Genomic DNA, 72,089 nt, shown 5'->3' with positions numbered 1-72,089 from the left:
GGTCAGGCCAGAAAGGTAAGAATAGCTCTTCTCTGGATGATCTGGTACCTGCATTTCTTTTCCAATCCAAAGCTGGGGACAAGAGAGGTGGACACATGAGTGCGAATTTAACAATTCTTTATTAAATTGTTTCAGTAGTTCAGTTTTAGGGAGGCAGAACACGCAGCTGAGGTTTTATAATCTGGACTAGCTCACTCATCGCTTATGCCATGTGTAGAGTGTATATAAGTTCAAAGCAACAAATCATGGTTGCAGAAACAATGACTTGTGGTGACAGCCACCGTTAATGAGATCTCAGGCATGCTTGGATATTACCTCACTGTGGGCGCACAATTCATATGTGTTGCTAATGTACTTATAATTATGTATTGTTCATGAAAGAAATTGTGCCATAATGCGTATAAAAGCTGTGCCTCAATCCACAAATTGAACTCACATTAGCATCAATGAGAAATCCATGTCTACCTAGAAAGCAGCATATGACAAGGAATTCAGTCAGGGTGAAATTCACCGCAAGCTCTATGCATCGCTTAAACCCTAATGTGTTGCATGGGCACTGGCCTGGCCTTCTGTGTGGATCTGAATTTCACTCCCTGTAAGAAACATCACCAGGCATTTGCATCTCAATATGTTACATGCAATTGTGGAGCATAACATTTAATTTTCAAAGACACTGAGCTGAAATAAAGCCAGAACGAAGAGCCACACACTAAAAATAATTTGTGTGAATGAAAATACGAAGGTCTGTTTGTGGAGTGCTGTGACCAGGGATTCAAGTAAGTATCCTTCAGGTCAGCAGAGCTATGTCATACTCCCAGCTGTACAGCACGGATCCTTGCACATAAAGATTACATCTTGAAATGATTTTTTTTTCAGAGTGGTTCAGTTTTTCTAGTCCTTTCATTGCTCTCAAAGCTCCCATTTTCTTTTGCACGGTTAAGTAGTTTGAGCAGTCCCCTGAATCCAGGCTTAAAGTACACCAATTTAACAAGGGAAATGCCCCCTTCCTTTCTGTGCTTTCTTTGTATCTTCTCTTTCTCCTTTCTACAACCCCCCCAGTTCTCATGAAAACTTGTTTTGAATATTACTGAGATTAGGAACATAAAATGCAGGTGCCAGTGTGAGATTGGTGTGCACCCCCAAGAAATAGTATTGAAATATTTGCAAGCAGATGGATTTTGAGATACATGGAAGGAACATTTTCAGCAACTGCATTTATAGAGCCAAATTCATAGGTATGTGTAAGGAGATATATTTCCCCTTCCCACTGAGCCTTAGATTAAGACACCTTATACCTAGATAGAGTCCCTTTCACTTCCTTATACCTATTCTAATGATGTGTGAGTACAAAGGAAACTGAATTCATGTAGCTTATGTGCCAAGGAGCCAAAGAAACGTGAAACAGAGACTAGGGTTGGGGCTACTGTAAGTTACATTTTGCACTCTCCTGTTAGTTGCTTTACTTACTATGCTCCTCTCTTCTGCCCTCTTACTTTGAAAGATGCACCAAACTAGATTCCCACTAGACTTTTAGACATGCCTCTCAATTTGTCCCATAAAGTTTATACAATGGATACAGTTTTCCCTCCTAACTGGTATCTAGTACTGCTGTTTGGTAACTCACCACAAATATAAAACTGTTTGGACCCTGAGATTTCAAAACGAAAGTATTAGGAGAGAATTCCAAGTCCATGATGTGAATAATAGAAGCCACAAAGCACGACCTATACAGAGGATGAATGAAGAGGACCTGGTGAAGATAGCATGGCAGAAGAAAAGAGACCTTGAGGAAAGCCAAGGAAGTGGTTGATGGATTGCATCAAAGAAGATGGCAAGTAGGTGGTCCTTAGTGATGCTTTGGCCAGACGAAGATGTCGGATGATTGCACAGGGACGTGACCCCAGATGATAGGATAAGGTGAAGAAGATATAGTTTTCGCCAGTCCGGACTTAGTTGTGTATTGCCTTAGAGGAAAGTTTAGGGTACAAAGAGGCTTCTAAATGAATTGTTAAACCAAGATACTCCCTTTTAACATCTGAAATGTATGTCAGGCAACCTGGAAAAGAATAGATGCACATTTAAAAAAAGTATCCAAATGCAGCTGCATATGCTTAAAACAGTAACTTAGGCAGTGAGCAGTTAACATCCATAGAGATTAATATCAGCTAATATCCCTTACATCTTCTTGTCTGGCATGTGGGTGGCTTGCCGAGTGATTAGCTGTCTGCTTGCTCGAATTCTTGGTTACTAGTGGAACATGCAGTTTCCCTTCAGGCTGGCTGTTGGTGAATCAGCATTAATCATTCCCTGCTTTTTGTTTTCACCATTAAAGCTGAGACATTTATTTTTTTTATCCAGAACCATTCCCTCTCTCCTAAAGTATTTGTTTGGAGGGTTTAGTGGAGGAATACTACCAATGTTGTTGTATATAATTTTAGACATCTATGCCTCATTAAAAGAGTTAATATATGCCTAGCTGTAATAGCAAAGCAATAAAACTCAATCCCTATATTGATATGATTTTGCAACTCCCCTTCCTCTAACTTATGGAGCTGTGGGACGCCTGCCAGGGAAATACAGTGAAACATAGGAAATAACATGAACAAATAAAATCTCTGGTTTAATAGGGCTATCTTTTTCTTGCCTTCTCTCTCCCTATGTCATTACTTTATTCCTCTTTCTTTCTCTCTGTTGCCAACTTTCATTCTCTCTGTAGTTCTTCTTTTCCCCCTTTCTTTTTTGCTTTCCTTTTCTCACCTCTTCCTCAGTCTATATCCTTTTCCTTCTCTCTCTGGGTTGCATAAGATATAAACTGTGAAAAGCATCCACAATGCATGCACCAGAAATATATTTAAAATAAATAGACTTTAGTTCTTTGTATAAACTCATTTGATTGATTTTTTTTTTAAGTTTGTGTCTGCAAAATATGAGAGGCCAAACTCAATTACATTTCTCTCTACCATTAAGTCAGCCACTGACACCTTGTAACACTACATGAAAACCTTGTCTCATTAGAAATTGCTAACACAAGCCAAAGTCTCCTTCTCTAATACAGTGGCCACACTTAAAAAGGTTATTTCAGACCTATCCCTAAAATGAGAGATTCCCTATCCTTAAAAGACTGAACTAGAATGAACTCTTTAAGTATAACGACATTTCCTAAAGAATTCTCCCACATGGCAGAACAGAGAAATGGATCGGCACATGTATGGGTATAAAAATATTTAATTGTTGTCCTGGGTACCAAGATAGTACTATGCTCTTGCATGTTACATTTGCCTAAGATAGAAAAGACAGATAACAACATGGCAAGTTGGCTGAAAGCTTATGAACACTTTAAATGTCAATCAGCTGGGTGAGGTTCTGTGGCCAGTGTTATGCAAAAGGTCAGACTAGTTGATCAAATTGTTCCCTTCAGGCTAAAAATCTATGAATGATCATAGACACAAACAGTCCTTTAACTATGGTCACTTTAATTGGTGCCACAGCCACAACTGTGCTGGATTTTTTTTTCCATAGGACACCTGGTTAAAGTGGATTTTAGGCCCAACCTTAAAAAATAGGTTTAGGTTTTAGTCCCAAAGGCAATAAGCACACACCAAAACAACCTCTTCCCACAACAACACCTTTTTCAATGCCTTGCTGATCTTTGTTAACACTTCTTGAATGCATAGGAACTTTTCTGCTAGCATGTATTGCTGGGACTTGCCCTTAAAATTTAGCTTACCAAGCAGCATCAACTCTAATGTGGCCATTTTAGTTGTTGGCTTTCTTTTCCTCTAGTGGGTAAGTACCCGTTATGGAGGTTTTTGTATTGTTATTATTGTAGAGGTAGTCTATTTTTACCCCAGCATAAGAAGTATATTTGAGGGTCATTTGGGTGTCACAAATAATGTGTGTCCTATGGTGAAGGAAGATACTGCTTTAAAAAAAACAAACCCCAAAACCAAAAACAACTTTGGTTTCTTTGCAGGAATATTTATTGAGATACTAGCGAACCAACTAACTTTAAAATCAAATGACTTTTCCCCTAACAGCCTGCACATGTCCAAATTCAGTGAGGAGGGAGGAGTGTGAAATGGGAATAAAAATGCTTTTTTTAAGTTTGTGCTCTCGCCTTTGAAGCAATGCCTTGGCTGAATGGATGGGGGTGGGATCAAAAGTAATGAATGATCACAAATGGTACCCTGCAACTTACCTAAAAGGAGAGAGTCAAAACAGGTTGTTAGAATTGTTAGTATTTTATCTACTCACTGTTATCGATAAATCTTGGTCTGTCCTAATGGTTCATCCCATAATGTAAAACATACTAAGGTTTGTTTGCTCTTGCTTGCCATGAACTAATGGCCTATGTTTGCATTTTAGAAATAAAACAGCACTGAAGCCATATATATTTTATACACCCCATAAAAAGGTTTGGAAACATACATGAGAACTATAGCTAGCTCTTACATTTAGCTAAAACACTCTTTTGATAGTTCCCCTTTAAGGCTTTGGGGAGAAATTGCCACTAGTATGCACAGAACATTTATGTCTGCTAGTGTAAAAAATTCTAGAAGGCTCAGGAGAGTGATCAGAAACTTTACCTACAGTTTGTGAAGAACTGATTAAGTTTCCAGTGGCAGGGAACAAACAGGAGGGGGTTCGCTGAGTACCTGAAATACCAAGTGGAAGATGCCGGGGCAGAGATCTCTGGGGGAGCATTCTGTTTCCTTCACTTTGCCTTAGCAGAGCATGGCCGTAGAGCTAAAATTACCTCTTTCTCCAGTGGTGTCATGTAAGGTATTGCATACAGCATGAAAGAGATGTACCATAAATCTCTGTGTAGCACATAAAATAAAAATGTAGGGTTTTTGAAACAAGAGTATCTTGACTCTTGCAGCATTTACAGATATTGCATTCAAAACACCTCAATAAGCATCTAAAACTTTGTATTCCCAGGAACGAACAGTGAAACTTTTTAAACTGGGTTCTTAAAAGTGCCTGGAGAAAAACGCAGGAGACATACTTCCACTACAATAAACATGTTCCCAATCAGTTTTCATATAAAGTCAGATTAATGTGTATATATCTTTCTCCTTCGAGTGTGCACACCTTATCCCAGGTATCACGGGAAAGAAGGCTTTTAATCTTTGTTTTTAATCTGTAAAGTTCTGGGGCCAGTCAATGGGAGGTTGGCATAACAACTGAGCCAGTGGCAAAGTAATGTTATGGGACTGTAGGTTATTGGTGAAAGAGTTCCAGCTCATTGTGATGTTCAGTGTCTTGTGCTTTTCGAGTAGAGCTCCTGTTTGTCTGAAGTCAAAGCTTTCACCGTTGGGTTGGAATCTTCCAGGGCTAGGTCCCTGCTTGACTGTAATTGTGGTTTGTTTTTGTTGTGTGTGGTTTGTTTTTAAATTAGTATTATTTCATTAAGGTATAAGCAAAAACAACTGAGATTTTTAATCCAAGAAAAGTGTGCACATGGGTGGAGAGAGGAAATACTTTCCCCATTAAAACCTGGCAGCTTTCTGGAACTAAAATTGGTGGGGTGTGAAAGCTGACATTTGTCAGGAAAATAGGCCCCTTGAGTGCTGGTTTTGATTTTACTGACTTAGGATCTACTGGAAAGGTGTGTGTTGCACCCGGGCATTTTGTATGGGGTTTTATATTAAGTTCAGTAAGGTGCTTAGCTAAAGAAGGGCATGCTACACACATGTACATGTCTACCTCAGCTGGGAACTGGATATTATAGTGTGGCTAAACAAATGCTCTGTCACTGCACATCTTTGTGTTCTTGAAGAATGTTTTATTAAACTAAACCTTTGTTCCAGCTTATAGAGACTTTTTTGGAATTGCAAACTGATCTCTCATCCTGCTAGGAGACTCTTGCAAGTGCCCCATCCTGTTCTTAAAGGATTGACACCCTGTTTTAGGCTGATATAATGGAAACATAAAATACAGACAATACAAATACAGTCAAACAAAAATTAAATTCATTACCAAATAAAATGCCTTACGTGAAAAGACCATTTCAGCTACTCCTTTAATTCCAGAGTCCTCACATAAGCTTCTGCTAAAGAACACAGCTGCAGAGTTCCTCTCTTATTGACCTCCTAACATCCACAGGGGAGACAGCAGGGGAGCTCATCTCATGTAGACCTTTGTAAGGGGTTAGTAGGGAAGCTGCTCTACAATGCCCCGCCTGAGAGGCAGAACAGAGGAGTTCCTCTCCTGTGAAGCTCAGGAGATCTACAAGCAGCAAGGAGTCGGTCTGTCTAGTTACTTACATGTTAGTAATATGTGAGTACACAGCAGCCAGCTGGAACCTGGGGGTGGACCAGAGATGTATGGAGGCATCAGGGGTCCAATGAGACAGCTGCAAGGAGATGAAGGATTTAAAAGGATTTCAGTTAGATCGTGAGCTCAGAAGAGCAGGGACAGTGTTTCCTGTGTGTACACAACAACTGGCTCACCAAGTCTCCAGTCCTGATTGGCACATCTGGGAGCTCCTGTAATGTAAATGGTAAATAATAATATAATACTGTACTGATAGGGCTGAAAAGTCTCACCAGCTGAGACTAAATTATTTTCAATATTGTTTTGGGGTCTATCAATAGAGGACCATATGTGCTATCATACCTAAATTAGGGATTCCATATTATCTTTAAAGGTGTGCAATGTCATCATATGCACCAGACTCATGTTATCTTCAATATCCATTATCATCATCATTTTTATTGTTGCACATCTCAACCGTATTGTTCCTTTTCAATTTTAATTACTCTCTTGATTGAGAGTTAGCCCCTCTTAACCTCTCTCATTCCATACAGACATCATGCCAAAATTTGCAATGGTGCTATTGTGTCATGGGAATGGATATTATGAGAATAGTCCCTGGGCATGCTGAACAATTTTTTTTTCACTTGGATGTTAAATATTTTTTCAAAATCAATCATAATTATTAGCTTTTACAGTGCACTTTCCAGACATCGATCTCAATGTACTGTACAAAGGATGGTAAATATAATTATCCCCATTTTTCAGGGAAACTGAGGCACAGAAAGGTGAAATGACTTGCCCAAAGACACACAGCAGGTCAACGATACAGCCAATAATAGAACCGAGGTATTTTGATTCACAGTCGGGTGTCTCAGTCACTAGACTAAGCTGCTTTTCTATTATTTTAATTGGTACAGAAAATAATACAAAATAACAATGTACTGTTTCAGGAACAAAACAAGGAGAAAAAACCCACACACATTCCTCTCCTGGTCCCCCGTCCATCTGCATAATTTTTCTCTCACACTCTCATTCCTTCACTACCACTAGCAATTTAGTATCAAGAGAACAACCTATTTAATCTGTTTAGTAAGGGAACAACTCATTTGAACACAACTTTTTCCTCTCTGTTGTTGAATATAACTTCCCTTGGGTAAGTGCGGATTTTGGCAGTGCATAGAAAAGCTAGCAGAGACTGAAGCAGAAGCCGTAATAAAGCTATTATGACTTGACAGCCCTATTTTGCAATGCACAGGGGAATTTTATTACACGTCCGTTGGAGCTTCAGGAAATGTTGAGTGCATGACATCTACTTGTATGATTTTTTTTAAAGTTTAATAAATTAAATTACAATGCATTTAAATGTAGAAACTAAAACTGGAGTTGGAGTAGATGACTTAATAAAAAACAATCACACAAGTTTATTTGACTGACAACTTTTAGAGCTAGAAGTAGAAGTGACTGTGTTTGCAGCTGTAATAATTTCACACACGTTTCATCAGGTACTGGAGAAACACTGCATTTTAATGGTGCATCGGTTCTTACTGAATTAGCGTGTAATGAAATTTCTGTCAAACTAAAGATTACTTTAATGTAACTTCACTAGGAATTGTGTCATTACAATGCATACTAATAATGACTGGAAACCTAAAAATGTATTGTCAATTCTGGAGCTCAGCAAAAGATATTTTCCTGATTACGGTTTTTAGTTTTTGCATAGGCAATGGAGGATAATTGTTAAAGATTTTTGTGATCACTACTATGCTAATTTCCTGCACTCCTAATTTTTCCTTCTTTTTATTATTATATGAGTAATGAAAACAACAGGAAAAGGAACAATTTAAAAAGGGAAGTGATGGATTTTCCATCACTTGATGTCTTTAAATTGAATCTGGATAGTGTTCTAAGAGAGATGCTCCAACTCAAACACAAGTTATGGTCTTGGTGCAGGAATTTCTGGTTGAGGTTCTATGATCCATGTTATGCAGGAGATCAGACTAGATGATCATAATGGTGCCTTTTGGCCTCAAAATCTATGAACAACTGTATTGGAAACTTCCATTAGAAAAAATGAACTAGGCGCTTGTACAATTAGAGTTTGCTTTTCTAGATACTGCCACATTTTTAATTTTGTTTGTTTTCTTTAGGCTGCAATCCAGTGGGAACAGTCCCATTGAAGTTACTGAGTGTACTGACATGAGTGAAGTTATACATCGGCTTAAGCATTTGGAAAATCAGGGCTTTAGTTATCCTTGGACTGGTCACTGGTATGGCATCTGCGCTCAGACCTTCATTAGCATTTGTTTCATCTTTCAAGATATAGTTGTTACATTAGCTCAGCTTCACTGTTAAGCTAGAATCCAAGAGGGAATATAACTTTCAGTGTTTCCCTAGTGCCCGATTCTGCACTGGATGGATAAATTTGTGTTCAAATAAGACTGATTCCTCTAGCCTTCACGAGAAGCCTGATACATATGGTTGTCAAATGTTTTTGTAATTTTTTTATATTTACATAAAACCCCCAATTTTCTCAATAAATAAAAGCCTCTCAGTAAGTGTTAGAGCCAGTTGAGTTGCTTTGTTTTAAAAGAAATTCCTCTGCTCACCCCTAAGAAGTCTAAGTAGATTTATAGGCTGATCTAGATGTTTAAATGACAATGCAATGAGTTTGAAATGAAGGATTCTGTTCTGTGTTTCATAGCAGGAAGTAGGCCATCAATCTAGAATCAAAATCCCTAGAAATTGTGTGGGTATCTCAGCTTCTTTGACACTTTTCATTGGTGAAGATTAGTTGCATTTAATGGCATCCTTTCTGTGGAATACAGTCTTCGGAAATATGTTCCAATTCTTAATATATGATTATTTAATGTAGTTCAGGGTAGTGTGTGTTAAAACTGAATATTTCAACAGGAGTTAATTGTATTCTCATTTACCAAAGTTATCCATTTACCAGAGTTATCCATCTGTGTAATACTGTCCATGTATTTTCTTTTGATTTAGGGCCAGATTTTTTCACTTACATCAGTGTAAATCTGGAACAGCCCTATTGAAGTCAATGGAGTTATAGTGGTTTAAAAACAGTGGAAGTCAGAAAAGATTGATGGTCCAAATTGTGAATGTTTTCATCTAGATTATTAACGAGTGATTTCCTGATACTGTAGAATGCCTGGCATATACTGCAGCCGCAAGGCAGGAGACTAGAACAGGAAACTTTGATTGCAATAGGTGTAAGTGACTTCCAACAGCAGCAGCATTGGGACAGGTTCTGACCAAGCCTGATCAGTAGAAAAGCCTATATAGGGCACCATTTGGCATGTAGACTGGAGTGGGAGAGGGGAACATCAAGAGTAGTGTCTATGGCAAAACAGAAGGGCCAGGTAGGAACCTGGAAAGAAGCAAGCTGAAGATACAGTTTGGGTAGAGCTTCTTATAATCCCTTTGGGGCACCAAATTCCCATATAAGTCTTGGCCTGCCTAGTAGCATATGTACACTGATAGTATAGTCATGATACAGTGATTGTGCTGACTAACTAGTATTTTCAGTGTACAGCCATTTGTTCGATACAAGCAACTGAGTTGCTTATGGGGTACAATTAGGAAGGCTAATGTGTACATTAATGATTAACAAGAGATAAATTTATATAAATCCCTCCTTCTGCCTACAATTATCATTTCCTTTCCTATGCATGATGTCCTCCCTTCCCACCACTATTCTCAACTCTTCTTGATGACTGTGACCACTTACTGAAAATTATGCTGGTTTGGATAGAAGAAATCAGCCTGATTTGCATTGTTTCCAGAGGATCCTTGCTTCTAGCTCAAAGACCAGGATTCTCCTATGTCAGGTGGGAAATTCAGTCACACTGCTAAGGTTCATTGTTGTAGGGCAAAACTAGAAACAAGCACGTGGGCAACATCTCTTCTGGCCTCTCTAAGGTCCTAGGACCAGAAACTACATTTCTGTAACCTAAGAGGACTATACAGTATAGGGTGCAAGAAGTAACATGTCAAGATATTTTCATCTACTGACCACTTGTCAACACCATGTGCCACGTTCTACCCTCAATTAAATCCCAGCAAACCTACTGATTTCAATGGAGTGGACTGACCGTTATGTAAATTTGGGCCTGAGATCTTCTGCTAAAGCTACACTCCGTAGGGCAACCAGTGCAGAGTAAATGGTCTGTGTTTAGCTATAAGCTTGTCCAGATAAATTGTGTGGTAATGAAACCATTACCTTTGTTACTCTCTATCCATAGTGTACACAAGCTGGAGAACAATGTTCTTGTTCAGTGTTGTAAAATGCATTGGGTCTTGCCTGACAGGGGCACGCCAAACAGACTATATTAAAACTTGAAACATTGATTAGAGTTTACACTCATTCTCTACAAGCAACTCTGTGAACTACAGGCAGCAGCAGACCTATCTAGAAGCAAAATATTTAATATTTATTCTTGAAACCCTTTGAATCCAGTTTCACGAAGACCTTCTTTGTACAAAGAGTGTATGACTGTTCCTTCTTTTACTGTGCAGCTGTTTGGAATGGGAAGCAACCTTTGAAATGGAAATATGGAAGCCCACCAAAAATACTGCTACATCTTGTCAGCGAGCAGATGCATCCCAGAGGATGTTGTTAAAAACAATCCTCAGGCCACCTTGTACTCAAATCATAAATTAGTTTGTTTCAGAGCTAAAATCAGCAGTGTGTGTGTTACTTGTCCGTCACAAGATGGTGCATTACACTGGGCTGCAGAAAACTACACAATGACTGGAATAGTGAAAGCACAAGTTTCTATTTAATAACTGAGTGATTCCACATGTAGAATCTCTGAATGTTTACAGAACTGTGTGGGTGGGTTCATCAAATGCATTGGGCCTTCTCTTCAGTTTAATTCCTGTTTACAGTTAAGGGTGGAGAGAAACCTCATTGGACTAGAGCCAAACAATCACAAAAATAAAAAATGATCAAGTTGGATTGGATTTGTATCTTGTTTTTCAAGGATTATCCACTTCCAAGATTGTCTGTCTTTTTTCTTGATTATCAAAGCTTTGAGCGATCATTGCCTTCCAGTCTGGCACAGCGTGAGTTCCATGTCCTTTCAAGATGCTTAATATGTTGCAGATTTATTCCAAGGTGGGTAAGGGATTCATTATCTCCTTTTAGAAAATGTTTGGGAAAGGATGAGCCAATGTACATGTGTGTGTGTGTATATATATATATAAAACCTGCTGCATGCACTGACATATTTCACTCCCACTTCACATGGTAAGAACCTTGAACATATCACCTGGACATCTAGATGGATATATATTTGGTGTGTGAAGACATTAGGAATGCATTGGCATGGACTGTGTGGTCATAAGGGAACAATTCTGGAGAGTGAAGTAACCAGAAAGATGCATATTGTCATGTGATTGTCTTTTGAGACATGAGCTTTATGTTTAACATGTGCAATTTCACCTACAAAGTTCTTTCCATTTCAATATTCACTATCTTTGCACTAGGATAAACTGCACAGGCTGGCATTTTAACTGTAGCAGTGACCACTACATGTCTATGTCCACTTACCTTGTATAATGAAGAGCGCAATCGCTGAGATATCAAGGGATAAATTCACCAGTGCTGTAGTCCATTAACATGAGCAGGATTTGGCCCAAAGTGTTTCCAGTCCAGACCTTCATTCAGGGAAAGGCTTTGCATCTGGATGTCTGGGTTAGCCTTGTCTTCTGTGCTGCAGGTCAGAACACGGGGCATGTCATATGCAGAGCTAACGCAATGCAAGCTGGTGTATAACTCGACTACACTCTCGCCTGCTGTGTACTAACTAGCCATGTGGACTCTGCGACCACACACTAAAAGACCTGTGGTGCTCTCAGTAGTAGGTGAAAGCACGCTGCTGAACTTTTAGTGCCTGCTAGGGGTGTCCACACAGCCAGTCAATGCACGGCAGGCTTAAGGTTTACACCACAGTGTGCTGTGCCCTCACTCTCCTTACACCTCCTGCCACTCTAGCAAACCAAATAGGGGGAGAGTTTGCGTAGTTACTTACACCTGTGCAAAGTAGGCGTCAATCACTACCAGATCAGACAGGCAGCTCCTTTGCACAAGTGTTAATGACTACTATGCAAGGCAGCACCATGTTCTGATGGCATTGGAGTTATGCTAGTGTCAGGAGCAGGTGGGAGTATGGTGCACTTGGGTGATCCCTGGCTGCATAAGGGCTCCTTGGGGCTATTAAAAGTACCGTAAGGTAAAGCAGTCTGGAGGCTGCTCTAATTTGTGCCATCAGGACAAAGGAACGTCAAGTTTAAGGTTTTGTTTGCTGATCCTCATAAATGCCCAGTAAATCACTGGTGCATGTGAGAATCAGGACCTTAATGTGAGACAACGAATAAAAACTCAAAATAATAAGGGAAAGTGGGGAGGAGGCAGCATGTTTCTTTTAGCATGTAACCAATTCACTGCTGCAGCCTCAGTATATAAATATATGTTCCACAGTAAGCCCCCTGCCTCACCTGCCCTTTCTCTTAGCACTGCCAAAGTGTGATTACTGTGTGCGTCAGCTTTCCCAAGAAGTACCACACGTTCCTAAAATGAAGCAACTCAGCTTCTTTATTTCAATAAAGCAAAAATCAAGCAATCCACATCATAGACTTATATTACATCTACATCTGCAATAGTCTATATTAGAAATATCCAGTACACTTGATATTTTACCATGGAGTAGAGCTGACACACAAGCTTACACTTTCTCATGCTGAGAAAGTGATTTTGGACTTCCCAGCTCTGCATTGTCCAGGCCCCAGTTTTGGCAGACACAACCCCTCAAATGTCTAAGTTAAGATTTCTGCCACATTTACAGGGCTGCTGATAAAATCATGGTCTGGTATTTCTACTAACACAGCTTAAATTCCCTGGAATTTCTTAACGCTGCTTGTGATTTCCTGTTGGATAGGACTTGGATTTTTGGCGGTAACAGTGTTTGATTTAAAATGTGAGGCCATTTCAGACAAAAGTGTTTTTGTCATTTTCTTTCTCTCATTTTCGGTGCATCCAACTCCTTCCCTTCCTGTGGCCTTTTTGCATCCAGTTACATTAGCATCTTCTCTGTTTTTTTCTTGCATTCTTCACCTGCAGACCCAGGCCCACATGCTACCAGCTGCTATGTGAACCAAAGGACAGCAAAATATGGTTGAAAAGCTCCCAATCATGCAATGAAGGAGAACAGTTGCTTTATTATATTTTCTGCCTTGTTGTCCGCATCCCACAGATGTCTGGGCTACATAGCTCTGGAAGAACTAGAAAGCGAGGAACATGAGCACACTGTAGAATATTCCTCCCCACCCTGGAAGATTTCCAAGTATTACTTTTCTCTTTTGGTCTCTTTCTCCATTCTCTCTCTCTCTCTTTAAGGTTTGTGTTTCGTGTTTTAATTTTTTCATTATTTCTTTTCTTAAATCATAAGAAAACGTTTGATTTTATTTCGTCAGAAGTAGATCCCAGAACTAGCTTAGCCTTGGGTTGAAGAGTTTTCATTTCCTCGTGCTACCTAGCCCTGATGATTTCTGCTCATATAAAATACACTGCATCCCTTCGAATTCCATTCCTGCTATATGCCTGTGGGCTGTGATATCGTATAATACGACTGTATATGTGACTCACTACTACACAACAGGCCAAATCCTGCTCCTGTTTTGAGGTCAGTGGTAAAATTCCCATTGATTTATTAATATTATTTATTTGTATTACAGTATCGCCTGCCAGACCCTATTGTGCCGGATGCTGTACAAACACAGGACAAACAGTCCAGGCCTCAAAGAGTGTACAAGCTACATGTAAGACAACACCTGGATACTAGACCGACAGACAAGAGAACACAGTGAAACAATATTGGACATCCTGGTGGGCTGTGGTCACAGCTCACCAGTTTACCTAATCCTTGTCAATGTTCAGTGGGATTAGGATTTGGCTGCTGGTGAATTTGTACCATTTGATTACTTTACTCTCTAAAAGAAAAGGGCCTGTAATGGGAAAGCAGGAAGACTCTCAATTGCAGTGACTTATATGTGATTCCTTTATTGGACTGCTTAACCCCAAACGCTAGCATACAGCATGAAACGGTTTACACTGAATGCTGTGTAGGAGAAAGGATTATGGATGGTGGATGTGGCAAACAGACAAAGGGAAAAGATTACAGTGCAGGTTATGTCAGAGAGAGGGCTCACTATACTAGAAAATAAAATGCATTATTTTTTGAGGCTCTCGGGAATGATCATTTCACTTACCCCATTGCATACTTTTGTAGTGTCAGTTTTCTGATCCACAGAAAGCACTAATGCAGACTGTCGCAAGAACACTAAATTGAATTAAACTCCAGGCTTGAAACTCAACCTCCCACCTTGACAAATTGTCTGTGAGCTAAACATGATTTGAACCACTTTAGTGTAGTTTCATTAGTGTCACTCCTTGGTAGTCTATTAATAGAATGTGTTAATGTCAAACAGCTTGGTGAAATGGTAAATACTACACAGCACATGACCACATTGTTCCTTTGACTGCAAACAGATTCTGAATAATTGAATAATGGTATAATAGTGAGGAGAATATGCCTATCATTAGACAAAAACAGTCTCTCTCTCTCTCTGCCCACCACCTCTCAAATGTTTCATATTTATTTTCTTAGCCCTAATTAGAAATAATCAGTAATTCAGTCGGTGATTAAACTAATATCTGGTTTCAATTCTCAAACCTAGGAACCTAAGTATCTAGGTTTTTAAAGAGTAATCCTATTTATTAGCTGATTTGTTCTGTTCATTTTGAGTGCCCCATGGTAATTATAAACTAAATAAGAGGGTATTTTATATGCATCTCTATGTATCTACACACACACACACACACACACACGATTTTTAAAGGTGCTGAGAAACTGCAATTTCCATTGACTTCACTATCTCATTGGTAGTTGCTGGTTCTCAGGACCTCTGCAAATTAGACCATGAGTCTTCACTTTCTTCAGTCTTTCAGTCTGAAGACTCGCTTTTTTTCAGGGTGCCTACAAAAAGTAAATAAACATATTTTTTTAAAATCCCTGCCATTAACTTTTCTGGGCTTTCAAATGCATCCTGACTACTGGGTCTGTCTTTTTTAAAATTTAAATGCTTTGGGGAAGAAATTCTCTTTATTCTGTGTCCTTTACCGCACTGAGTGTGTTGTCTGCAGCTACATAATGAAACAATATATAACAACATGAATCCTAAAAGGGCATGAAAGCGAATTTCTTACTTGAATATTTTCCAGCATGTTATGAGTGTGACTGTTATGGAGGAGGAAGAAGCACTTTCCTTTTCTGATGTTAAGATCGCTTATAAAGGTTTCTGTGTTGGTTATATAGATTATAGGTTCATATAATTTTATATGGACCCCCTCAGGTAGCATTATTAGGTGGCTATACATGTTGCTGGAGGTTTACATCATGAGAGCGTGCTCAGCCACTGTATACAGGTAAAAAGAACAAGGAGCACTTGTGGCACCTTAGAGACTAACAAATTTATTTGGGCATAAGGATCCATGCAGTGGAAAATACAGTGGAAGATATATATACACAAAGAACATGAAAAAATGAGTGTTGCCATACCAACTCTAATGAGACTAATCAATTAAGGTGGGCTATTATCAGCAGGAGAAAAAAAACATTTGCAGTGCTAATCAGGATTGTCCATTTCAAACAGTTGACAAGAAGGCGTGAGTAACAGTAGGGGGAAAATTAGCATGGGGAAATAGTTTTTAATTTGGGTAATGACCCATCCACTCCCAGTCTTTATTCAAGCCTAATTTAATGGTGTCCATTTTGCAAATTAATTCCAGTTCTGCAGTTTCTCACTGGAGTCTGTTTTTGAAGTTTTGTTGTTGAAGACTTGCAACTTTTAGGTCTGTAATTGAGTGACCCGGGAGGTTGAAGTGTTCTCCAACTGGTTTTTTAATGTTATAATTCTTGAATTTTGCTGATACGGACTAACACAGCTACCACTCTGAAACCTGTAGATAGGTAAATAGTTAACAGATCATGTGCCAGTAGATGGTGCTCAAGAGTAGGTAGCATAGTTTCCTGGATTTTATACACCCAATAAAACTTGTGCAGTGCAAGTGACATTCTCTGAGCCACCTTTAACCATTTATATCTGACTACTGCACATAACGTGTCAACAGTTGATTTGATTTCAATGTCCTATCAGTCACCACTCAGAATTAGAAATATACAATTTGCAATGAATTCCCCCCAACCCCCCAAAATATCCAAGCTTGGGGGATTTCATTTCTTACTAAGGCCTTGAAAACACAATCAACCTGTTCCTCCTAGGTTGAAGGCAAAACTTTCAGACGTGGCCACTGATACTATATGCCTCATATTTCAGGTGCCCAAACTGCTACACCTGAAGCCTCATTTCAGAGCTGCTGGGTATCCATCACTTCCACTGATTTCTCTATTAATCCTAATGCTATCAGACAGACTGAGTTAGCACTTCCTGAGACAGCATTTTTTACTCTGACAGGTGTGGCTGGCTCACAGTGATCAGATCTGGGACAGTAAGTATAGTTGGAAAGAGAGGCTTGTAAGAGTAAAATTATTAAAGTGTCAAGTTACTCTTCCTTTGTATTTTTTGTAGACTGTAAAAGATTAACTCAGGATGATTTATCTTTTAGTGAATTCACTTGACAGTGAAGGAGACTGTAACCAATTTACCTCCAGCAGAGGAACTAAGGATAAACCCTTAAGGATTGGAAGCAAAGGAAAGACGTACACTGTGTTCTTTCTAAGACACTGGCCAACCATATTAATCTTAGCCTATCAGTCATTTGTTTTCAAATCCCTAGAATTGACGTTCTGAAGTGCCTTCTGTTAATAATAACAGCGATTTGTGGTCACTTTTAACTCTTGGACTTCATTGCTTTGAAGCTTCAAATGGTGTATCACTACTTGCTCTGAAGGCATATCCAATTATCTGCACAGCTTGAACAAAAAGCCCATTTGCCAAACCAAGCTAACTGTCTGTAGGGGTTGTGGTATCGATTAAATTCCTTCCCCATTTTCTGGAACTAGTTGTGCTTCCTGCTCCATCACTTCTCCTTTTCCTTCTGAAATAGTTCCCCAGCAGTTCACTGTCCTTTCCTGCACTCCTTTCTGGCATTCCTTCACTCATGCTGCAACATCTACATTTTTACTGAGTTAGTGCAGATCTGTCTACTGGGCTGGGAGGGAAGGCTGCAGTATAGACATACCCTTAGTCCCTTCAAGCAGGCAAGCAAGTTAATGAAGCAGAACTTTAAACTGACACACCTGAAGATGATATCAGGTGGCAGGACAAGCCAAGAGCTGTAACAAATCATAGCATTTATTACTGTGCTTTTTCTCTGAAAAGAACTTCAAATATTTGTAAAACCTCTTATGTCTTCTAAATGGAAAAATAATGGCTGAGGCTAAGGACTGAACAGCTGTTCATAGCTGCTAGATTTAATCAGCAGGGAAGACAACTGTATATACCATCTATGCTTTTGTACCAAATGCTCATAGAAACTGCAGATAATTCCCCTTTAGCCCATAATAAAAAAAGGAAAATGAAGTTGTTTACAGAGGAGCAGAAGCTGCACTACAACATTAAGTAATTTACCATGTTTTTCATGTGTGTTTGTGTGTGAACTTGAGAGCTCCTGAAAGGCACTAGATTGGCAATCGCGAATATAAATTCTCTGCTTTACCCACTGAACAGATACAGAGTAACCAATATACATCACCCGTGATCTGGAAGGCTATTTTCTGAGAAGGTAATTCATATCCTGGCTACATTTAACCCTTCATCTCTCTGCTGAGTGGTGAGTCCACAGCCTGCCACAGAGGAGGCCCCGGTTAGTAGTGATTGGCATTCTGGGTATTATTTCCCAGCCAGTGTTCAGGGGTGGCTTAAAGAGGTACTCCCATTTGGGAGCTAATTAGCTGCAGTAACTTAGAGAGGAGTTGTGCTCATCAGCTGGCAATACCAGGAGCTCTGGGGCAGCATAAGAGCTCCCCTGTTCGGTTGGTACTTTGAATTGCTGAGTTTACTGTTTGTAAAGCTGCACTGCATGAATGACTTTCACTATGTGGGTTAAACCAGACCCCCTGCAATAAAACCCAAGTTCCCCAGTGATCTGTGTTTAAACCTGAGTTTTCCAGTGAAACTCTGTCATCTGTTGTTCTGACCTGTTGTATTAATGTAGATGGAAGAAAGGGGCTAACGAGTCAAAGCTGCTAAGATAGCCCAGTCACTATCCAACACTGAACATTTTAAAACAAGATTTGGGGTTTGGTATACAAAGACTTCAGCTTGCTTATTATCATGGTAAACACATCATTAAAATCCTTTTAACATTTTATTAATGATACAGAAAGAAAGAAAACCAGTTAAAGCATTTGAAAAGTAAAGTATTAAACAAAGCTTTTATAAAGAGTTTTTAGAGGAAACCCCCCTTGTTTGACAGTCTTTTAGAAGGCATTAAAATGGTAATAACAGTCCTTTTGGTGAGGTAGGGGAGAAAATAGGTGAGGTGGTCTGGAGTCGTTGTTGTTGAAGACCAGTCTTGTTTCCTAGAAAGAAAAACAAGACAAACACTCACAAAAAGAGTGTGAAAAGAATAGCAAAGATAGAAGATGCAACCTTCTCTCTCACTTGTAACCTTATTGCTGGAAAAACACAGGCACAGCACACAGTTTTATCAGGCACTCCAAGGCCTGGCAAACTTTTACCAGCATTGGGTTGTTTAAAGCATTGCTTTAAGCTGCCTTTGTGGTCACAGGCTTACAGCAGTATTGCAAAATATAGGCTTGGCCAGCTCAGCCAGACTCTTATTAGGCAGAAGGGAAAAGGAGAGGGATAGGAAAGAGAAAGTAGTAAGGCGGGGAAGATAAAGAATACATAGGAGGGATAAGACAAAGTCTCACATGTCAAGTGGAGTTTGGCATTCAGCTGGAGATGGTGGAGTTGACAGTGTCCCTCTCCCTGGCCTGGTCTGGTCAGGACTTTTCTCAGGATCAGGATAACAAAGGTCCAGGCTTTCAGAAGATGGTGATGTAGCAGCAATGATGGTGAAGCTCACTCCAGTAGCCAATTTTTCCCTCCAAGTTTCTTTAAGGACACCAAAAAGGAGTGATGAGTGGGATAGCCCATGCCCTCATTATTTTGTCCGCCAATTAGGCCTAATGATCTCACATACTGTGATGGAGTATATTAGACCCAGAGGCCCCCTGCTGGAGGCCTTGTGGTCCTACCACATGGCATCCCAAAAAGGAGCTGAATCCACCAAGCAGTCTAAAGATGCTGCATGGGACACAGGCAGTCAGGAACAGGCTACAGGGAAACAGCCAATCCAGGCCTAGCAGGGCCTTATAAAAGGAGCTGGAGTGGAGAGCAGAGAGCAGTTGCTGCTTGGACTGAGAGACGTGAGGATGGTGTTCCTGGTGGGCTGAAGGGACTGTAGTACCTTGGACCGAGCGGTTGCTGGCAGGGACCAGGAAGGCAAGAGGGAGCTCCTGGCTGGCTGTTGCGACTTGGTAGCTCTAAGCCCCAAGACAAGGTGAATAAGGTGAAGGGCTGTGGAGAAGTGGCCCAAGGAATCATAGCAGCATAGTGTGGACAGTTCAAAGGGATACAGCAGGCTAGTGCTATTCAGAAGATTCTTGGGCTGGAAGCCAGAATAGTGGGTGGGCCTGGTTCTTCCTCCCCGCACCTGCCACAGGTGGAGTGGCCTTAATCCCAGAGAGGTGAATTGAACCAAGCCCTGGGGAGGGGAGAGACACACCCCAAAGAAGGTCAATGATATTGAACTGTCTGGATTTTGATACACTCCCGGAAGGAGACCTGAACTGTTTAGTGGCTCAGCTGGAGAGCTCAGCCCAGAAAGGGTGAAGACATCGTCTCCAAGGAGGGAAGCCTGGAGGTCTGGCTCAATACTGGGGCCGGGACTGTTTAAAGACCTGAGCCCAGGGACAGGGTTACAGTTAAAGATGGTGTTGAGGGCACCAGAAGGACCCTGTTGGGCTGATACTGCAGAATGGGTCTGCTTTGTATATTTTTCACACAGACTGTATGTTACTTGGCTGGAGGACTGCATCACTGAAACCGCCTGAAAAAACACCGACTGGGGTCACCACAGGCTGAGAGAGGAACAGACGTGCACCCGGCCAGGGGGTGCTCTCAAGAGGTGAGTGCCACTCTGTTACATATACCAATTCTGGTTTATTAATTTTTGGTCCTCATTTCATCTTCTTTACCAGGCATGATCTTAACAGAATCCTTGAGTTATATCAGTAAGCAATTTTGTTTGGACTAATTCAATCTGCCTTCCGTACCTTTTCTCATCCACATTCCTTATCGTAGGCTATTGCTTACTGTGGCATTCCATGAAATTTCACTAACTTCTTACAGATGAGCTCACAATTGCATAAATTTGTAGGCCCAGCTGTCACAAGAGACCCTAACCCTGAATCTGGCCCTGCTTGAGGTAGCTTTTGGAAAGATGGCATAAGAGATTTTCACAAGCTCAGAACATTCATCAGTTGGTGAAAGAGGTATGGCTTTAATCAAAACACACAGGAGTTTGTGTGTGTGCCTGTTACGTTTCTAGTTTTGAGGCCTAAGCTTGCTCTCTAAGAGTATGTCTGCACTGCAGCTGGCAGTGTGCTTCCGAGCACAGGTAGACTGACTCATGCTAGCTGTGTAGCCACGCACCTTGGGCTAACTAACTGTTTATGTACCCACCTGGACCAGTTGAGTACGTACACAGGTGGCTAGCCCAAGCTGTTGCACATGCTACTCCAGCTACACAGCTATTTGTAGCATGTCAGCTCCAGCAGAGAGAGTGTGTGTGTGTACGTCTACACTCTGGGAAGCATATTCCCAGCTGCAGTGTAGACATCCCCTCTAAGAGGCTAGTCCTGCAAGGCGCTGAGTGTCTTCAGCTCCCATTGCCTCAAGACAGAAATACACCTTTCCACATGTTTGTTACTAGGGCCATGAAGTACTAAAAGCATGTAAAGTGCCCTGTAGATAACATGAATGAATGCTGTACATAACACTGGTGTTTCTCCATTGCTCCTGCTTACCCATTTGTATGCCCGGTTGTTAAATGGAATATATAAGGCAGCAGCTGAGTAGGGCACACCATTGATTGGTAACCAACATTAGCCGAAGGTCAGTGCTAATTACTGTGCCTCATTTGCATGAGGAGTTTTGAAAGATGGAACCTAAAGTGTCTGTGGCATTTTCTGCCAACAAATTACTTGGCTGACAGGAGGATGTCACTGCTCATCAATGCTGATAGAGTGTTAGTTGGTACTTGTGCAATTAAGGAGGATGAAAATATTGCCTCAGAGAGTTACCTTTCTGGGAGTAATTACTGTAGGTGTCAACAAGCACAGAAAAAAGAGGCTATATTTACTATACACATGAGTCAAGGTTATGAATGATGAGACATTTGCTTAAGATAATCACCTCTGCCTCTAGCCCACCAATCAAGTCTTTTTCACCACTTGTTTGCAAAAATCTTACTGCTGCTGATTATTCTAACACAGGGAGAGCTAGAGAACAACATCTATGGTAATTAGGCTTTGCTGAGGAGCTGCACCATGAATATTTTCTTTGTTAATTGAAACATAGGAGTCAATGAAAGATTCATACTTTTTTATTACCTTATCGTACTATCTTCCATATAAACACATCACAGAGCTGAGGTTTAAGATCACTGACTACACGGGATTGGGGGTGGGGGGGTTAAGAAGATTTAAAAAAGAAAAATGAGAGGCATTTTTCAGTTTGGGTCTGTAGTCAGCTAGCCTTCACCCTGGGCAAGGCCAAAGTCTGAGTCTCTTGCCCCTCAGTTCCCTACAGGATCCCACACTCCTGGGCAATCCCACTGCTCCTGGCAGGAGTTCAGCTCACTCCTGGGGTTCTTTCTCCGTCCAATTACAATCCAACTGCCTCTATTCCCTGGTGGTGCTCCCCAGGTCCTCTCAGAGGTCATTGGCTGGGAGCAGCCTTCCAGGGCCCGGGCTTGCAGTGTCAGTTTGCCCCACATAGGTTTGGCAGGAGGGGAGGAAAGGTTAGCAGCTGCCTCAGACTGAGCTCCCCTTGCTACATCAACATTGGGAGATGGGGGAACCAGATGTACTTTCCCAAGCTTTACTGAGAAGCGAAGTTCAGTGACATTTAAATGATCTTTGGGCATCTGAGTTAACATTGCACCGAGATTAATGGGACAGCTCACACTTCTCAGAGCTATTAATTCAGGCTCTCTGCCGACTCGGGGTTGATGTCCTTGCATTGGTTACACTTGGTTCATGGTTTAAAAGTTTGCTTTGCCACCATAGCTGCTAAAGACAGTTTGTTAAAAAAAATTAAGCTATAGGTTTAAGTGAGAGGGAGAATGGTGGCTTTGTTAACAGTGACAGAGATTGTGGGTAGTGGAGAGGGATTTGAGGGAAAGATAAGGAGTTTAGTTTTAGCTATATTAAGTTTGACTTAGATGGCAAGACACACAGGCGGAGATGTGTGAGAGAGGTTCACATGTAAATTTGGAGCCAGATCAGGAATGGAGTGACAGATTTGTGAGTCATCACCATAGAGTTGGTAGTTGCAATCGTGTGAGTGGAACAAGATCTCTTAGAAAAAGTGTGTAAGGAGAAAGGGGTAGAGATCCTGCTGGAGCCCACTGACGTCCTCAGCCTTGCTGTCATGGACTTACCTGAGGAGGCACTGAAGGAACAGTGAGAAGGGAAATGGGGCCATAGTGGAGAGACGTCAGCTTTCTGACACTCTGCAGAATGTTTTACAGAGCAGCATAGAGGTACGTGGTGTTTAGAAAAAGCTAAAAGATAAGGACCCTCACATGGAATTTACAATCTAATTCTGGCAAATATGACGATCTAAATTGCTAATCTAAACATGAAAGGGTGAAGATGTGATCAAAGAGGAGATTCACTGGAGCTAGCTCCTCTGCTAATCCCCATCCACAGGAAAGAGGGTGTCTAATGAACTCATTCCTTGTAGTGACCATCTGGATGCACTTGCTGTAATCAGTCTTCATAGGTCCTTGGACCAAGCCCTGTAGGTTTACCCTTAATTTGGAGAGTTAAATGTTGAGTAGTTATAAGTCATCCCATGCATTTTATCACCAGCTTTTCCATAACAATACATAACAGTGGCTTTAACCTTAGCACCAACAAGAGAATTAACAAGCATCAGCATGGAAGAAGTAGGGATACGTTATTGAATTACAAAGTATTTGTATGGGCTATCAAGGAAAATGGCTTTTATAGAGATAAATCCATGTCCGTTGCTTTTGGTAGGTGCATTATTTATTTTCCTTCTAAGAAAGATGGAAATATTTTCAAAACTTTTAAGCCAAGGTTGCAGGGTAGCATTGATTAGTCCTACAAGGGGAGAGTTCATTCAACAGATCGGAAGCTAAAAAGAGGTGAGGACACCCTAGTCTAGTCCTGGGTTCATTTCCCTCCCTCACCACATACTGAATGACTGGGCAAGTTGTTGACCCAGATTGGAAGTTTGGAGCCTAAGTACCTTTCAGGGTCTGGGCCTCAGTGCCTTAGTTCCCCATCTGCAAAATGGGGATGATACTTCCATGCCTTTTGGGGTGTCATGAGGATAAATATATTAAAGACTGTGAAACACTCAGATACTACAGTGATAGATCATTGGAAGTGCTCAGATACTACTTATAGATAGATTGCCTGCCACTCAGGTAAACTTTTTCCCCCCCAAGCTACTATAAACAAATTAGGTTCATCAGTAAATAGCCTACATATGTTACAGATTGATAAACACCGGACCCTGCTGAAGTCCTTAAGTGCCTGTCTCCATTTCCAGTTTTGTGTTTGCTGATCTGATATAGTGAAATATGCAATCAAATTACAGCAAATGACACATTTCAAATGAAAAGACCCTATGGCAGTTTGCAACTCTAATGCATAAAAAAGTATACTTGATTTTTTTTTAAGTCTCTTCATAAAATAAAAGGTGCTCTCGATACACTGTTTATTTTATATTTGATTAGGAAGAACATTAAAGATCTATACTAAGGAGCAAATATCTGCCGGGGACATTACTCTTAGAGTGAAGCTATAATTTGTCACTTCGTTCTGTTAGATTAAAAGCAGCATGGCTGCTGTTGAACTATTATCCAGAACCACTCAAATGCCAATGGTTTCATTTTTAAAACCTTTTGCATTTCTTTGGGTTTCAGTAATCCTTCTTCACCCATGGCTGCTCTTTTTTCTTTCATTCTATATGTAGAGGAAATTAAAAAAGCACTTATGCCACGTGCCTTGAGCAGCTCCTGGATGAAGAGGCAGTATTCTTTTTCTCAACATGCAGGGAATGGTGTGTGTAAGTCAGGGGCGGGCAAACTTTTTGGCCCGTGGGCCACATCAGGTTTCCAAAATTGTATGGAGGGCCACTTAGGGGAGGCTGTGTCCCAAACAGCCAAGCATGGCCCAGCCAATGCCCCCATCCGACCCTCTCCCCCCGCTTCTCGCCCCCTGATGGCCCCCCTGGGACTCCTTTCCCATCCAACCCTCCTTGTCCCTTGATGGTTCCCCCAGGACTCCTACCCCATCCATCCCCCTTGCTCCCTGTCCCCTGACTGCCCCCGGACCTCCCGCCCCTGACTGTCACCCGCCGCCCCATCCAACCTCTCCTCTCATTCCTGACTGCCCCCTGGGACCTCTGCCCCATCCAACCACCCCTTCTCCCTGACCGCCCCCGAAAACCCCTGCCCCTGACTGCCCCCTGCCACCCCATCCAACCCCCTCCTTCCTGACTGCCCCCAGAACCCCTGCCCCCATGTTCCCCACCCTCTGACTGCCCTGACCCCTATCCACACCCCCGCCCCCGACCACTGTATTGGGAGATTTTGGCAAACCAGTAAATTGCCTGAAACCACTATGGCTTATTGCTAAAAGTGGCCTAGTCAGCAGGCTTAGCTTAACCAAGGCAGGAAGGGAGAGGGTTTTGGGTGCCACAAAAGGGCAGCTTGACTCCACGTCCTTCCTGATAAGAATTGTGTTGAAGTTGCTGATATATGCATTTTAGAAGAGCAGGATGTGCCCCAGGAATGCCTACTGGGGCCTCAAGGCTGCAAACTCTGGAAAAACCCACACCTGGTTAATCAATAATCAGAAGGAACCTCTTGCTTGACCAATGAAACTACTAGCTTAAGAAGTTTTCTTTAAGGGACCTGTCATTGTGTTACTAATGTATAAAATAAGGGGGAAGAGTTGGGGGATGGGACTCTCTTCAGGACTGGACTCTCCCTCTGGATGCATCTTGTGTTCCCCACCCGCAGAGGGACTGCCGCTGTGCCACTCGAGAGCAACACTCAGCTTCGGTAATTATCGAGGGCTGGGGATGTTTTACTAACCTGTTGTGGACGTGTGTAAGTGCTTGAGACTAAGTAAAGTTTAGCTTGAAGTGAAAGCACTCTTGTGTTGTCCTGTTTGTGCCAGCCATCTATCGGTCGGACGGCCGTGTCTCCCCAGATTTATTTCCTGACACCATCTTGCATAGAGTAAAAGTTACCAAGAGTTTTGGCTTGAAAGAACCCCGGGTAACTACCACCACCCTGAGCTCTCCTGCCCTTATTCCAACCCTCCTTGCTCCCTGCCCCCTTACTGCACTGCCTGGAGCACCGGTGTCTGGCAGTGCTACAGCCGCACCGCCCAGAGCACCGGAACAGGCAGCCACGCCACCTGGCTGGAGCCAGCCACACCACTGTGCAGCACAGAGCACGGGGTCAGGCCGCAAGAGTTTGCAGCCCTGTCACCTGGAGCATTGCGCCAGTGGCACAGTGAGCTGAGGCTGCGGAAGCAGGGGGAACAGCAGGGGAGGGGCTGGGGGCTAGCCTCCCAGGCCAGGAGCTCAGGGGCCGGGCAGGAGCATCCCGCGGGCCACATCCGTAGTTTGCCCACCTCTGGTGTAAGTCCTTAATGGTGTGTCCTTTTGTTCTGATTTAAAACCTGGTGGCATGGCGGTTGGTAGCACACCACTGGAACCCAAGGTCGCTGATGAGGGGAGACTGATGATGGAAACAGTTGTAAGCGTGTATGGTAAACACAGTAATTCTTGAATACGACATCAGACCTGTCTTTTACTGATGCCTCAAAAGTGAATTATAACTTTTATTACAGTGCCCACCCGCCACCACCACCACTTTAAATGATGGCACTGTTCTGATTTCTCAGCCTTTCCTCTGTGACAATGTAAGGCTGTGCCCCTGGGTTTGTTGTCAGCACTGGGACCTCTAGTTCTAAAAGCATGAACCTGAGCCACCAGAACTAAAGGACCCACCTGTATTAGCCAGAGCTATAGCAGCTCCATCAGCTTCTGCATATGGTCTTAACCACCACTTGGGTGGGGTGGAGAGCAAGGAAGAGTGCTTTGCTGAGCAGGTCTGTGATACACAGAGAGAATTATCCATCCCACCCACCTTCCTTTTCTCTTTTCTCTGGCTGAAAGGGCTAAATGGGCAACAAAATGATGCAGTGCAGACTGTAGAGCAGGTAAAGTTGGATGGGGAGACCAGTTCCTCCTCCTGAAGGGGAAAATCTTTGGTTCAGTTAGTCTATTTTCCCTATTATCAATCAATGCAGATAAGGAATACAACCCTAATGAGAAAACAGCAGTGAATTCCACTCCCCAGCTGGATGTGTTAAGCAAGCCGGGACAGCATAAGCAGCGTAGCCCAGCACAGGCTAACTAAGGGTACGTCTACACTACGGGATTATTCCGAATTTACATAAACCGGTTTAACAAAACAGATTGTATAAAATCGAGTGTGCGTGGCCACACACTAAACGTTTATCGGTGGTGGTGCGCCACGGTCCCGAGGCTAGTTGATTTTTTTCTGAGACTGTGGTGGCTAGCTGTAGCTATCCATCCTATCCCATAGCCTCCCCCGCCTTTGAATTTCCTTGTTGAGATCCCAGTGCCTGATGCAAAAAAATCAAAAAAATGGTTCTGGGTAATGTGTAAAATGTCAATCCTCACAAAGAAAGCAAGCAAAGCAGCAGCGGCATTTTTTTTTTCTTTTTTCCTTCTGGCAGATGCCATGATGCCAATGGCAATCAATCATGGAGCCCGTTTTTTTCCTTGTGTCACCATATGTGTACTAGATGCCGCCACAGCAGCAGCAGCGCAGCAGCACAGCAGCAGCATTTTGCTTTTTTTTGATAGCAGAGATGAGATGGTTATCAGCCATACATAACCATCCATCATACCATAATAAGATGATTAATATGATGATTGTATAAAGTCCTTTGTTTGTTCCATTTGCTGCTGTGGTGCTCCTGCCTGCCCTGGCGCTAAAGCAAAAAAAATAAAATAGGAATTGGGATCTCTCCCAAACTGTAAAAAAGGTATCTAAAATAGAATCTAAATATGAATATGTGTACTAGAGAACCACTGTAGAAGAGAACCAGAGCAGAACCAGAGTGTCAGACTGTGCTCTGTGTCATGAGCTGTGCTGATTTGTGATTCTGTTCTGTTCTGTTCCCTGTGTCTTCCTGGGCCCTCAGCTTCCTGTCCCCCCCATGTGTGATGTCCCAATAAGAAAAGTGATGCAATAATAGAATAAGGAACAGTGACAGTGAGATATGAGTGGAGGGAAGTGAGCATCCAGCTGTCCAGCTACAGTAGACAGTAAGAGGAGAGGAGTAAGAGTGGAGGAGAGGGAGAGGACAGCCTAGCTAGTTCAGAATCTTTCTTCTTTTTTTTCTGGTGGGGGGCTGGGGGGGCTATGCCCCTCAGCCCTTGTACAACGATGGTTACTGGCCATACTGTACCATCTACCAGGAAAAATTAGGACCAGGCAGCGAAAGGCCCCCCGCACGCCTTAGCTAGAGCCCATGCAGCAGTCTCTTTTGCTGCCCCCTGCCCCATGTGCCTGGCTGATGGGACGGATACCAGACCAATAGATACCACCAGCCAGCCAGCCATAGGCCAGGGGCAGCGTGATGTTGGTGTTAGGCTGCACCATCGCTGCACAGTTCAGTAAAGAGTAAAGATATAAAAGATTCAAGAAAGAGTCAAGAGAGTGTTTTTTTTCTGGGGGGGGGTGGGGTGGGTGGGGTGCGCATGGGCCCCTGACCTACCTGACCACTGTTTTGACTTTTTTTTTTGACCGCAGAAAGATTGAAGCTCAGCCATGCTTGCTATGAGCAGCAGATGCTGAACTGTGGAGTCCATTCAGTCCCCCAGTCCATGAGCTCCCATTTGCCATCTTTTCCACGCCATTTGTGTCACGCAGCAGTGTGTGTGTGCTGATGCATTTTGTGCATCTTTTAAAAAATATTTTTTTATTTTTTTTTTATTTGCGAAATTATTAGCGCTGATAGAACTGATTTGCCTGCGATACGTCTCCTTCGCATTGTTTGCGGGAACTCTTTCTTTTTTTTTTTTTTTTTGCTTTTTACCACATTTCCACGATCACACGCTGGGCAAACCACGCTGGGCAAAAAGGAAATCCAGGCTGGGCAAACAGGCTCTGCTGTGTCTTTCGGGTCAGGGGTCAGTGGTGCTGCTGGTGCACCAGCCATACCGTGCACTGTGGCCTACCGCCGTCTGCACCGACGATGTATCCTCCCTGGGAGCACTGCCCCTTATTAGGTAGGAGTATACTAGACTAAAAGAGCCTAAAGTTTTTATATATATAGCAATTAAAGGTGGGTTAAAGGTGAGTTTAAATTTTTTATAAAAATTTTTTTTCGCGTAGAATCACACTGGCAGCAGTAAGTAATCAAGTGGAAAGGGGGACAGTATGCCGCATAAAAGATCTGAGTGAAGTAAACTGCTTTTGTTAGGAGGGCCAGGGAGACAAACTGGTTTTATGCAGATGTTCTAAAATCTATATGCTCTTTCTAACCCCGCTTTTCCCCTCACCAAACACCCACAGTGCTTCCTATTCTTTTCTCCTCTCACCTTAATTCTGACATAAGATTTCTTTAGATAGTAAGTAATGGAAAAACTATAGTCTGGCAGTCAGGAGTTAGTTTTTTTGCTTTTGAATGTGATGTAGAGCAGTGGGTCTCAAAGTTTGTCGTACCACGTTCCTGTTTTACAGGTTTCAGGATCACCCTCCCATGTGGCCAGTAAGACAGAAAAAGGCAGTCATGATCCTCTACTGGCTTGTCTGAAATTCCTAGGTTGAGAACCTAGGCCTAGGATGTGTGAACAGAGTGTGGTTGTTACCTGCGAGAAGTCTACTCATTCCAGTATGAGAATCAGAGAGAGGTGAGGCATTTAAATTAAGTTGGATTCATGTTAATATTGCCTTAATGGGTGATTTCCTCACTGTTAAGTGATTTTTGTTGACAAGAAATGTGTTTTGAGTAACCTTGGCTCTAAGAATGTGTCTACATTAGGGATTTTTTTCACCAGTCTAGTTACTGATGTATTTACAATAGTACAGGCGCAGTTTACTAATGTAAAGTGAGGCTTCCATTATGTTCCTTACCCAAGCTAATTACATTTTTGTGTGTGTGGATTGAGAAGAGCTTCCGCTATAACTTCAGAAGCTGAAGCCATAGGTCTCAGTAGCGTCAATAGTCCATGAAGTTGTACTATCTTTATTTAATTTTCCACTTGTTGAGCTGTTTCGCTTTATGCACCTTAAATCCATTTGCTATGAGTCATCTATTCACAAACCTCAGCTACTGAGAACGACCTTATTTTTGTGACTCAGATAACAAGAATGAAAATTATTCTTCCTGGTTCTGTGCCTGCAGTACTGTAAGTGAACAAATGGTATGAAGTGTCCCATAATAATCTTCCATCGTAGTCCTGTGTGGTCCTTCCTTGAAGTCACGTACTGAGACAATTACAGTAGTACTGTACCTAGATTGTAAAGCCACTTTTTATCTGCTATAGATAAGACTTCCCAATTTTGGTGTAATTTGATTTTTATTGGTGAAAGCTGCCTGACATAAAGTTTCAGAGCCAGGTAAACTTCCTTCCCTTACCTACCTAGAGTGTCATACAGGCTTAAGTTGCCACCCACAGCTGTCAACTTTACTCTGCTCCTTGTCAGTTCACATTGCAGGTGGAGGGAAGCCTGTTAGTAGTGTTACAAAGTGCTGAAATGTATTCCATAAAGAAATGCCTCTGTTTAAATGGAATTACGGTTATTTAAATGAGACATCCTCCCACGTAAACTCTTAAAAGGAAGGAAATGCCAAATGGTGAGAAATCTCTTAACCACATCCTAACAGCTATGGAGCACACTTCCAATGACAGTGACAGATGCCACATCTTCACAAGGAACTTTCTTTTGCCTCCAAAAGACCGGACAGAACACCCTAATCTCCTTTGCAGTACTCTCAACCTTAACGATTTAAGTAAATATTCCATATACACAGCATACCATGCAGTGTGTTATATGTTTGGGAGCGGGGGAATCAAAAACTAAGCTTGTATAGCAGAGTCTGTATGGCAAAACTATGCTGATGGGTCAGTACAAGGACAGGTGATATGTTGTGGACATTGAAATCTTGGAACAACAACGTCCCTGCACACTTGAGTTTCAGAATAGTTCATAGGTGCTGGAACTAGGAATGTCGGGTTGCTCCCGCACACCCTGGCTTGAAGTGGTTTCCATTATATACAGGGTTTTCAGTTTGGTTCAACGGCTCTCAGCACCTCAACTATAAAAATTGTTCCAGCACTCCTGGAATAGTTTGCAAATGCAGAGGAATCAAGAAGCACATAATAAGTTTACTGAATAAGATGCATTCCAGGCAGGGCTGGATTTAGGGGAAGGTGACCCAGTCAACTGCCTGGGGATGCTGGGATTGGAAGGCTCCAGGGTTGTGGAGCTGTTTTTGTTATTAGTGACGAAAAGGAAAATAGAATGTTTGAAGTAACATGTTTCAGGTCTTCCCTATGTGGATTCATTTTTCACTAATCTCCTAGAATGTTCTGGATCTTTGGAGAATCTCATAAGCTATTCAAATGTTTAACAAATGGAGGCGGGGCACTGAAGATGCTCCTCGCCTGGAGTGCCATTTGGTCTAGGGCTGACCCTGATTGCAGCCTGTTGAGCACCTCACATTCTTCAAGGGTATAACATATCACACATATATAGATCCTAGTTAGCTGCCAAAAATATACAAACTTTGTAAAGTCCCCTTAGCATTAAGAAATATAGTAAAAACTAACCCCGAGGGTAAAATTATACGATGTTGAGTACAAACAGGCATTAGTTGTTTGTGGTAACTGTGTCCACCCACTATGGTCTATGATCTCTTATCTTAAAAGGGTCAATTCTTCCTTTGTGAGGCAAAACCTGCTATTCACTTTAATGTGAATTAAATATCTCTTTGAATGAGAGACCTAGCCTTTCAATAATTGAACAGTGGTGATGCAGATTTATGGATTTTATATTTTATGGCAGTCTGAAATTTTATTGAATCTACAACATTAAGACAAAAGAACAGATTTTTCCAAAAGGAAATTGATATGTTACCAGTGCTATGACAAAAGAAAAAAGTCCCCCCTCAATCATCTTCCATCTGGGACCCAAAACCCTACCAAATTCCAGAATCCTGTGTAGCTTAAAAAGATTTTGGAACTGGAGGTCAAAACAGGAATCAATGAGTCATTTCTGTTGGTTCTTTAGTGGAGGATGCTGTGGACTGGAAACTGCACTTTATTCACCCACAAAAGGATATACTGGCCAAGATTTCCCTGGATTTATTTCTTTAAAATCCACCTCACTTTAACTTGTGCACACACAATATTTTAATTAATTATTTGTATTACTTTAATTCCTAGAGGCCACAGCCAAGATCAGGGCTAAGCACTGTATAGACACATCACGAGAGACAATGCCTCCCTGAAGAGCTTACAATCCAAATAGCCACAAAGGTGGGGAGGGAAAGAGGAAGTATTACGATCTGCGTTTCACAGGTTAGAAGCCTAAGTGCCTAAGAAGACTTAGGCGCCTACATTCCTAAGTCACTTTTTTTGAAAATGGGTCTTTAGATGTCCAAATTACTTATGCCTTGCAATGCTGAATGGAGCAATGTCTAAATATCCGTAAAAATCTGGGTCTAAGTGATTTGCCTAAGCCCACACTGGCAATCTCAGGCTGAACTAGGAATTCAGTTCAGGTGTCCTGTGTTCCAGTCTTGTGACTTGTCCACAAGATCATCCTTTCTTCCTCTCTAATAAACAGGGGCATCTTAGAAGGTCTAGGAATACAGAATAGCCACTTGTGTGCTAAACCTATGAAAGGCAGTCTGACAAGCTTTAATATAGCCAATAACTTTGGTAATTAAACTCTTGGAATTTGTTACTAAAAACTCTGCTTCTGAGGAGCAAAATCACTTGAGTTGTCTGACGAGAATGTTAAACTCAGATTAAGAATTGAGAATTTTAAATAAAAATCACAGCGAAGATATTCATGAATTTGCAAAAGTAGAGTGACTACTCTGAGTGTCATGTATTCACATTATATTGGCACATTAGCTAGATGGTTATTGAATAAGCAAAGGAAAATGAATATTTCTATGACTGATTTGCTCTGCATAATTATAGAATCATGGGATTGGAAGGGACCTTGAGAGGTCATCTAGTCCAGTCCTCTGCACTAAGGCAGGACTAAGTATTATCTAGACCATCCCTGCCAGGTGTTTGTCTAACCTGCTTTTAAAAATCTCCAATGATGGAGATTCCACAACCTCCCTAGGCAATTTATTCCAGTGCATAACCACCCTGAAAGTTAGGTAGTTTTTCCTAATGTCCAGCCTAAACCTCCCTCAGTGGTATCAGACAAATATCAGCCCTAATTTCTGAATAACATAGGACCTTGCCTGTATGATACTACAATATGATACTGGATTTTATTTCTGTATGAATGTTAATATTAATCTTAATGACAATTTCACTAGAGTATTTAATAATCATGTTTTATTCATGAGCTATATGCTTGCCAACTTCTCATAGAGTATGGTGGTATGAAACAAAATAATTGCAATGGTATAGTAGACTCTTAGTAATGGTACTCAACTTGTTAAGTGTATAGTGTGGTTCACCCTGAAGGATCTCAAAGCACTCTGCACATTGTTGAAATGAAGCCAAGCTTGAACTGCTTGGATATAGATTAAGAAGTGCTTTTTCCGTCATTCTGGGTGAAAGGCAATAAATACATTACTACTGCCTTCTCCCGTGCATCATTCTGTATTATTGCTATTCATTTGTAGAGACACTTTTCAGATATTACGCAAGTGTGTTTGCAGAAAACCCAGGCCCTCATCCAAAGCCCACTGAAGTTAAAGGGAGTCTTTCCATTGACTCCAGTAGGCGTTTGGATCAGACACTATGTGAGAAATTTTCTCACTGATCTTTTTTTATTTATTTATTTATTTATTTTCAGTCATTGTGATGGTGCTTCTTGGGGGCAGCATGCTCAGTAATTACAGAACATACTAAAGTAGTTCAGCTTTGATATCAGACTTGCAGAGCTGAATAATTAGAATATAAGCACTGAAATGGTTATTTTTAAACATTTCATTTTTGAAGGATGCCAGAGGTACTTATGTAAGTGCTCTCCCTGAAAACTATTTTCCATGATTAATGCTCTCACGTTGGCTTTAATCTGTTGCCATGTACAGCAAAAAGACAAATAATGTTTATGTTAGCCTGGCTCCTCCCACCATTTCCTAAACAACTGCTTTTATGCACTACAGGCAGCTTGAATCGTGCCTAATTACAAAGTTCTACATCTGCTTTCAATCTCTGAGCTAGCACACAAGGTTGCTCTTGTGCTGGTGGGCACACAGTGGTCCCATTAGTTTGTTTGTTTTTTGGATTTTAAATGATATATAAACATGCACAAGGACAACATTATAACATCTGACATCTGTCATACTGTACTTAGCAGATAGGAAGAGATTCCAGTTTCCACTATTAGCTATGGACATTTGAACTTTACCAATACAACCATGAAGTTGTATCCTAATCAAAGAAATTGAACAGTGTTGGTGCTAATTAATGTAATTTTATTATATTTGTAATGTCTCCCCTTTTCCTCGGGGATTGGTCTGCTATTTGTTTCCATCTGTACTAATCATGCCTGGCTAACGAGCTGAACCCCCAACTGCCCGTCAGGTGGGTTGAATGAATGATTGTTGTTAAATTAAATTTTGATATTTATTGGTCTTGCTCAATTTTTGTTTCCGTTGGAATCCTTACTACTAATAGGAATGCATAGAATGTAGCCATCACTCTTCATTTCAAAATATTTTATGTTGTTAGTACTTCTGAGTCTTCTCCCAAGTCTCACAAATACTTGACTTTTTTCATAAAGCACCTACTTCTAGAGTAATGAATGTCTCCTTTCATGAAAAACAAATGTTTCTTGCCCTTCTAGTTGTGAAGAAAACTTTGAAAATGTGACCTCCTTAGAGGCCCCAAACTCAGAAGGTAAATTTAAAACAACAAAACCACTCCCAACTGCCCCCCCCATATTATCTTTTTTAAAATCTCATGGAGTTTTAGATGCTTGAGGTTGGCAATACTGTAGCTTTGAAATATCCAAAAGGACACAGTCATATAATAAGATGTGGGTCTGAGGGGTTTTCAGTTTTTGAATGAATAGCCTTATCTGCATTACAAATAATATGAACTTCTAGATCTGTAAGAAATTAAACAAAACAAAACTAGAGCCAGATATTTCAGAGACCAGCACCCAACAGTTCACATTTAGGCACCTTTATAAGTGATAAGTGAATTTTCACCAGTATTTTTTTGTCTAAATATTGGCTTTCACAAAATGAACACTTTCATGTCCATTTTTGCTGCAATGTTTTAATTTTTTTTCTGTCAGGAAAACAGAAGCAAAATATTTCTTTTTGTGTTGGCTTATCCAAAATCAGAACATTTGACTTGTTGAACAGAATTGAAATATTTTGGTTTGGGTCACTTAGACATTAATCTATGATTGCTAGACAACATTTTCTGTGGTGCACCACAGTCCCGCCTCTGCCTAAACCACCGCAGTGCATTGTGGGAGACTGCATCCGACTCATGGAAAGAAAAGAGTCACGAAGCCCTGAGGTGGATCAGGTGGACATAGTTTAATGTCCAACTGAGCTAGGCAGAAACCTTTGAACAGTTCTGAACAATTTCTATTTGAAACTCTTATTTCATGAAAAATTCTAATATATCTACAAATGTTGAAATAGTGGAATTTCCCACAAGACAGAAATTTCAGTTTTTGATTTGCTCTACTCATTATCCAGTGACTCCCTGTATTCTCAGTAGGAGCTGAGTACTCATGAAAATTTAACTACTTTATTTAGATGTCTAATTGGGTGATGAGCTCTTTTGAAAATGTAGCCCCAATTGGAGGTGCTAAGCACTTAAAAATCTGGCTAATAATGAACTTTTCACTATTTTTGCTGCCTGCTTTTTACATTGTTCTCAGCTGGAGCAATAAATATTAATAAAAGATCAGAGCTGAAGTTGGAGATGAGGGAAAGAAGAAAGTAATCAGAATTCTATCTTTAATGTCTGAGATCTCATGAACCTCAAGGTATAGACATTCCTATACATCATTAGTATGTTGTGAAGCCCAATTTTCCAATGAATTATAGCATTTGTTTGGCCACTTATGAATAATGCAGCCATCCTAAACGTAAGATGAATTTTTTTTATGCCATACTCATGTCTGTCTTCTCTCTTTCATATGTGCATGTAATATAAAAAATGTATAGATTTAAGGATAGGATTACTGTTCGGTTGTTTTATAGATGTGACTTATGCTGTGGCAGTTCATAAAACTATTATGTTTTCTTGACTATGATGCTTGACTACAAGGATAAGAAATTGATTGCTAGGGAACGCAGAAAGTTAACAGACAACTATTTTATTTGGGTCATAGTTTTCATGTGCCATCACAGAATAAAACATTACTCTACATTTGTACAATCAAAGCATGGAAAATTGTCTCTGTAGAAAAAAAGCCGTAATAGATAAGTGGCAGAATTGGCCATAGAGAAAGCATTATCATTTAATAGGTCAGTCTTTCTATAAGCAATACAGAATGGATCAATAACAATACTCTGCATGGATGAATGCAGGCGTAAAACTATTTTTATCATGAGAAAGCATTTGTATGTAAGAAAGTGACTTGAAACTGGGGGAAATGGTTAAGGAATTAACTTCCATTCTCTTAAGAAAACTAGTGATGACTAAATGAATCAAAACACAAATTTCAGGTTCGTGCATGTGTGAACTTTAAAAATGTTCAAAACCCAGATGCAGCTCAAACTCCTGTGGCATGATCTGTCTCTGATAAAACTTTACCTATCCTCTGCATAGCACTTCTAAAGAGATTAGGAGAATAAACTGAAATCTCTGGATCATCGCAAGAGATTTCAGTACAGAGCAGCGAGAATTTACCCAATATCAGGTTGGATCTGTTAAGTGTGTGTGGGGGGAAATAGCTCATATTTCCAAAGTGTCAGGAGACATAGATGGTAAAGACAATATATGTAAGTCCCTCTTTTCCTTTTCTATATGGCAAGTAAATAATTCACAAGTCCATCCAGGGGAGTCTCAATGCAGTATCCATGTCTAAATCCAGGCTCAAATTTTCATTCAGGTAATTACCAATCAGTTTTTACTGCATCTGTATTGCCATTACTTTTTCTCTTCTAGATCATCCAACCCCTGTCATGTGTAGCAAAGTTGTCTTCAATGAAGTTTCACTACTACTTCCTTTAGACATGAGGGCACGTTCTTATTCCAAAGAAGACTCTAGTATGCCATCACCTCCCAACCATTGAAAAGAATTTTTTTCATGCAAGGATCCATGGCCAGCAGCAATATTTAACAGTTTTGAACTGGGAGCAAAGCTAAAACTACCCTACCGGGCCACAACATAAGGTATAACACTAAGTTCTGGTGAGTAACTGAATGATGTCCCGTATGTTCAAAATTGTGTCTTAAAAGAAAAAACAATTTAGAAATTAGTCACAGCTATTGAATCAGGTTGTCTCTGACAATTGTTGACGGTCCAGATTAATAGGACTGTCCAGTATCTGTCCTTCAGAGATGTAGACAATTATTCAAGGGCATTTTCTTCCTGGTCAAATGCACATGTTGAAGACATGGTAGCAACCTTGCAGCAACAGAAGTGATTCTGCAGATTAAGATTATTTTGCAAAACAAATCACTGCTTTTCTCTAACAAGCCAGATTTGGTCAAGAATGGACTGGCCTCAGGGTGTTACTAGTGTAAATGTAATTATGAACTTTCACTGCTCTGGTAGCATCTTGATAAAGAATGTGCAAAGGTAAGATGCCTTTAGCACCTTACTTGATCTCATAGGATTTGCTAGGTTCTTTGGATGTGTACGTACTCCTCCCACATCAGAAGACTTGAGCACATAACCCAAATGTTGCAGAATACGATGCTCTGATAGCAGAACTTTCCTAGAAGCAATCAAGTCCAATGGAAAAATCAAGGCTGTCAGTACTGTTTTTGTGCGGAGTTACAATAGCGTTCTGGATTCGCTCCAGTGCATCCATAAGCTAGCAATGTCTGTTAGTAAATGGATATGATCTTTGTACATATTAGCCATATAAAAATATCCTCAAATTATACATGTTTTGAGATTCAGATATCATGAATAGCATAGACTTATATAATTCCTGGAGGAATTTCCCCAGACACATATGATGATCAGTACCATACGTTCAGAGAATTCTAAAACTAGTTCTGCCTGCATATAAAACCAAATGCTCACACTATAGTACATTGTCTTTAAACGTTGTGGTCTAGACACAGGACTGGATCTAAAACCCTTGGCTGCTTCATTATCCCCAATCTCAGTCACTATATTACCAAAAAAAAGTATGTACTAGGCAGTAGGAACAAGATCTCTCATAAGTCTGGCACATCATAAACCCAAATAGTTGCCTGTGTTCATACCTATGTAGTCCAATTGTGTTATGTTACAGTTTCTCTCTGTTTTTGCATCAGATATAAAAGCTTTGAATTTTATGAATGCTGCCAGTATTCAGTCTATGGACAATGAGTAGTTACGCTTATTTGGTGGATTTTTCCATTATGAAAATGTGAATAATATGAATAGAAAGATATTTAAATTGAATATAGGAGCTATGTCAAACTCATTCCTATTTGAGATGAAACCTCATTTCTTTTCCAGCCTTATCTTATTGCCATTGCTGAAGATGATCCCTCTTCTAAAATACTTGAATGATAGCTCTGTTCTTCTTTTAACATCTTCATTGACAAGCCTTCATATACAAAAATGCTGATACTCTTGCAGACTTCTGAGCCATTTTCCTTCCCTTTAGTGTACAGTTTTTGCATTATGTAGGCTTGTTCTCTTCACTATGTAACCTTTTTGTTTTTACTTGGTAATATGATTGTTTTTAAATTGTCTAGCATTATGAGGTTCTTTAGCTCCATTTAAGTGACAGTGTGTCCTACCATCACATTCTTCATTTTTCTCAGTGATTAAATGTATAATTTATTTTAAACAAGGTAAGGATTCTAACTCTGATGTGAGGAAATGTAGTTAAAGCTGCTGCTTCATTCTCAAATCACCCTGTGGTGTGTAGGCACTCTATTAAGAAAGCCACAGAACAGCAGGTAACCTTTTATCTTATGTTTCTGCAATGTACATACCATATGTGCTACACAGTCCACTGCATACGCTATGTAAGATCACCCACTGTTCTAGAAGCCCTGCTGTACTGAGGTACAACCAGGTGAGCTAAGTGTGGCTTAGCGGCCTGACTCAAATATATTTGTAATTCTGAACTCTATATTTCTCAATCTGGGATGTTAAAACAACTTCTTTTTCTTAGAGCACTTCCATTCTCCATTTTAAATGACTTGTTTCTGTTGAATCGGTTTTTCTGATTATATCATCTCATCATTTGTATTAAAATCTGTCTAAGTAAAGCTTTTAAGATGTGAAGTAGAGATACTCTCTACAAAGTTGATATGAACTTATTCCTTTCAGTGGCTCATTTTGTTCTTCTTGTTGACAAAGACAGAGACCTTGAGTACAGACACAAACTTCACTCTTGATGTTGTTAAATTAAATACTGATGAAGTATAGTAGTATTGTGGGGGTTTTCCAGACCTTTTCTACATCAAATACGGTGGATTCCCAGCACTGCTTTATCTGGACAAGATGAAATCAATTCATTGTTGACTGAGTGCAGTATAAGAATGTACATACATCATCCCTAACATATTGTACATTGATTACTAGGCAACCTAAGTCACTAACAATATTATAACATTTTAGAATGCAGAACTCTGCAGTCTCCTATAATACCACAATGCCAACTTTTTCATTGCAATTATATTCATGAGGTGTTGTTTCAGTATGAATTTTGGAATCTGGTTACATGGGAAATAGCAGATTACAAATACTTGGCTGTATACTTATCCTCTACCATTGCTTTATCTCTAAAATAATTCAGTGTTACTAGACAAACAGGTAAGGTTTTCCCTCTCCTTTCACTCTTGAATGTTAAAGCCAGTAAGTACTATTGAAAGTGTGTTGCCAATTTCTAAGCCTCTTTGACTCAGTCTTCTGAGACACCAAAATAAAAATAGAACGGAGACTGAGGTTTGAATAATTTCTGACTGTACATGTTTGGAACGGCCTATGAAATCTATGTAGACATACTGTAAACTGCAGTTAACCTTATTTTGAAAATTCATTGATCAAAGGCTCTGTCAGTATCTGATTAAGGGCCATTTAAGAGTACTGAAGACATTTCCTTCTGGTTAACAGCTCTGGTTACGGGGGTTCCTGGAGTGAATTTTCCTGTAAGCAGACAGGCTCGTCTCCAGGCTCCATCTGAAGCTATAGGGTTTCTCAATGGCAGAGCTTCCTGTTGTTGAAGGCTACTATTCATTCACAGCTTGTAAATCAGTAGCTTGTAAATCAATGGCTGAAGAAACTACTGTTAGAGAAATGTTTCTCAACAAACTCCTTCATCGTATGTGTTTTCCCAGGGTATATATTCCATGGTCATGGAAAAATGGCTAAAAGTTTACCATGTGTAACTGACCCTGGAGGTGGAGCTAAAGGGCTATATGCTCTTCAAGCCCTAGGAGATTTGGTTTTGCCATTTTAGTGTTGGACTCAGTCTTTTTTGTTTTTCATTTCTAGAAACCGACATGAGCATGTTTGTCTTACTAGTCACAAGAGCAATAATTAGAGCAGCACTGAAGGCCTAGTGAGAAGGGGAGGAGTAGGCAGAAAACAGAGAAAATAGCATTGGGCTCATTAAGTACCAGTTTTCTGGCATGAATTACTGTCCTAGTGTTGGCCAGCACTGCCATGAAGCCTGCTGCAAGAGTACAGTCTCATTGCTATCAGCGGGTGTTCCTACTGTATGTAACCTGTGGAGAAAAAGATGAAAAAGAGGCTAGAAAGTGCCAGGAAACCTTAGATTACTGTGGCAAAAATATTCAGTGTACAAACATCAGGAAACCTAGAGTTTAAAATCTGACAAGTCCCCGAATCACATTATCCTTCTCTTATTCTGTTATTTATGACAACAGGGGGTGTACATGAGTTGAGAGGCTACATGTCTCTCTCATTATTAACCCTTTTGCTTTAGTGTGTGTTAAATTTCTGTCAGATTGTTAAAATTCTGTATAGAATGCTCTGCATGCTTGACACTGGACTTGCAAAATCCCACTGACCTAGAACGAGTGGGAAGCTGTCCTGGGTAAGATGGGCAATGCCATCAACTGCTAACGAATGCGAGTTTCCATTAAAAAACAAAAAAAACACCCATTACAACTACAACAAGGACCTAGGAAACATGAACAGTGTGTTGCTGGTGCTACCGCCTGCTGAACGGGGTTTGAGGTGCAACTGCTGCTGTTACATTTTGGGGTCTATAAGGGGCAGCTCTCCTCACTCTGCATCAGTTCAGAAGAATAGGGGATCAACTCTAACAGCCCTTAAGCAATCCACTGGGCTCACCCTATCATGCATGCACATGGAGATGGTGTGATAATTAGTATGTCACTCTGTGCTTCCCTTCTCCTGAGTCAGAGCTATTCCCTTCGAACCCCTGGCATGTTGAGGCCAGGCCCAGAATGCTGCTCTTCAGCTGCCATCTCCTGCCCAGCACCAAGAGGGAAGGAATTTGACCACTTCCTTTCCAGGGACAGCCAAAGATGCAAGTGTGACAAACTGGGAAGTATTTGTACTTTGTATGAATTACTGTGTGTGTCAGATGGGTTACTTGCTGTGGTGTTAGATCGAATGGGGCTGTTAGTAGAACCAAGCAGGAAAAGCAAAATGATGACAGGTAAGAGTCCTTGTGGAAACAATGGACAAGCTGTTAAATGGGGAATACTCCTTATCTGGCTCCATCCAGGCTAGTGCATCTTACTCTTCCTAGGCTTAGACTAGGATCAAAGGGGGATACTAAACCATTACAGGACCAGAGGCTTAGAAAAGGGAGGATGCGTGAGGGAGTTGGGAGGAGCTGCCCAAGAAGTACCAGTGAGTGCTGAAAGGAAAGCAAGGAGACATCCAGACAGACTGAGCCTATGTCTATACTAGAGCCGGAAGGTGTCAATTCCAGCTCAAGGAGAGGTACCTGCACTAACTCTGATGAAGCTAGCATGCTAAAAATAAAAGCATAGCCAGGGCGGCAAGCACTAGTGGCAGGAGGGCCAAGCCACCCCAAGTGCATCCTTATAGTCTCAGACAGGATCATGCTCACGGCAGCTAGCTCCTCCTATGGCTCATGCCTGGGGTTAGTGTCACTGCAATGGAAATATTGTAGGTCTGTCTGCTATTATTCCACTCCTGCACTTCATTCCCTGTAAACTGTGCGCACACATTGCGGTGGTGGAGAGAGTGGGACCCACCCAGAGGGGCTGGAGTGTGCTCGGGCTGGGGAGCAAGTAGGAATGTGCCCCTCTGCTGAGTCTCAGTAGCATCCCTTTCTCTCCATGCAGAGTGCCCCAACCTCTCCTCAGTCCTGCTACCCCTAACTCGCCCCACTCCCCATGCAGAGGACCTCCATGTCCCATCCCCCGCCCCCGCATTCAAAGCAAGCTTCGCACACCTCTGGCTTGTGCTGCAGCAGCTACACTTTTACTTTTAGCACACTGGCTAACACAAGTATGTGGAATTTACACCTTCCAGCTCTAGTGTAGATTTACCCACAGAGTCAGCGTCTGCAGCAAGCAGGCTGGAACCTGGTCACTGTGGTGGGGTGTGTAAGGATACAACTCAGCTGGGGAAGAGCTGGTGGTTTGTATTAAGGCAGGTCTCCAGACCAAAAGGAAGGCAGGAAACCTTGGCTGGACTAGATTTCCCATAAGGCACCACAATCTCCCCTCTTGCTCATGAGACCTACAACCCCATTAAGGCACCGTGGCAGCATTTCCAAATTGAAAATGTCAGTTTTTCAAACCAAATGTGTTTTGTTTTTAAGCTGAAAACCGAAACTTTGGTTTTGGGGTGCTTTTTCTGGGGTGGGGGGAGGGGCGAGGTGTAAAAAACTTTCATGGAAATTAGACACTTCTTGTGGAAAATTTCAGTTAGTCAAAAAGTCAACTTTTCATCATTTGTATGCAGTGTAGTTGTAGACGTGTCCTAGGATATTAGAGAGACAAGGTGGGTGTGGCAATATCCTTCATTGGACCAACTTCTGTTGGTGAGAGAGAAAAGCTGCCAATACAGAGATGGCTCAAAAGCTTGTCTCTCACCAACAGAAGTTGGTCCAATAAAAGATATTACTGCACCCACCTTGTCTCGATAATATTTCATCAAAACAGTTTTGACAGAATGTTTTACCAGCCCTTGTAGGGAGCCCAAAAGCCCACCAGGGAGCAAATAAATATGCGCCAGCAAAGTTTTAAAACATTAGCTCAAGATACCTGAGGTGATCATCTTTAACTTAAATTGGTTTAGGCCTAAAAGAAATGAGTTTGATAGCTTTACAAGAGGAAGAAATGGCCTGATTGCTAAAGTCTGAGTTCACACAGAGGTACATACAATATAGTCATACTTAAACAGTGGTCTTGACACATCCTCACATGGGAGGAAGTGGTCTGTGCTTGTTGGATGAGGCAATAGCTTCCCCTCTCACTTTTTTGGGGGGTGGGGTGGGGAGGAAGGTGGGATAGAAAGGGGTGCTGCTTTCATCTCCTTCACCTTTGGGACATTTACCAAAAACTTGGAAGAGTAGAATACTTAATCATACATGTTAGCGCCTCTTGCAGTGTCTAGAGATTTGTTGTTTGCCATAATGCTCAGAGGTAATAGATATCAACATACCCGTGTGATGCAAAATATAACAGTGCAGATGCCTGAGCAACTAATATGGAAGGCCTCAGAGCTAAAGAAGCAGACTTAGGTGATCATAATGCAGAGAGCTAGAGTACTATAGCTATAGTGAAAAGAGGGATTTTTCAGCTTTTCTTTCACTTACTATAATTCCAGGATTTTTCAAATTTTATAGTTACAAATAGTAACTAGCTAGTTATTTACCATGAGCCTGATTCTGTTGCCCATAATGAGCAGTAGTTACCTTACCCCTTGAGTATTCAATGGGACTATTCATTGAGTAAGAAGCTACAAAACATGTGTAAGGGAAGTAGAATCATGTTCCATAAAATCTACTGATAGCTTCCATTGGCAATTGGGGTAGATCAGCTAGTTCAGGTAAAGACTCCAGGCTTGCAGAGAATTACTCCATGTGCTTAACTCTACACACCTGAGTAGAGCTATTGCCCAAAGAAAGTATGCACATGCAGAAAGTTTAGCGTGTGCATAAATAATTGTGGAGTCATGGGCATAGAAGAACAAGCTTCAAATCTTCATCTGGCACTGAAACAGAATTGAACTTAACATGCAAAAAGAAGTTTGGGTGGCTGTCTTTCACCGTGATTTTTCATGTTCTCGTTCCTTTCCATTTCCTAGTTTCAGCAGAGAATAGAAGACGACATGCTGAAATACCACAACAAAGGGGATGCTTACGGTATTTCCATTAGCAGGAAGCACTAGAATCTTGCAGAACCTTGCACTCTTAAGACTTCCAACCCAATTGTGCAGACCAAAGAAGTTCAGTAAAGAAACTCTACTTTTGGGTGTCCACACTAACTGAAACACCAGACATTTGGGGTTCACCAGGTACTGTCAAGTATTGGATGGTAGTTGTTACTTCTCTATCTTCTTCCTTTTAGCCTTTTAAAATATTTTTCTTATCTTCTGTGTGTATATTCCTTTTATGTTTTGGAGCATCTTGGCTGAAGTATTCAAACTTGGGGATTCCTAAAATTAAGCATCTAAATCCATATATAGGCACCAAAACAAGCCGCCTGACTTACAGAGATGCTGAGCCCCCATTGAGGTCAATAAATGCTGTTGGTTGCTCAGCACCTCAGAAAATCAGTTCACTTCGTTTTGGTGCTTGACTCGAATATGAAAATGTCAGCCAGATGTCATGCTATGTGTTCTGCGTTATTCCAAATTTTTCCATTGAAACCAAGTGTATTTTCTTCAGTTCAGGCATGCTATGACATGTATCCAGCCAATTTCTCAAATTTCCTCCTATCACTCTTCAAAATTGGGTCTTAGTCATAAATCTATGTAGACATAGTTTATTTTTGACCCATTTGAATAGATTTAGATACTAATTACTTTTGATTTCTTGATTACTGTCTAATCGTTTTGTGGCTACCTCGCTTGACCCTAATGACTCAATATTTCTAATGTGATTAGGGCGTAATGGGCATTGGTTAGACTAGTTAGTTCTCTTGATGTAAACTATTCCTGGAAGAGCCTTTAACATGACTGTCAAAAGAATAGTTTCTTAAATCCATCATCTTAATAGTAGATGATTGGAGGAGATATTGTCTAAAGCCATGTTCTGATTGGCTGGCTGATCCTTTTTGATGTCACAGCTGTTGACCAAGTTCCAATCATGTACAGTTGGTACCTAATCGCTAAAAAGGAGGAGAGATTTTATTGTAAATGAATAAATATAATAAATTTATTGTAGCTATTTTTTCATAGTGAAAGGATATGACACAATCCTTTCTTCCTGAAAATTTGTTTTTAAAAGTATAAAAATAATGAATAGCAACAAGCCACTTTGGGTGTGCATCAATGGGCAAAATCTGCCCCTTTGTGTGTGTCATTAGTAATGTGTTTTTTACCATATCATTCTATTTCTTGTTTGTAAAATACGTAATCCTAGAGGAAGTAGGAAGAGATACTGGAAAGCTCACATTCCTGTTTATTTTATTGGATTCCATTTCACTGCACTGAAAACACCAGTTTGTTTATTTCTACTGGGCCATGTCCCAGTGGATGATTTACATAGAAGATCTCCTCCTTCAGCCATGTACAAATATAGATTCAGGGATCTTAAGGCCAGAATAGGCCAATACAACCATATAGTTCGACCTTTGCATGCATGACACAAGCCACTGAATTTTACTCAGTAACAACTGAAGAGAATCTTTCTTCCTTACTATGTAAGTGAATACTGTGAAGTCCAACAACTTTGTGATTGAATTAGAGCAAATATTTTAGAAAGGCATCCAGTCTTGATTTGAAGACTCCAAGTGATGATGTATTTACCATGTCCCTTAATAAGATGCTCCAATGGTTGATATGGCATATGTATTCTGTGACAAGGGTTGAATTCCATTCTTAATTATGGTCTGTGGGCTAGGGTAAAAATTTAGGATTCCAAATTACCCTTGATCCACAGCAGATCTCCCACTAAATGCCAATGAGAGGCTTGCCCAAAGATTATGTGTGACTCTAGGACCTCTTGGTGCTACCTGGGAGAGGACACAGGGATATGTAAGGATTATGGGGATCCCCTGGATCTGGTATCTATATACTCCTCTGCCAAAGGATATCATGCAAGGTCTCTGCTGACAGCCTGTGTTACATTGGTACTCAAAATCATTGTGAAATGTATATACAGATAATATGTAAGGAGTGTTTTTGTTTTTATTTTTATACTAAGGTCTGTGACTTGAGGCTGGTCACCAAAAGGTGAGAAACAGGTTTCCTTCAGCAGAAGGTGTTTATTAGCCTACCTACATGTAAAGTGACTATTGTATACTTCACAGTGAACACTTATTTACAGGCTGAGTAAAATGCTAATCTAGCACTTGCAGTCTCTAGCGGAGATTTCAGAACAGGAAAATACAAGCAGCAGGGATATGATGGGAGTGTTAAACCTTTCAGGGCTGGTGTGGGGTGAAAAAAGTATCAATTAGTGTGAGAGGCCACACATGAGAGGCTTAGGCTGGAGAAGTAACCCCAATTAGAAAATGAAGCTCAGATGAGCCACTGTGGGCTGGGCTAGTATAAAGCCAGGAAGCTGGCACTAGAAAAGGTGGCAGTGACAAAGTCTGCAGCCACCCTCCATGTGTTGGTGAGGGATACAGGGAATGTAGGTAAAGAGTAGGAGCTTGGCCCTGAGGGAAGAGCATTCCCTGAAGAGATAAAGGTGGAGTAGGAAGCCTGTGGGAGGCAGAGTCGGAAACAGCCCAGAGAGAGAGAGCAGCAAGGTTAGGGAATGAGCAGACCTTGGCTGCATGTTGTAGGAGTGGCAGTGCCTTAGTGGGTCCAGTGAGAGACTATACCCCAGAAGGGGAAACCACCTCGTGAGCTGGCTGGAGAGAAAGCTGCAGCTCCTGGAGCAAGAGGGCTGCAAAGCGAGAGAGAGCACAATGGGTTGAGAGACCACAAGGGGAGGTGTCAGACCTGGAAGAAAACTAAACTCCAGAACAGCCAGGAGTGGTGAGTGAATACCCCTGTGGTGAGTGAGTACCCCGTGACAGGGGGTTATCCTGTTTGCAAGTGAAGACAATAGATTTGACTATAACTGTAGGGACAGAGACAAACTCTGCATCTTTGCCCTGAAGATGCAAGACAACAGCATGAATTGCTTTGTGAATGGAAGATCACAGCCAAACCTGGCTAGAATATGCTGGAAGGGTGAGCTTGTGCAATATGACATGACAATATGTTGTTAAGTTTAGGCTCTAGAAAGTGTGTTTTGATTTTATTTTATATGTTAACACTTTGTTTTCAATATTTCTGTGTGATATCCTATGAATTTCTGTTCTTTATTAAACAAACTTACACTTTTCCCTCTATAAACAAATCTAAGGGCTGTGTGTTGAGCAGAGCTGTGTACTATGGAGTAATTGGTAAGCCGGGGTATACTGTTTCCCTGGGAACAGAGGATCTGGGAATTCTGTGAGTATCCATTGGATCAGGGGGTGGACATTGCAGTCGGATACTTGAAGGACTCTGGGGCTGTGCGCCTATTGTTAACCTGTAAAGAGAAACTGGGGCCTGAGGAGGCTTTGAAGGCAGCTCTTGTGTTGCAAGAGGCTGGTGGTGTCAAAGAGCTGACCCCAGCTAGGTGCAGACAAGGCTTCCTCATGGAAAGGTCAGGTGTTAGCTAGATGCCTTCTCACAACCCTGGGTACCCCTAGGAAGCATCATATTAGGGGTAGAATGTGTATTGTGGCAAAGTTCCTCCTCTCCTCTAGTAGGTCCTGCGCTTATTGGCGGATTTCTTCCCCTCAGTGGTTTTCCCCTTGGATGAAACCCATAGTCTGGATCAACTACTCCTATGTCTGATTAGGAGTAGCGGGGCTAGGGGGGAACCCGGGCCCACCCTCTACTCCAGGTTCTAGCCCAGGGCCCTGAACTGCAGCAGTCTCTATAGTGCTACATGTAACTGCTGCTTGACCGCTACAGCTCCCTGGGCTACTTCCCCATAGCCTCCTTCAAACACCTTCTTTATCCTCACCACAGGATCCTCCTGGTGTCTGATGCTGCTTGATTGTATGGTGTTTTCCTCAATCCTCCAGTAGTACCCCCTCTCAGTTCTTAGTTCCTTGTGTCTCTTGCTCCCAGCTCCTCATGCGCACTTCTTTCCTCTGGCTCCTCCTCCCTAGACTGGAGTGAGCTCCCCTTTTTATACCAGGTGCCTTGATTAGCCTGTCCTGATTGGCTGCAGGTGCTCCAATCAATGTAGCTCTCTCCGGTGCCTTCTAGAAAGTTCTTAATTGGCCCCAGGTGCCTTGATTAGCCTGGAGCAACTGCCATTTTGGTTTGCATGGTACTAGGGATTTGCTTAGCCTGGAGCTAACATACCTGCTCCTCAGTACTTTCCTGTAGCCATCCGGCCTTGCTCCATCACAGTATGCAGTAACTGAATGTATAGTTAATTATTTGTTCAGTGACTTAGTGTTACATTTTGCATCGTTCTGTGGGGAAATCTGCCCGCTTTTAGGACCAGTGGTATTTCTGCCTTTTATTTCACTTCCTTCTCCATCCTCCTTTTTCTTTCTTTCTCTCCTCTTTGTTTCTTCTCTTTTCTTCTTTCTACATTTCCTTCCCTCCTGTTTAAATAAGGATGAAGTTAAGAGTCTAGGATTTAGTTTGTCGCTTGTTGCTAAAACATACATTTAGGGGGACAGTAATAATAAAAAGCAACTCTGAGAGCCTTATTCAATTTTTCATTCAGTCTTCTACTATTTGGAAGCTTGTATGAGCAAGGAGCGACTAAGGTCCTGAAAAACATGGCCCAGTAATATTGTATTATGTTATATAGCACCTTCTTATTCTTGGAAGACCCCGCAGGAATTAATTTAATATATACAACAATCACATCAGAGTAGTATACTCCCTCACCCCAAAATTAATGGGAGGGAGCTGTTGATCAGACAGCAAGGGTTGTGATACAGTGCTGGGGGGTATGGGAGGTGAGAGCACATGGTTATTAGGAGGGGGGATGGCCCCTCCTCAGGTTCTCTGCCTTCTCATTTGCTCAGGTTGCGCGGACCAGGCTGACAAGCTTTAATGTGCCACCTCCTGCCTATTGAAACTCTTCTGAGCTTTTCAAAAGCCTCTTATCCTTGCTAACTGCCTTTCGCTCCCTCCCTCCCTCCCCTTATGTGTAGTAGAAGCTGTGTTTTAGGATGCTGTGGGTCTGACCAATCGCCTGTTTTGGGATCAGGAATGAATCTTTCCTATTGAGCCAAATTGGCCATGGTCCAATGGGTTGTTGGGTATTTTTGTTTGTTGTTTGGTTTTTGGTTTGTTTTTTCCCTTCATCCCAGTGTCATGGGGGCAGAGCTCAGTTGGAAGCAGTATGGCTTGAAAGTTTAACATTAGGAAAGGTGACTGCCTAGCTCCTCACAACTTGCAGGACACAGATCAAGGCTAAAAGGGCCTGCTCTTAGAGGAAAAGAGATCTGGAATTTTGTGGTGGACCATGTGCCTAAGGGGGATTCCTGAAAGGATGATCCAAAATCTTCACAGACTGAGCTCTCCCCAGGTTAACCTCTAAGCCGCTCTTACAAACACCCCCCTCCTGAATCCTCCCAGCCTCCCTTTGTGCGGAGAGGAGAAGTGAGTTGAATGCAAAGGGTAGGCGTAGGTGGGTCTATCCAGAGTTGTTAGCTATATGGTGGGAGCCCTGTAATCCCACACTGATATCTGGATGGTGATTAATTAATCCCCTGGGTCTGTTGTTCATTTGCCTCCATGTCCTGATCAACCCAATCTGTTAAATCTTATTATGTATTTAGATTTATGTAGCATTGCATATCGTCAAAGCCGTTCACAAACCTTAACTAATTCTGGTAAGACCTTGGTGGGGCGGGGGTGGGAATTCATAATTCTTAGCAGTCAATCTATTAGTATCATTTTGAAATCTAAAGTGATTGAAGTTCAAGACTCTCTTATTTTAAGAAGAGAAGGGAACTGCGGTCCCCATTAGTAGGGTGGTGACCTCCATGGGATGCTGGCTGAGAGAGCCAAGCACGCTGATGATGATGCAAATCCTAATCAAGAGCCAGTGGGAGGCATTACATGTATCAATCTGTTCTTACAGAGCGGACATGAATGTTCAGCCAATATGTATAGTTTGCCCTATTTGAAGTGAAACTGGAATTGACTAAAAGGAGTAGAGAGAAAACAATCAACACTTGCATGGATTTGAGCCCAAACCATTGAGCGTTTAGCTATTGACTCCTCTCTTCTGTTTATATTGCACCCAGCACAATGGACTCTAATCCTGATTGAGCCTTAAGGGAACTATCATATGTAAATGTTTACTAAATAATAATCATTGTTACCCAAGTCTCCCAGAATATCATTGTTAGACTGGGGGTGAGGATGCTAATAGATTTTCACACATTAAAAAATGTTCATTTACTATGAGTGTCAATGAGTGCTCATAATGACAAACTTTAAAAAAATGACAACAATGTATCCATTATTCTTCATTGGTATCTGTTTCCTCCCTTTTCATTCTTCGGCATTCATACAGTGTCTGTTTTCAAATGGCATATGCAGTTTTTAGTAATAAAAGCAGTTACTGTAACCCTCCTTTACATAAGTAACCTCAGCAGTTGTCCATAATATCAAGCAGAATCCAAAAGTATATTTTTAAATACTGCTACCCTTGGATTAGAATTCTCTCATGGTTGGGCTGTTTATTTGTGAGGTTCTTTCCCCACTCCCACTATCTGTGGCATCCAGTATTGATCATGCTGAAACTGAGACATTTAAGAAAGGAAATTCAGCATCCATATCACAATAAGTCGTATAAACAGAAAATGTGTCTACAGAACTTTGTGCTGAACAGCTAATTAATTTACGGTAAAAATAATGAGCAAGGTGACAGAGTTGCCAAACTCCCACAGGAATAAATTACACTTTCTCAGTCTTTGGAATGTAATAGCAGTAAGTAACTTAAAGATTCTGTCTCAGTGTGAGGAGACGTCAAGAAGTCTGTCAAACCTTACAAGCTTTGTTTATGCCTTTGGAAGTTTTTTTGAATGCAATCTCTATCAGTTTAGAGTTCCACAGACACAGTTATGCAGTAGTTGTTAGCAGATCACATTCGTTCTTACTATCTTATTGGTTTAACCTTATTTGGAAGCCTCCAAGGTGCTGTCTTGTCACCTGTCATGATGACAAGCCAATGACAGCTGCACAACATGGCTTAATTTCTCCCTTCTGGGAGGAAGAGGGGGGAATAATCATTTCACAACCACCAGTACTTTTTCATGGATTTTAAGATCAAGATTCAACACACAAGGTTAAACCACACCTGCCTGTTCCCCAACTGCCAAGTTTCTTCGCTCTTCCTTTATATAGTCAGTAAAATTAGCATGTGTAAGGGACATTTCAATACAATTTCTCTGATGCTAGAATGTTATGGTAAGAATGAGACTTGATATTTGCATGGGCAAAAATCAGGGAAGAATCTGACCCATAAATTCTAATTTGTTCTATCAGAGCTTATCAGTTTGTAAACCTATCAGTCAGAAATGTTAACATCATCAGTTTGTCTCCGTTCCACATAAAATTAACCCTGAGTTGTGTAGGTGTCATGAAGCAGATACATATCTGCTAGTACAAATAAATATACCAGGAAAGGTCACTCACCTGCTGCTTTTAGAGGTTTGTGATATTTGAGTTGTGTGAACATGGATCTCTCTGCCATACTAAGTCTGGTGAGTAAAATCAATATTTTTATACAGTTAAACAAATCTGTCCTACTAACTAGGGAAAGGTTGACTTAAATTTTCAGTGGTCCAGTCTCAGTCTCTTCCAAACTTACTCTTTTCTCTGCATAGCTGGAATCTGCTAAATCTTTCACTGGGAGAAGGGGGAACAATTCCATGGAAGTCAAAGCAGTTGCTCCCACATGCTGGAAACGAATCTGACCCTTGTTTTTCTGACTGTAGAAATGGAGTTTAAGTTCCAAATTACTGTGATGGATGGTGATACTGCAACGTTTAGAAGTCCTGTCTTAAGGCATATAAGACAAAATAGAAAATGCTCAGGTGTTTATATTTGTGGAGGGCTTTTTTGGGTGAAGATTTTATTGTTCAATACGCATTGTTTTCTTCCTCCGTTAGCCACTCCAGGGGGTGGGGGTCCCTTGGTTCTGCTCCCTCCTCTCAGAATCTTAGACAATCACAGTCAACTGCATTTATAGCAAGCACCCAGTCCTGATGCAAGATCTCATTGTAATTGTTCAGCATCTCTGGTAGCCATTGGCCTCAGCTTCCCTTCTCCCTCCCCCCAGGCTTAAATTTCCACGGCAAGCCATATGAGTTTCTTGATTTTGAGGGATTAAGCATGAGCCTTTGATCACTATGGCCCTTATTTTTGTGCAACCCAGAGCTCACAAGAGGTGAGAACAGCTTGGACAGTTCTATTTCACATCAGGAAATTATCTGTGATAATCAAGAACCACAGAAGTTCTGCATCTGAAAGTTTCCACTGGTTAAATTCACCCAAGTGAATCTGTACCTTACTAAACAGAACCGTGTGCACATCAGATAATTCAAATCTTGCTGAAAATTATTTTGGTGCCACAAATACAGACTACCTTCAGGTTAAATGTGGGTTCATGAATTCATAAGAACATAAGAACATAAGAAAGGCCGTACCGGGTCAGACCAAAGGTCCATCTAGCCCAGTATCTGTCTACCGACAGTGGCCAATGCCAGGTGCTGAGGAGGTGACTAACAGGCAATGATCAAATGATCTCTCCTCTGCCATCCATCTCCATCCCCTGAACAGAGGCTAGGGACACCATTCTTACCCATTGGCCTGGCTAATAGCCATTTGATAGACTTAGCCACCAATTTATTATCCATTAAACATTGTTATAGTCCTTCCTAGCCTTACCTCCTCAGGTAAGGTTCCCACAGTTTGACTGTGCGTGCGCGAAAAGAAAGTCCTTTTTTTTTTTTTTTTATTTTTGCCTTGAATGCTTTTTTTTGATTTCCCCTGGTGTATGTTAGAAATTTATAATAAAAATATATTTCTTATCCCACTTTCACACTCATCATCACTCATGATTCTATATACTCATATCCCCCTTTCTCTTTTCTTTTTCTCTTCTTTTTTCCCTCTTTTCTTCTTCTTTTCCTCTTCTCTTTCTCTCTCTCTAAATCTCTTCATTTTAGTTTTTTTTCTTTTTTCTTTTTTCTTTTTTCTTTTTTCTTTTTGAGAGAGGTCTGTACATCACTACAGAGATACACAGTATGGATTTATTGCCATTTATATATAATATATAATATATTATCTTCTCTCTATTCCTCTCCTTTTTTTAATGATTCCTTATCCTGTTTTTGTTTTTGACCGCCTCTTGCGTGCTTCTTGACATCTTCAGAACTATCCATGATGACTCCCAGATTTTTCCTCCTCTAGTGTTGTAGCACCATGTAGCTATGTTGTTGGTTGTATTTATTTTTTTTTTTTTTGTTTATTTTTTTTTATTAATTTTTTTACATTTTTTTTTTTTTTTGTTTTGCAATTTTTTTGTTTTGTTTCTTTTGTTCTTTTCTTTTTGCTTTCTTCTCACTTAAATCTAGTCTTAGTTTAGTATCATAGTTAAGTATTGCCTACTGTTTTACTTTCTCTCTTTCACTTTCTTAATTGAATATTTTGAATATTATGAATAAATTGGATAGGATTGGTCCTGAGGGGAACACTACTAGTTACCTCTCCATTCTTCCTCTTTACCATTAATTCCTACCCTTTGTTCTTTGTCCCTTAACCAGTTCTCCACCCAAATCCATGACCTTTCCTTTCCTTTAGCTTAATAATTTCCAGCTGGGCAGGCTTTGAGAAGATCTGCTTGGTGAATTTCTGGAACAAAGGCCCCAACTTATCCCCCTTGTCCCCCATGTGTTGTGTTGTTTGAACTCTAAGAACTTAGATAGATAATCAGAAACCAAGACACTTTACAGAAACCATTTTGACTATTGCTCTGTTTTTTTATTTGTTTATTGTTTTTTTTTTTTTCTATTTTGTTTCAACTAATTTCAACTAATTCACTTACACTTATGTAGTGATTGATCAGCAACACACTATGGTTCTGATTCTCCACTGCCTCACACACTGAAATGCATGGGTAGGAAATCCACCAACTTATTACAAAGACAGATATATAATTCTGTGAGATCATACTCAGAATAGCAGGTTTGGGAAGATAAATGTGCTTGTCCTCTTTTCTTATCTTATGTGTGCCCCTTATTAGATAAGAATATTAATCCATCTCTGAAATAAAATTTCCAAACCTCACTCTCCTTAAAACCACATACAAAATAGGATGCTTGTTGCTGGCAGAGGCATGGAAACATTTTGTTTGGTCTGAGTGACTGTAAAAGTTTGTTTATACAACACCTAAATTTTTTACCACATTTGAGCTAATATTGTCACTCTTAATGTCCTTGATCAGTCCTTTTTCCAGTTTTCTAATACAGTTTAGAGCATAAAGCAAAAAAACAATTCATTGTCTAATTGGAATGATTTTTGAGTGTGTCTATGTGAAAGAGTTAAACTACCTATATGTAAGCAGTCAAGATGAGCTCTACCCTGACATCTGGTGGTAGATTATGGGGAGTGCAGAAAGAAGTTTCAAATATTCGCATTGGCATTTCAGTTATTTGCATTGGCACTCCCATCCCACTTAGCATACCGCACAGCAGCCTGGGATGGTTATTTTCAAAGCTATGGGAGCCCCAATTTCATTGTTATTGGGGCAGGAGCAATAAAATGTTGTCACCCCGATTAAGTAAATGAGGAACTACAAAACTGTCTTATGATAGAGGGTTTCATTATCAACTAAATAGTACTTGCTAGAAAAGGGACATGGGTTCCAAAACCCAGTCAAGAGAGAGAGGTTGGGGACAGAGATCTGTACTTGGTGGTGCAGGCTCCTTGTGTGAGCCAGAAGCACCAGTTCGACCTATGCCTCTCTCCACTGTGGAATGTCAGAGTTAATTTTTGATGCTCTTAAGAATCTAGATACAGGTTACTGAGCTGAACTCACTGGCACTGGGGCTCCCCTACTATGAGCTGAAATCACTGAAGAGCTGGATTTGCTGAGCTGAGAGCTCTGAGTACTGTGCTAATGAGTGGGGGAGCCTGAAGCAATACTGCAGAGCAGCTGGCAGAGCGGAGTGGAGCAGTTGGTGCAGCCACTGGGTGAGTGGAGCCAAGCAGCTCACGAGGATGGCTGGAGTGGCTCACAGGACAGCTGGTGGACCAGAGCAGCTGGCAGAGTGGAGCAGCCCACAGAGCAAGCGGAGCTGAGCTGTTTGCGGGGATGACTAGTGGAAGCAGAACCCCACAAAGAGGCAGGGCAGTTGGCCCCAAAACCACGTAAGGTGCCCCTTTCTACCCAGGCTGGGGAGGGGGACCTCTGCAGAGAGACTCTTGAACTCTGGGGCTGCACTGACCCGGGACAGAGACTTTTGGGATTGTGGGACTTTGGGGACTGTGGGTGATTTGGGGGTTGCTGGACTCAAGGGCCCAGAGAGAAGGACACGGCCCAATTTGCGGGGGTGGGTCTTTGCTCATGGTTTGACCTATGAACTCTAGCTGAGGTATTTTCCCAATTTAATGCTTGTTGTTTATCATTTAATTAAACCTTTTCTGCTACACCAAGACTCTGTGCTTGCGAGAGGGGAAGTATTGCCTCCTCGAGGCGCCCGGGGGTGTGTGTAAGGTTTTTCCAGGTCACTGGGTGGGGGCTTGAGCTGGTTTTGCATTATGTTGTGGGGAAGGGACCCCTATGTATTGAACCCGGCCCTTGCTGCTATCGTTTCGGCCCGGCAGAAGGGTTACATATATATTTTACTAGTGATGAAACAATATAGTTTGGAAAAAAAGTAGTGCTGTAAAAAATATTGTCGGCATTCAGTCTGTATGCTGCAGTCGGTTGGTAAATTTACAGGATTTTGGTGTTTCTGTGACAGACTAATTACATTTGCTTTGTTACTTTCTACATAGTTGCAATGATCACACAAATATACAATGGTGGCTTTCCTATCCAAGCATTTCAGTGATTTTGTACAAAACATTCAGGCTTTTTTTTTCTTGAGTTAATTCTTCTCTGTCAGCTGAAGACTGCTCTGACATTTATCTTTATGTAACGAGTGGCACATTAATTTTTTTCACTTCTAATAATCAAACTAGTAGCACAGGGGCACTAAAGGGCTCTCCAAACAGCTCTGCTGAATGTTTTCTGTGTTTGCATTAAATGGGATGATCAGGTATTTTTTGACACAGCAGAGTAGAGCATTACTATGCTGGCAATAACACAGAATAGGGGTTGAATCAGCATTCAGTGGACCATGGTGGGGAGTTCAAAGGTGGCTTTTCTGTGAGATTTCTGCTCCCCAATCCTAGCAGTGGGGAGAAACCAGTTTGACTCCATGTAAGTTAGAGTGGCAGTTGTACTCCTTATAATGATACCCTATGGGCCTTTATACCAGTCAAATAATACCAGAGGGCAGCATGACATACTCCATGCACCAAGATGCTGTAAAGGGATGGTGCAGACCCGGCTATGCTTACTCTATGCCAGTCGGAGATTTCCCCCTCACTGGTGGAATCTTCATTAAGGGCAGCTCAAGTTTACTTTGGCTGCCAAAATGTTGCAAATCGGATTGCATGGGACAGGACTTGGTCCATGGTGGCTGCCGTATGATTCTGCTATCCCTTCATTTTCTTCCAATTTTCTTAAATTTAGTGTTAAGTATTGGGCTCTAATTAGCACCTGCTCTATTGTTCAATCAGATTTTTTTTTGAAAGGTGAAGTCAATAAATGAGCACTTCTTTTTTTGGTCCATCCCAAGGAACTGATGCAGTTAAGCAGTGCCAGTTCAAATAATTCCACGTTGAATCCATTCTACTTCTGCTAGTTACTATTAAACACTCCCCTGCCCCCTCCAAGGAAACAGCAGTGTAATAGTTTACACATATACACCTCTGCCCTGATATAACGCGACCCGATATAACATGAATTCGGCTATAACGTGATAAAGCAGTGCTCCGGGGGAGGGGCGGGTCTGTGCACTCCGGCGGATCAAAGCAAATTTGATATAACGCGGTTTCACCTATAATGTGGTAAGATTTTTTTGGCTCCCGAGGACAGCGTTATATCAGGGTAAAGGTGTATTTAAACTACCTCTCCCAGCCTTGAAATTCTGTTATAAACTAGGAGTCCATTACTATGCAATGGCAGATACTGGCACTTCTTCGAGGCTATTTTAAGCCTTGCTTGCTAGTTTATCGAGATTCTAGTAGGCACCATCTTCAGTCCTGACTTGTAAAGATCTCGCCAGAACAGTGGCTTTGAATCTCCTCTAATTTACCCTCCAGTGTAAATTGGAAGCAAAGGCACTGAAGTTAGCAGAGCCACGTGGCTGTGAGAGGAGAGTCAGACTTGTTGACTCTGCTTATTGGCATCATCAACTGCCTATTCCGATTTGCACATATTACCAGAAACAGGAAAATAGGAGCTTTTTTGTAACTAATCAATACAACTCAAAAAATAATCTGTACAGTCTATGTCATAACTGGAATTAATATGCCAGCTTTCATCATTCTGCTTTCATTTGTATCTGCCTGATAACTGCCACCAACAGACAAAATGATCAGTTTAACTGAAATGCTAAGAATGCAAAACAAGTTTAGGCTGAGCCATTAGACGTGCTCAACAAAACAATATGCCTTGAGCCAATGGCGCTCACTAGACACCAACATCCTGATGTCAGCTGCCACCTTCTGCCTACCACACAACAAAGACCTTGCCAGGCTGATTGCAGGTTTTAGTCTCACATCGCTGGGTGCCTCTGTTGCAGAAGCGCACATCCCCTATTAGAATGTATGCAAAACATGTTTGGTCCATGTCCCCAGAGCTACTGTGCCATGAGCCACTTACAAGACACACTTCCTGCTGACATCCTGTAACCTCATGGGTGGCTGGTCCATAACGATAGGAGCTACAACCAGTTTACCCTGATGGTGCATTTGATTATGTTGTCAGTGACTGCCTTTAGAGCACATATGCACCTTTATTTAATAAGAGAAAATGGGGAAAGGTTTGGGGAGGGGCATTAATTTGCTCATTTACATACTTATAATTACTAATCCAGGTTCATCTGTTTCCAAGTGATAACTGAAATAGGCAGTTGTCCCATTTAACTCAGCAGGTCCTTTATGTGTCCTGTTATGCTACTATTCTAGCGCTATAAATGGGGAGTTAATTACTTCCTTTGTAATATACAGACTGACACAGGGAACTGTTCTGTTCTAGTGCTTTGGTTTCATTCAGATCATTCAGGGTGCCAAATAACTTGGATCATATAACATGTGTTCATAGCATTTTTGCTTATCATAGGCAGTTGAATGGCAAGGTGTTGAAACCATGTTCTCTAGTTCCCTTTTCATTCTCCCCCCTATACTCTCAAATCACTGTTCAGCTCATACAGAGAGGTGCCCTCTGCAGGTCATTCTATATAGCACTGATATACAGATCAAATATCATCCCAATAATGTTTTCCAGTCAGTTTCTAGATTCTGTTTAAACCTTATTCATTGTCACCCTATCTGGGGAGAGGTTAAGACATCCACAAGAAACATTTTCTGGTGTCACATCTGAAGCTTCTTATCGCTCAAATGAACAATTGCTCACATCATGAGTCTTAGTATACATTCACAGTAATAGAAGGTACTTTTTATTATCTCTGCAATTTTTCTGCACTCTTACCACCAGGAAAAAAAAATCAACTCTTCACAAATTCTGGATAAGCCCTCCCCCTAACCTTCTGATCCATTGGGCCAAAAGCAACCATTAATTGTGATTTCCCCCTCATTAAGCTGCCTATGGAGATCATGTAGAAACCACTGTTGCGTTATGGATTTCTTTTTTGGCTGTATGTGTTGTTTTGTTTGTTTATTTGTTTGGTGGTTGTTGTGTTATTTTTTCAGAGGAGCACCAATAAATCTGGACCTTATAAAATGCAGCCATCAGTATTTTGTTTCGGTACATTAGCTATGATGTATTACACCTGCCAATTTTGTTGCGTTCATGGATCTTGCATAGTTTCTGGATACTCAGTGTCTGACATTTACCATCAATACAGCACCAATTAACTTTAAAATACAACTTAGTTGTTATTTGTGCAAGAATTCCCAGCTAATTGGTTAGTGCATGAGCACAGCATATTGAATTATTCACATGATGGGTGTGTGTGGGTATCTGGGAGAAAAGCAGCACATAATTCATCACTATTAATGCCATTTTAACTTTTGATGCTTTGCTTGAGAAGATTTCAGCTGACTAGATCTTAATATCTGCTGGAAATACTTTGGTGAAATCAGCAGCAACCTGACCAGCTTATTGGTATAGTAATGATAAAAGTTTTTGCTTATACTGCAACTCAGCAACCTAAATAGAGCACTCTTTCCCCATCCCCCCCCAACTGAGAGTTGGGGAAAGCTGCATATCAGGCTTCAAACTCTTTCTCTTTTAAAGAGTGCGGTTGAGTATTTGCATTGCTGGGTATCCAGATGCAGTGGAGGGGAAGAAGCTAGTCTTTGGTAACTACTTTTATTTTTTCAAGTATAATTGTCTCATCACTACTAAATTGTTTTTTAAGAGAACCCCTACTACCCCAAGCAATCCAGCCTAACAAAACAACTTCTCTAGAAAACAACTGTTTAACAAAAATTATTGTATCCAACTTGTTGAAACATGTCAGTAGTTCATATAATAAACAGGATTTTCTACTGTCTCTCACCCTTCTAGTTATTTACAGGTGTGCCAAACTCAGCTGTGAACGGTAGCATTTTACACTTACATGGCTCAAATGTAAGTGACTACACAAGGTGCAGGGCAGTTGAAAATCAGGAGTGTTATATTATATTACTCTATGTAGGCTCTACAGAAGAGTGGCTGCAGAATACTAAAGGAGTCCAAAGGAGAATGATGATGATTGTCTAGCTCTTGCATTTGTAAGTCTGTTTCAATAAAGAATTGACTTTAGATTGTGGTTCTGCTTTGAAAAGTCACCTTTGTCTGTCTTGTCCTCGTCCATCCCTCCATCCCTCCATAATGCAAGTTGACACCACACCTTTCTGTTTTGTTGCGAGCACATTCTTTCAATTTCTGGCCAAAGAATTTTGTCATGGGATCGGCTCAGTGCATTTTCAGTCTGCCCAGCGATTGCTTGTGGTCTCTGGGGATCCAGTCACTGATCATAGAATCCTAGAATCTCAGGGTTGGAAGGAACCTCAGGAGGTCATCTAGTCCAACCCCCTGCTCAAAGCAGGACCAGGGTTGATGAGGGTTGTCAACCTATTGTCTTGCCTGCGGACTACATGACCCGCCCATTTTCACTTTGCATCATACATCACCTGCACTACATCGGTCCCCTCTGTACGCCTTCTGATCTCCTCATTCAGTATATGATCACAGAGCGATATCTTGCACATTGACCTTTCCATTGCTCTGTGGGTGACAACCAATTTTTCTTCCTCTGCTTTCGTCATTGACCAGCTTTCTGCTCTGTATATTATTGCTGGCAGAACAGTGGAGTTAAACAGTTCTTTCCTTTTCTTCATGGGCAGTTCATGATCAGTTAGAGACGTCTTTATTTTGTTGAGACTTGCCCATCCCGCCTTTCACCTCCTACTGCATAATGCTTGTTCCCCCCAAGAGCTCAGCTCTTTGTGGCTACATCTACACTATACACCACTAGCAGTGACATGTAGGGTAAGGGTATCTACAACTGCAGTGAAAACAAGCTGTGTCCACCATGCTGCAGTGTGTCAGGTGTCAGTGAAAGGCTCTCCAGCAGAGGAGAGGCTGAGCCTTTGCCCACTGCCTCCCCCCGCCAGAGTCTTTCCCTGCTGCTAGAGACTTTCCTAGTGTTGGGGTAGGGCTCCAGCCATCGGGAACTTCCCCAACCTTTCCCCACTGCCTCCCCCGCATTTTGAGGAAAGGCTGTGGCAACAGAACCCTATATTGCTGAAAATAGCAGTGTAGATGGTGGGGACATGGCTTGGGCATGTATTCAGGTACATACCCATACCCTTTAGGTGTGTTCTTACTCACCTAAGCCAGGACTCACTACCTGCACTGCTAGTCAGCATGCAGTGTTGACTTATCCCCTTGGAGTTTTGAGTCAGACTCATAGCTCTGTGTGTGTGTGTGTGTGTGTGTGTGTGTGTGTGTGTGTGTGTGTGTGTGTGTGTGTGTGTGTGTGTGTGTGTGTGTGTGTGTGTGTGTGTGTGACCAGCTTTGAATACTCGTTAGTGCTGAGAAAGCTGTATGACAATGGGAGAGAGAGCTGGGTTCTGTTCTGGCTCAAACATCACAAAAGTGGTTAAATTCAACTGAAGGGCCAAATTCTGGCCTCGTACACCTGGGTGCCCACACTGAGGACAAGAGAATTTCATATAAGGTAACAGGCAAGAATCTGAAGAAAATAGAGTTGTTCAAATGTAAGTGGCCACCAGACTTGAATTTTGTGATCTATAGTAGTGCTGAGATATAGATCAGAAGCAACCCAGTTCTTTTTCAACTCACAGGGTGACTTTTTTTTTTTCAGGACCAGCAGTTAAAGCATCCTTTTAACTTCCACACTGAGCAATTTTGATCTCAAACATGAAATTCTAGTGTGCCATTTTTACAGGGTTACCTTTCAAACTACAACATGCTATAATCCTCCTTTCCTATACCTGTCAGAATACAGCAATCTACACTCTTGCATTTTGTTTTAATGATTTTTTTAAATCAAAATATAGTGCTCAAATGAAAACGCAGAGTATTGAGTCAATGAGGTCCTTTGGTACAAGTCAGTTCATTTTCCTTTAGAAGCCTTTGCTTGTAACTCAATAGGTGACAGTTTGCAAGAGAATGGGCAGGATTAAATTAAAAGTATTTAAAACTTCCCTCAAAAAATGCCATCTGAGGCCTGGGCTACACTAGCGGAGGGGTTCGAACTAAGATACGCAACTTCAGCCACGCTATTAGCGTAGCTGAAGTCGAAGTTTCATAGTTGGACTTACCTGGCTGTCCTCACAGTGGCAAGTCAACTGCCGTCAACACCGCTTACTCCTCCTGCCGAGCTGGAGTACGGGCGTCGATTAGCAGATCGATTTATCACGTCCAGACGAGACATGATAAATCAATCCCTGAAACATTGAACACTACCCGCCGATCCGGCGGGTAGCATAGATGTAGCCTTAGATGGACTAATTTGTTTTAGTAAAATTAAAGCCTTCCAAAAATAACACCGAACCCTAAACAAACTCTCTTTTTTCTTTTAGATTTGGAAAAGATCAATTACACTAGAGAACTGCAACTGCCCCCTCTGTCTCTTATGTTAACTAGATTTTAAACTCCCTGGGCGGAGACCATCTCTTTTTGTTGTGGGTTTGCACAGCACCTAGGATAACAAGGGTCTGGTCCATGACTAGGGCTCCTGGGTGCTGCTGTAATACAGATGATATGAGCTCAAATAAGGCAATGCTGAAGTGATTTACACAAGATCATATAACAACTAAGCATCACTGAAGTAACCTAGGCTGGAGATTTGACTTGCCTCTGATTTTAGTGTTAGGTGCAGTTATGCCCTCGGTGAAGAGGAAATTTGTTGCCATTGGTCACTCTCAAATGTGTTCCAGAATCCTTTTATACTAGTTGTAGTGATGCTATCAGGTGGTACAAAAGGATTTGGGACTAGTGCTGTCTTTATCTCCTCTGGTCTGTATTTAAGGTCTCTGCTTCTAGTTTTCTGTCTCCAGTTCCTTTTCTATGCCCCCTTATTTTTCTTGCCATTCTTTGACTTTCTTTGCGCCTCACTTTTGCCCTTCATATACCTTCCATTTTTTTCGCGCCTCTATTTCCTTTTTATGGTCACTGCAAGGTCAGCTGCAGTCATATGAAAGGAATGGTTTCAGCTTTGTCTGCAGAGGGAAGCTGAGGAGTAATCAATTTTCCTCTGCCTCAGACAGTTTAGGGAGCTGAGAAGGGAAACTGAGTAGGATTGTTAGAGTCCTTTCTTCTTTGCAGCCAGTTCCCCGTAGAGTGTAATACTGGAGGAAATGGATTAACTCGTCATTTCCTTCTGCTTCAAGCTCTTCAGAGAGACAGAGCCATCTGCACAGGCAACTGGCTAGTGTTTTTTGGAAGTTTCCTCTTGTGGACAGCCCTATCAAGTGCCCCCTTTGATATTGTGCTTTAAGAAGTCTATGCCTGAAATTGGCTCTGCTTCCTTAAAATTTAGTCTGGTGGCATATGTCCTCTGGATTCTACATGAAAATAACTTTTTCCAAATGGCTTTTCTCTCTAGCCAATAAATTTATAAGTAAAACAGTAGCTACCATTTGTTCACTTGCACAATACGCCCGACCCTGTTTTTATGATCTCTGGCTTCAATAATAAGTAGTACAAATCTCATTCTTAGAGATCTGCTTACATTATTGATGATCCTGGTAAACAAACAGGAAAACAAATGAAAGAGGGCCAGTTTGGCTTCTGCTTTAATCATAACACACACAGTGTGGAAAAGCATCTGCCAAATGGAAAAGGTTCACAACAAACCAAGCAATAAAGAAGAACATTGGCAGGGCAGCTTCTAACCTCAGTTCCAAAGACTGCCAAAATTCATGTCTCTGTTGACAAATAAGGATGGGTTCTAAACTGAACGCAATTCCAGATCATTCCCCTTCTATCCCTGTAATTGTAACACCATACCAAATATATCGAAGCTTGCAGGTAAATTCTCTCTCTCGAACACTGAACTATCCATTGAAATGGAAATCCCTTTGCTGATCCATTTTCCATAATATTTATTTGGGTACCCTTCTGGGTGCTGAGGTTTTAATAGGGCAAAGCAATTTTTACTGGCTCTTCCAGAATAATAGATTGCTCTAATTTTGTCATTTTAATGAGTTCCTCAGATGTTTGCTGGAGATTAGCACTGTTTAGAATATTAGGCATAGAGTTGAAAGGCGTCTGTTGTTTGGAAGTTAGGCATATTGAGAGCTCTTGCCTATAGCAAAAAATATGTTTTGGTCGCTTGTATGGTTACATAAAATAGAATAAGCTATACTTAAGGGCTTTTTTTAGTTGATTTCAAACAAATGAGCAGTTCTGGCTTTAACTGCAGCTGTCCTTGTTTACTGTTCCTGGGAGATATTGTAACCTCTTGGACTTTGATTATAAACATTTAGAAAATGTCAAATTAAACAACATATGTAGGGCTTGGGAAAAGAACAGTGGGCTAGAATAAGTTTCAACAATATGTCACCCCACTACAAATATAGCCTTAAGTCAGTAGTACTTCAGGGACACTATCCTCTGCTTATTTGGTGGCATATGTGAAGTGAGTTTGGTGGTCTAAGTCTTCTTCCTAGAAGATCACCAGTATGACTCACTAAATGACACCCTTTTTGACACATCCACAGAGATCACACAGAATGAATGGAGATTGATCTACTCTCTTCCCTCTACAGGTGATCCTCAGCATTGCCAGGAGAATATGGGAAGTGGTTACTGTCCCCATCTTTGCTGCTCCACAGATAAACAGAGACTTCAAGCTCATGGCAGTCCACCTGACCTCTTTCATGAGTACTATGTTGACTTAATTTTTATGTCATAAATGTACTATAGATTTGTATAGTGTATTTAGCCTAGGTATCTTTTTGAAAGTATTAGAGGTAACATCTCAATGAATTAGGGTGACTATATTGCTGGGAACGGTAACAAAGTGAAACTGAGTCAGAGTCTGTTACTCTAATGACCCCTAAGAAGCCAATGTATTTTGGGAGTGTTACTCTGCATAACTAATCATTCTTCTTAGAGTAGTTCTCTTTGCTGGGAAACCACAGTGGGAGTTTAGGCTATATTTTCATACTTTCAGAATTTTTTTGTATGATTGAAAAATTGGGTTTCTCCTTAGCTTTTGACATAGAAAATATAATGGAAATGATACAGGGTGTTCAGTACCTAGGAATAACTTCTTCTTCCTGCTCTGGTTGGAAGAGGAAACGTGCTTTATGATTTGAGGTGTCCAAAATGACATATTACAGATAACTGATCCACGGATTTCTTCCACTTACATCTCAGCTAAAGAAGCTTGAGGGGCTAAAGTGAATTAACATTTAAAAATAAAACAACCAAGCTACTCATCTTTCAGCATTTTGGCAATGCTATTTTTGTACACCCTTCCCATCTTTGATTTAAAATGGGAACGTTTTCTTTTCTCAGCAGGAAGAAGTAAGAAGCATATACCTGGGATTTTCTGTGTTGGGGAGCCTGTCAGAGTGCAGGGTTTTACAGTAGTGAATCAGAATGGAGGCATTTGCATAAGTATCCTGTTGTGTTTTTAGCTCTCTAACTGATGCAGTACAGACAAAGCAAGGCCACGGTAGCCTGACTGCAAGTAGAGCTGCCAGTTTGTGTTGCAGAATTGGAGTATATTGGAGCAGGTCACACACCAGGCTCCTTTAGATACTTCCGTTTGTAACCATAATCCATAATGAAGGTATTCCAGATTGAAATGGCATAGTTGTCTTTCTGTAAGGAAAATAAATTTACTAGTTTATTGAGAGAGAAATTCTATCTTCATGCATATCCCTCAAACCTAACACTATGAGGAGACTGAGAGGAATTGTCCTTACCTCCAACTCTGAATTTGCCCCTCCAGACAGCACTTGGCAGCAATGCTTCTGTGCATTTATTGATCAGCATGCATGGATCAGCAATGATTCCCAGCAGCACTGCTCAAAACCTCTTCACTGAAAGAAAAAAAAAGTTTGACAAAAATGGCTTATTTTCTAAACAAAAATGTTGGTTTCTGTCCACTTTGTTCTTTGTGAAAAACCCTTTATTTTTTTTTTTCAAACTGGAAAATTGTTTGGGTTTGGTTTTTCCCTGAAAAGGAGTAGTGGAGGCGGGAAGCAGCTAAAAACCAGAAAACTGTTTCCCAGTTTTTCTATTATTATTTTTTCCCCTCACAAATCCACTGCCAGTCTGCCAAGCCTCTGAGCTGGTTTGCCCAGCTCTATGAAGCAATAGTTACATCAAATCAGAGCAGGAGAGGAAGATCACCAATTTTGGCAGTTCACAGGATATGTCTACACTGGAGATGGAAGGTGTGATTTCCTGCTCAGATAGATATACCCCTTCTAGCTCTGGTTGAGTTCAGCATGCTAAAAATAGCTGTGTAGCCATGGCAGCACAAGCGGTGAAACAGGCTAGCTGCCCCAAGTATGATGCCATCTGAAACCCTGTGTATGTACTCAGGGTGACTAGCTTGTCCCACCACTCATGCTGCTGCAGCTACACTGCTAGTTTTGGCACACTTAGCGCTATCAGAGCTAGCACGAGTCTGTCTGCTTAAGCTGGAAATTACATTTTCCAGCTCCAGTGTAGACATACCTGTAGATTGATAGTCTTGAGGCTCCTAGTTCAGGTAGGAGAATCGGAAGAGCCTCATAGAATATTAGGGTTGGAAGAGACTCAGGGGGTCATCTAGTCCAATCCCCTGCTCAAAGCAGGACCAACACCAACTAAATCATCCCAACCAGTACTTTATCAATCTGGGCCTTAAAAACCTCTAATGATGGAGATTCCACCACCTCCCCAGGTAACCCATTCCAGTGCTTCACCACCCTCCTAGTGAAACAGTGTTTCCTAATATCCAACCTAAATCTCCCCACTGCAGTTTGAGACTATTGCTTCTTGTTCTGTCATCTGCCACCACTGAGAACAGCCTCTTTGGAACCCCCCTTCCAGTACTTGAAGGCTGTTATCAAATCCTCCCTCACTCTTCTCTTCTGCAGACTAAATAATCCCAATTCCCTCTGCCTCTCCTTATAAGTCATGTGCTCCAGCCCCCTAATCATTTTTGTTGCCCTCCGCTGGACTTTCTCCAATTTGTCCACATCCCTTCAGTAGTGGGGGGACCAAAACTGGACACAGTACTCCAGGTGTGGCCTCACCAGTGCTGAATAGAAGGGAATAATCACTTCCCTCAATCTGCTGGCAATGCTCCTACTAATACAGCCCAATATGCCGTTTGCCTTCTTGGCAACAAGGGCACACTGCTGACTCACATCCAGCTTCTCATCCACTGTAATTCCCGGTCCTTTTCTGCAGAACTGCTGCTTAGCCAGTCAGTCCCCAGCCTGTAGCTGTGCATGGGATTCTTCCTTCCTAAGTGCAGGACTCTGCACTTGTCCTTGTTGAACCTCATCAGATTTCTTTTGGCCCAATCACCTGCCAGTGAAAAGGCAGGAGGAGAGAGCACTCTGGAGAGTGCTGCACTCCCCAAAGTCTATGGAAGACCAAGGAGGAGAACATCTGCTCCTAGTTAATGTAATCCATGCTGGTTGAGTGCCTAGTCACAGGGCTTTGTGCAGCCAACACCTCAGAAAATCTGTGGTACTGAATGATGTCAAGACACACACCTTGTCACATCACTGTGTTGCCAACTCATGATTTTTTGGTGAGTGACATGATTTTGGCTGTGACTAGAGCCAGTCTGGCAATGATCAGCGAAGCTCCAGCCTTCAAGGGACCTTGAGCTCTGCTTGGGGAGGGGGAACCCCTTCTGAGTGGCTGCCTACTTCACTTGCCCACCACCTGTGGGTAGAGCTGCCAGTCAAAGATGCTGAAGAAAGAGGCAGAGTCCTATCTCCCTTGTCTCAGGAGCTGGCGCCATTGTCATGGGGGGGAGGGAGCAGAAGGAGCCCAGTAGGCAGCTCAGGGAAGCTCCTCTCCCTCCTTCCCTCTGGCTCTTCTGCCCCTCTCCTCTCAACACCAGGTCTGGCGAAGGGGTGGAGAAACCCTGGAGCTGTCCCCTGGAGCAGTCTGGAAGTGAGGGAGGGGACTCCTCTGCAGCCACCCCAAGCTTGAGAGAGGGGGTGAAGAACGCCATCAGTTTCAGGAGGAGCTGAGTTGAGGTGGGGATGGGATGGGGGGGCAGAATTGATGGGAGGCTGGGTGGAAGCTGGGCAGATGTGAAGCAGGGGTAGAACTAATGGGGGATCTTTTGGGAGTGGGAGGACGGGTTGATTTAGAGGTTAGGCAGAATGAATTGCTGGGCAGGGGTCAGGGTGATGTGAGGGTGAGAGCTCCTGCAGTGGGAGCCAAAATCACCTTACCCAATAAATTTGTGTGGGCAATACTAATTGTTTCATACACCCAAAGGGAAGGGCAGTGGTAGTTCAAAAATCAAAAAGACCAAACCCCACAATCTTTATTTAAAAAAAAAAAAAGATTGGGTGGGGAGTGGAGGTTTCTGACTCAGGGTTGGCAATACTGTACTTACCTCTCCGTTTCTGTGTGTCAGGACACAGACCTCTGAAATCCCTCTGTCTTACTGGGATGATGTCAAAGGATACATTGTGACCAGCTTTCATGATTTAATCACAAATAATGTGATTTTGCTTTTGCTAGAGACAACCTCGAGGCAAGAAGTTTCTCTCTCACAATATTTACAGCCCTTCCCAGGGAAAAACTCCCTCTGACTAGCTGTCTTCTCCTTTTCCCTGCTTCCTGGGGAAGAGCAGGCAACCAGGGCTAGTGTAGGAGATAGGACGAGTGCTTCTATAGACAAAGACAATTCCAACATTTCAAAGATCTGAATTAGAATGAAAAGTCAAAATTTCAGTTTACTGCAGATTGGAAATTCAAAGAGTTAGTTTGGAATCATCCAGATGTTTCCTTTTGATAATGTTGAAGCATAATTAAAAGTAAAATATGATATTGTTATGAAGTGGGTGAAACTTGTTTATGGATTGAGTTAATACCTCATTTAAACTGATGTTTGAATGCACCCTTCCTTTAACTTAGTTGTGAGACAAAGTGCCATACCTAAAACAAGGGCTGTGTCTGCCCAGAAACTAACACCATGTGGATGGGAGATTCTACTGGGTATTGTGACCTGTGTGTGTGTGTGTGAGAGCGAGAGAGAGAGAACACATAGGCTTTGTCTACACTATGCATTTTTAGCGACATGGCTGTGCTGATACAGCCGTGCTGCTCAAAGGAGCACAGTGTAGCCGCTGTTTGTAGGAGCTCTCCCGCCGACAAAAAATGTCCACCCCCAACGAGTGGCAGCAGCTTTGTTGGCATGAGAGCTCTCACATCGACAAGGGTGTGTGGAATTTCACACCTCTGAATGACAAAACTTTTGTTGTTCAGTTGCCTATGTAGACAAAGCCAGAGAAACTGAGAACAGTCACAAAAGAGAGACGCAAAAAGCAAGAAAGCCAAGCAGTAGCCTCTGGGCCCTGTGAAAAGCTAGAGAGAGATCTGGGGATTGGTGCTGGCTAAAGAGGCTTGGGACTGTAAGCAAAGGCTATGTCTACACCACATCAGCACAGCTGTACCACTATAAGATCTCCTGTGTAGACACTCTGTGCCAACAGGAAAGCTCTCCTATTGGCCTAATTAAACACACAACTAATTGTAGTAGCTCTCGGAGAGAGCGCATCTCATGCCGACATAGTGTTGTCCAAACTGGTGCATCTGTCGGTGTAACTTATGTTGGTCGGGGGTGGGTGGGGCAGGGGAGGTGGTTTCATATCCCCGAGCAACATAAGTTTTACTGACAAAAGGGCTAATGTAGACCTAGCCTAAGAAACTGCATCTTTTGTTCTTAGTTCCTGCTGCATTTGGAGAAACAGGAACTGGTACATTTCTTGTAAATAAACAAGGTTGCATCAAATCAAGATGAATACCAGACTCCATCAATTTCAGCTTCCAGTGGGAACATCCCCTTTTAGTTAATGTAGGTTTTCCCTACTCTTTGTATATAGAATCATAGACGTGTAGGACTGAAAGGGGCCTCAGTAAGTCATCTAGTCCAGTCCCTTGCACTCAAGGAATTAGACCATTCCTGACAGGTGTTTGTCTAACCTGTTCTTAGAAACCTCCAATGATGGAGATTCCATAACCTCTCTAGGTAACTTATTCCAGTGCTTAACTACCATGAAAATTAGGAAGTTTTTCCTAATGTCCAACCTAAACCTCCCTTCCTGCAATTTAAGCCCAGTGCTGCTTGTCCTATCCTCAGAGGTTAAGGACAACAATTTTTCACCCGACTTCTTGTAACATTTTATGTACTTGAAAACTGTTTTCTTGTCCCCCACTCAATCTTCTCTGCTCCACACTAAAGAAACCCAATGTTTTCAATCGTCCCTCCTAGGTCTTGTTTTCTAGACCTTTAATCATTTTTCTTGCTCTCCTCTAGACTTTCTCCAGTTTGTCCACATCTTTCCTGAAATGTGTTGCCTGGAACAGGACACAGTATTCCAGCTGAGGCCTTATTAGTATGACGTAGAGCGGAAGAATTGCTTCTCATGTCTTGCTTACAACATTTGTGCTGATACATCCGAGAACAATGTTAGCTTTTTGTCTTTTGCAACAGTAGCCTGGTCTACACTAGGTGTTTAAACCGGTTTTAGGAGCGTAAAACCGATTTAACGCCACACCCGTCCACACTAGGAGGCACCTTATATCGATTTTAATGGCTCTTTAAATCGGTTTCTGTACTCCTCCCCGACGAGTAGCGCTAATATCGGGATTAACATATCAGAATAGGGTTAGTGTGGCCGCAAATCGACGGTATTGGCCTCCGGGCGGTATCCCACAGTGCACCACTGACCGCTCTGGACAGCATTCTGAACTCGGATGCACTGGCCAGGTAGACAGGAAAAGCCCCGCGAACTTTTGAAATTCATTTCCTGCTTCCCCAGCGTGGAGAGCTCATCAGCACAGGTGACCACGCACAGCTCATCTGCACAGGTAACAATGCAGTCTCCTGAGAATCGAAAAAGAGCTCCAGCATGGACTGCACGGGAGGTACTGGATCTGATCGCTATATGGGGAGAGGATTCAGTGCTAACAGAACTGCGTTCCAAAAGACAAAATGAAAAAGTATTTGAAAGAATTTCTAAGGCTATGACGGATAAAGGCCACAGCAGGGACTCAGTGCAGTGCAGAGTGAAAGTTAAGGAGCTCAGACAAGCCTACCAGAAAACCAAAGAAGCAAATGGAAGGTCCGGGGCAGGTCGAAAAGCATGCCGCTTCTATGCTGAGCTGCATGCAATTTTAGGGGGCTGTGCCACAACTACCCCACCCCTGACCGTGGATTCCGAGGTGGGGGTTGTAATCTCTGCAATGTCTGAGGATTATGCAGACGGGGAAGATGAAGATGAAGAAGAGGAGGACGACCTAGCAGTGAGCACACAGCACTCCGTGAGCCCCAGCAGCCAGGAGCTTTTTCTGACCCTGACGGAATTACCCTCCTCCCAAGCAACTATCCCAGACAATGACGCCATGGAAGGGACCTCTGGTGAGTGTACCTTTGCAAATAGCAAACATTGTTTTTTAAGCAAGCCTTTTTTAATGATTGATTTGCCCTGAGGACTTGGGATGCATTCGCAGACAGTATAGTTACTTAGAAAAGTTTGTTAACATGTCCGGGGATTGAGAGGAAATCCTCCAGGGACATCTCGATGAAGCGCTCCTGTAGGTACTCCAGAAGCCTTTGCAGAAGGTTTCTGGGCAAGGCAGCCTTGTTCCGCCCACCATGGTAGGACACTTTACCACGCCATGCATGTAGCAAGTAATCAGGCATGGCAAAGCATAGCAGCGTATGGTCCCGGTGATTGCTGGCATTCAAGAAGCATCCGTTCTTTATCTCGCTGTGTGATCCTCAGCAAAGTGATATCATTCAGGATAACCTGGTTAAAAATCAGGAATTTAAGTAAGGGGGATGGCCATTTTCCTACTGGGTTCGTGGACTGCAGCAGCTTAAAAAAAAACCTTTCCTGCACATAGCCAAGCGGGGGGAGGGGAGGAGTGAAATGC

General features: G+C 41.7%; 1 long non-coding RNA gene across 4 annotated transcripts; it reads left to right on the top strand.

Annotated features, from left to right (window-relative positions):
* The first annotated feature begins 19,723 nt into the window (after positions 1-19,723).
* LOC120384593 lies at positions 19,724-64,817 on the top strand. Of its 4 annotated transcripts, none has more exons than XR_005588970.1 (4): positions 19,724-20,494; positions 29,423-29,592; positions 37,021-37,248; positions 64,721-64,817. It is a non-coding gene; the product is annotated as an uncharacterized LOC120384593 (long non-coding RNA). The 4 variants fall into 4 exon arrangements; XR_005588969.1 differs by lacking the exon at positions 64,721-64,817 and having other exon boundaries at positions 19,724-19,867; positions 20,375-20,494; positions 37,021-39,236; XR_005588967.1 differs by lacking the exon at positions 64,721-64,817 and adding an exon at positions 38,534-39,236 and having other exon boundaries at positions 37,021-37,266.
* The last annotated feature ends 7,272 nt before the right edge of the window (positions 64,818-72,089 follow it).

This window comes from Mauremys reevesii, linkage group 1, assembly GCF_016161935.1.
Source record: "Mauremys reevesii isolate NIE-2019 linkage group 1, ASM1616193v1, whole genome shotgun sequence".
Classification (NCBI taxonomy): Eukaryota; Metazoa; Chordata; order Testudines; family Geoemydidae; genus Mauremys; species Mauremys reevesii.
This window is presented reverse-complemented; position numbering and strand designations above follow the sequence as displayed.